Genomic DNA, 72,089 nt, shown 5'->3' on the forward strand with positions numbered 1-72,089 from the left:
TGCCTAGAAATAACTTGGCTACGATACATATTACAAGATTTACGAGTTCCCCAGAAAATTCCCGCTTCATTATTTAGTCATAATCAGGCAGCCTTGTACATCGCAGCAAATCCTATTTTTTCATGAATGTACCAAGCATATTGAGATAGATTGCCATATTGTTCGAGAAAAATTACAAGCTGGTATAATTCGTCCTATGTATGTGCCTACACTCCTTCAGTTAGCTAATATTTTTACAAAGGCTTTAGGGAAGGATCAATTTGTGAAGCTGCAAGACAAGTTAGGCATTCGTAATCTTCACTCTCCAACTTGAGGGGGAGTATTAAGAATGTATTGTAATTAATGTATAATATTGTATTAGTCTAAACTAGAGAAGGCTATTCCATGAATTGTGGATCATGGCTTTATAGGATTAGAATCAGGGTTTGACTTTTCTATTTGTATTTGTATATATATGGGCCACTTACCCTCTGTTCAATATATGAAATATTTCAGCCATATTATTCCTTCGTATATCAATACCAGGAACTACCTAGCTCTTTCTCTTATTACCACCATAGCCCAGGTCAATAAGTTGACATCTCTCAATTGCATTCCGGAACCCCTCCATTTGCCTATCTCGATGCAGATTACCACCTTCTTGTTCATCAGCTTTAAGAATTTCGTTGAAATCACCAATACACACCCAAGGCCCGTCGGAGTTGTCATGAAGATGATCTAGTAGCTGCCATGATTTAGCCCTATCGTTGACGCGAGGATAGCCATAAAAGAAAGTGACTCTCCTATAAGACTCATCTCCCGCGCCACCCACATCCATATCTATATGATTCGAGGAGTATGGTCATAAACTCAAAGAAAGACAATGTTGGGATCTTTATTAGATATCAACCTTTTGAGCACATGAACTGCTCGGGGTTCCTAAGCCCCCGGCAGTTCCAACTGATACAACTCATTACGAGCGGCAGGGCTGAGCTTCGTCAAATGCCGATAAATCGAATCCTATTATACATTCAAAGTCTCCACACTCTGCTTCTTCAAACCAGCTAATCAGAACTGTAGTTTGCAATTCGTACTCAGTAATCCAAACTTGACTCATCGCCCAACGCCGCTGAAAATAAATCTCCCCTAGAGAACCCTAGAGAGACCCCAAATTGATAATATTAACAACCATAATTTTTTGTAAGTAAAATGATTTTGTGTTTTGAAATACCCCAAAAATTCCAACAATTAGTAGTGCCGCTATTACTGTCTTAGCATTTGCTCAATTCTAATTAAGAGAAAAGGCAATTACGCGGTTTTCATCCTAACTTTTTATTCCACTGTTGATTTTCTTTCTAAACTTTTATTTTAGCCAATTTCCACCCTATTGATATGTTTGCTCAAATTTTTTTTATCTAACTTTTTGCTAAACCAATCAAACTTTATTTTGTTACAACATTTTCTTGCTTCTTTTGGAAATAACATATTGAGAGGATATAAAGTAAAGTAGTGATTTGTCTATAATGGTAAACCTCTAAGTGGCATTATATCAAGTTCTCTACGTATACTACTCCTATTGCAACATATATACATATGCAGTATAGACATTTGTTGGATGAAGATGTTCGTAGGGACACTTAAAAGAAAAAGCCCTAAAAGACTCTCAATCATTTCCTATGCCCCTGTAGGAGTCGGGAACCCCTTCTATTCCACTACTGTAATGTCAATGTGCCTTAAAAAGATACTAATTAGTAATTAGACAGAGTCAATGTTCATATATTGAAAGGGAATTTTTACTTGGGTTTAGGGAAAGGGATTTCTTGTTGGATCCGATCATGAATGTTGTAATATTTCTTTTGACTTACTTCACGCATGCCAACATTCATGTTGTAGTTTGACATATTGATGAAAGAGCAATGCTAGGGAGACGGACGAGGAACGATTCTTCAAAATTACATGTGACAATCAAATATTTTTGTGGCTGCTAATATTTTCATTGGCTTGTTAAAGAGATGCTGGTAGCTTCTAAAGTAAAAGAAAAATGATGATCACACATATTTTCTCTTCTTACTCACAACTCTTTATCTTTGCCCGATTCAAACAAAAAAAATGTACATATTTAAACAAGTGTGTAAAAGATAGAAAAACAGTTTTCACTTATCTTTTTTCATATAAAATTGTGAGTTTTCCGTTCTCTGGTGCACTTGAAGCTGAAGATATGCTGATCCAAATCCAATGATGGATGCACATTCCTTTCCTTGGTAAAAAAATGGAAGGGCATTCTGAGTTGGGCCAGTCACATCAACCAAAAGATATTTTTGTTTTAATAATGCTAGGTAGATTAAATTTATAAACTTAATAATGTGTCAGCAATAAAAAATAAGTACGTTAATAAACACTTGAGTAATAATTCAATCATTAACTTTCATGTCATTTAGTTTACAAAATTTAATTACAAATTTGATCTCCCTAACATTACTTTTTTTCTTATTGTGATGGTAATCAAAGTTGGCAAGAGCTGCAGAGCTTAGTAGCGAAGACTTGTAATTAAGTACAGCAGAGCATTGAAGTGATTGGTGATAGATGAAACTCAGGAAGGGGTAAAAGAGAAGTGTTGGAATCTAAAGGTCTTCGCCTAAGTCGGTCAAAGACAGAATATATGGAGTCCAAGTTCAGTGCAAATGGAGGCCCAAATGAGTTAGGGGTGAGGATCGAAGACCAGGAAGTACCAAAGAGTGACCGCTTTCACTACGTAGGATCTATCTTGCAAAAGAGCGGAGAATTAGATGGAAATCTCAACCATAGAATACAAGCTGGAGATGAAGTGGAAGAGTTCATCCGGCGTGTTGTGTGACCGTCGTATGCCACTGAAGCTCAAGGGAAAATTTTATAGGACAACAATAAGGCTAGCAATGTTGTACGGCACGGAATGTTGGGCGGTGAAGCATCAACACGTACATAAAATGGGTGTAGCAGAGATGAGAATGATCCATTTGATGTGTGGGCTCATGAGAAAAGATAAGATTAGGAATGAGGATATCCGAGGTAAAGTATTATAGCCGAAATTGAAGGAAAGATGAGAGAAAATCAGTTACAGTGGTTCGGACATGTACAACGAAGGCCTACTGATGCTCTGGTTAGAAGATGCGACTACAGGACAGAGGTCCAAGGCCGAAGAAGTAGAGGAAGACCTAGGAAGACTTTGGAAGAGAATCTAAGAAAAGACTTAGAGTACTTAGATCTAACAGAAGACATGATATAGAACCGAGTGCAATGACATTCTAAGATTCATATAACTGACCCCACTTAATGGGAAAAAGCTTTGTTGTTGTGTATTGAAGTGATTGGTGATGGTACAACCTGTGCTAGGTTTGTAAAAGTGTTTGAAATCTGTTCATAAACTATTTTTTATTGGGTGTGAGGTCATATTAAACACGTCCAATACTTCTTGAGTTAGTACAGCACCCCACTCCATCCCGTAGGATCCAGGGGTCGCGAACAGACCATAGAACCTTGTTCACTCTCCGGGTGGGTAGCAAACCAACAAAGTCGGCAGGGGCTAAGCTTCGGCAACAAAACAGTAAAGATAAAGCATTGAAAAAGTTGGAGCCTTTGGAGTACTTCAAATGTTTTCCCCTGGAAGGCTACACCTTTTCCCGTTTCTCCATGTTGTTTATATTTTTATACCCTTCACATGTCTTCGGCTTCCCCGCTAATTAAAGAGAAAAAGCATATCTTAGGCCTAGGCCCTAATCCCCCCTTCCACCCCCCGGATGATTAGCTACTAGAATTATGATGTTCTTCCCTTTTATCATGCATGTTGAAATTTACGATTCAATTGCATACAAGGATGGCAAGTTGGCAACGAAGCGAGGTGGGGCTGTGTTATCTTTCTTTTTGAGTGCCTTTAGGTGGGCGAGGTGGGTTCTCATTGTTTTTTGACATGTTTATATATTTGGAATGTGGTACGTATTGAAATATTCTAATTAATGAATTCTCCTGTATATATATTCGAATTATCTTTTGTTCTCTTGTTTAATTTTGACTACTGTCCAAAGTAAGTAAATATGTCATAAACTATTTACAAGTATCTCACTAATGAAATGTCCGGAAGTGGTAGATAACCACGGCTTACCACTAGCTGTTCTCCTTTTAAAAAAAATAAAATAATTGTAGACAAAGATCAAAACGAGTAATTTAAGTTTTTAGAATTAGGGCTCATTCACTAATGAAGAAAACACATGAAAAGTGCTTGTATATAAAATTTGTTGTCATTTAGGTGATTTTATTAAAAAAAAAAAAAAAAAAAAAAACAATTTTCATGTGCTTCTTGAATAAATTACTTGGATAATTTTAAAAATAATCACCTTTCTTGCGGTTCTTATATAAAATGATTTTAGCTCTCCCAAAATTCTTTCAAACAGGCCGTTAAAATACTAGAGCTTAAAGGTTGGAAACCCTCAAATTTAATTAAGTTTTTAGTATCGGAGTTATTTTTCCAGAAAATATAATATATTGCGGTCAATGTTTTTATTCTGAATTTTGAAATAATTCTGATCATTATTTATTCAGAAATTAAAAAAAAAATTAAAATTAAAATCTTATAAATGAGAAATTTGATAATTCAATAATATATCTTTGTATTTAAAAATAATATGTACAGTCAAAGGCTGTGAATTCTCTTTTTTGTTTTTGTTAAAAAGCTGTCAACTTTTATTGAGTTGTTCTGCTGCCGACACGGTTTATGATAAACTAATTCTTAACTAACAATTTCAAGGTCAGCTTAACTTTGCTTTATCTCTGAAATGCTACAATCAATCATACGATTTGACTTCAATATAAAGTCTAAAGTTGCATTCAAGCACTTTCCATTAGGAAAACATGAAACACTGATTTGCATTTAAACTTCTGGTCTGATTTTTATTTTTGAAATATATTATTACACACACACACACACACACATATATATATATATATATATATATTTTTTTTTTATTCGACCTGGATAGTGGTTAACAAATTGTAGATTGCCACCGACAAAATGTGATATGTAGAATCGGAACTTTTTGTCCCTTCCTTTTACCTTTACGGCATCTTGTGTATGTACACAAGAGGTACTAAAGATTTTGCACAACGAAAAAAGAATATAATCGAAAAGGTACCATACTAGAAATCGCTGGATTTGCCGTATCTTATGGGCATTGTTTATGCATTACATTTGCACATCACAAGCGTATGCAAACATGAATCAACAACACTTAAGTAGCATATAAGATCAAACTTAATTGGTAGCATTTAAAAGTTTTTCTTGTTCCAAGTTAATGTAACATACTCCCTTCGAAGTGAGTAAATTTATCTATCAAAACTATACTTGCGCTATGCGATGGTACTGAATTGGCTTTGTCGTAATATTAGCTGATCAAATCGTGCACATCTCAACAGACTTAAGGCCACAAGTTTTCTACGTGGCAGGATGAGGTGTCCAACTTTTGCACTCCATGGCTTTGTTGCGATACCATGGCTTGACTAGGTCAAATATTATTTATTTATTTATTTAGATTTTTGTATAATTTTGATTGTTTTTTGTTTTAATTTCATTTTGGATTTGAGGGTTGGGTAGGGGTATATATACACACAACTTTCCAAAAGGTTTGCAGTCAAATAATTTAGAGTTTTCTAGTATGTAGTGGATTGCAGATTGTGTTCTAGCTAGGATGTAACGCTTGTTAGTTGTTATTTTGTTACTTTTGGTGCGTTATTGTAAGGAGTAGTCAATATAAGGGTTACTATCTTGACATGTGTCATAAGATTAGGCAATCAGTTGAGAGTTTGTTAAAACAGTTAGCTTAGCTTGTAAGCTAACTTAGTTACATATAAATACTACAATGTAAATGTAATCAGTTAGTTAGTGAATATTTTCAATAAAAACAAGATTACTTCTCTCTTTAAGCTATTTCTCTCTCTCTCTCTCTCTCTCTCTCTCTCTCTCTCTCTCTCTCTCTCTCTATGTTTCTACATTTTCTGCTGCATTCATTGCTACATCAGATTAATCTTGGTTAATATGGTATCAGAGCCAGGTTCACTCTTCATCAGCTTTCTCACCGATACAAGCATAAGGACTTGACGGTTCTTCGATCTTGGATTCTTTGCTTCCACTACTACAATCTCCTTGCGTTGGACTCTTGTTCTTCGATTTCTGGTTGTTTCCTTCTGATTTAGGGTTCCTTATCCCTAATCTTGGGAACACTTTCTTCGATTTCAATTGTGCACACCACCTATTTGTGTTTTGTTCTCTGTACATCTTTTTCTTGAAGTTCAACAATGGTGACCGCCACTGAGTTATAGATATTGCAGTCTCCTATTACTCCCCTAACTTCATCAGTTTCAACCTCTGTAACCATGAAATTGGATGACACCAATTACTTGACTTGGCATTTCCAAATGCAGCTTTTACTGGAAGGTCATGGAATTATGGGGTTTGTTGATGGTTCTACACCATGTCCATCTAGGTTTCTTGCTCCACATTTTGGTGATTTCGAGGTTTCTTCTGGGCAACCACCTGATCAGTCTCTTGCTCGCAAGGAAACAGATGAATATTTGGTTTGGCGGATGCATGATAGAGCTTTGATGTAGCTCATCATAGCTACTTTATCTCCACTAGCCATTTCTTGTACGATTGGAAGTACAAGTGCTCAGGACCTATGGACTCGACTCAGAGAATAGTTTTCTACGGTTACTCGAACAAGTATATTTCAAATGAAATCTAAGTTGCAAACTATCGAGAAAGGTACTGATTCAATTAACGTGTATCTTCAAATAATTAAAGAAGTTAGTGATTATTTGTCTGCTGCTGGTTTCTATTTTGAAGATGATGATATTGTGATCCTCACACATAATAGACTACCATCTGAGTATAATACAATCAGGTATGTGATAAGGGGGCGTGAATCTGTTATTTCTCTGAAAGATCTTCTATCACAATTACTTGTTAAAGAAGTCATGATTAAGACTCTTAATACTGATCCAACGCTTAATGCATTAGTGGCCCAATCACCTGGTTTTACTCAGAAACCTTCAAATTTCCAGTCTCAGATGCAATCTGGCAGACCATACTCCAACTCTGGCTATAAAAATTTCAACAATAAGAACAAAGGCATATTTAATTCGAATAACAGGTTCAATACCTCCAAACCATTGTTCAATAATGGTAATCCTAGTTCTGGAATACTTAGTTCTTTTCCACAATTTGGAAATCTTCCTATAAACCTTTGTCAAATATGTGGGAAAACAAATCATTTGGCTTATACAAATTTCTGGAAAGAACAATCACATGGTTGCTACTTGCAGATTTAGAAACACACCTCAGTTTAATGGTTGTCAAATCTGTGGGAATTCAAAACATAGTGCCGAGTTTTGTTTTCAGAAAGGATCCTCTCCTTAAATGACTACAATGTATGTCAATAATGCTTCTGGAAATCTAATGACAACCCAATTGCGTTCGGCACCACCTCAACAAGTTTCGATTACTGGCACTGGTGCTACAAATCATATGACCACCGATCTGAACAATCTTTTTCTAGCTACACCATATCCATCTCATGAATTTATCCAAATAGCCAATGCTGAAGGTTTATCCATTTCTCACATTGGCCCTTCAACTCTTCAAACTCCACTGCATTTATTTCAATTAAAATATGTTCTTTATGTTCCCAAGTTGACACAAAATCTGCTATATGTCCATCGAATATGTTTGGATGGTAATTGCTAGTTGATTTTTGATGTCTTTTGTTTCTGAATTCAGGATAAAACCACAAGGAAGATTTTGTACAAAAGGCAGTGCAGTAATGGGTTATATCCAATCATCTCTCCACCATATCGAGTTTCAGCACAAAAGGCTTATGTTCCTGCATATCTTGGACAACAAGTTACATCAAGACTTTGGCATCACAGGCTAGGTCATCCCTCTAATCCTATAGTCTCTCAGATCCTTAGAAAATCAAATGTCTCTCGTACCCCTGATTCTTTACCCATTGTTTGTTCTACATGTCTAGAAGGAAAATTTAGTAAACTCTCATTTCCAATGTCTCCATCCATATCTATAAAACCCTTTGAGATAATATATAGTGATGTTTGGGGCCTGCCTCCTTGTATTTCTGTTGAAGGCTTCAAATACTATGCCATTTTCATTGATGAGTGTACTAGGTTTTGTTGGATTTTCCCAATTTGCAATAAAAGTGAAGATGGTACTACATTTGTCTTTTTCTATCACTTTATTGTCAATCAATTTAATGCTTCTGTTAAGGTGTTTCAAAGTGATGGTGAGGGTCAATATATAGGCAAACCATTCCACAATTTTCTAGTGGACAAAGGCATTATTCACCACAAGTCTTGTCCATATACCCCAGAACAAAATGGGCTTGCAAAGAGGAAACATAGACACATTATAGAGACATCCATTACCTTATTACAAAATGCCTCATTACCATCTTCATTTTGGTCATTTGCTTGTCAAGCTTCAGTCTATCTCATCAATAGAATGCCTTCTTTAACATTGAAAAATAAATCACCATTTGAGGCTTTGTTTAACTTCATTCCTGAGATTCATCACCTTAGAGTGTTTGGTTGTTCATGCTATCCTTTGTTTAGACCTTATAACCATACCAAACTGCACCCTCAAACTACAAAGTGTATATTCTTAGGGTATGCTTCAAAATATAAGGGTTACATTTGTTTTGAAGTTAACAAAAGGCGAGTGTTTATATCTCATCATGTTCTATTTGATGAGATAGAATTTCCATATCTCATTTTGGTTTCTCAATGCTCCAAAGTATCTACTTCACTGCCTATATTATTCACATCCCCACTTGTGTTAACCCCAAATCTTCACAATGCTATAGGTACACCTCAGTTTAACTCTGTACCTACTTCATTATCACCCTTATTATCTCATACACCAAGCCTTGAATCTGTGCCTATGCCAATTGAAGTCAGCCCTAGAGATTTGAATGATCACCGTTTTGCAACTCTAAGTGATTCAAGTTCCAGATCTTCTACTACAACTTCACCCATTATTGGCACTGCACAGTAATCCTCCCCTTCACTTTCTGTGGTTCCTGAATTTCAAGGAGAACAACTACATGTGGTTTTGTCTATGCCACCATTGAATCTTCATCCTATGCAGACTCGGTCCAAGAGTGGCATTTCTAAAAAGGTTGCTTTACTAGCTTCTGTTCATAAACATGGTGTTGTTGATCTTACTGAGGTTGAACCTGCAACATACAAATTAGCATTAAAATCTCCAGTATGGTTGGCTGTGATGCAAGATGAATTGAGTGCTCTTAAAAATCAAGGAACATGGTCTCTTGTTTCTCTTCCTCCTCACAGAAACTTGGTAGGCTGCAAGTGGGTGTTCAACATTAAAAAGAATGTAGATGGTTCTATAGGGAGTTATAAGGCTTGCTTGGTTGCAAAAAGCTTCAATCAAGAAGAAGGTATAAACTATAGCCAGACATTTAGTCCTGTGGTTAAGCCAACCACTGTAAGGTTAGTACTTGCTTTGGTTGCTCACTTTAATTGGAATATTAGACAACTTGATGTGAAAATGCTTTTCTGCATGGTGTGTTACAAGAGGAGGTCTATATGGCTCAACCTCTTGGTTTTTTGGACCTTACTCACAATGACTATGTTTGCAAGTTACACAAGTCTATTTATGGTCTCAAGCAAGCCCCAAGAGCCTAGAATGACAGATTTACTAGTTTTTTGCCATCTTTGGGCTTTCAATCTACCTATGGTGATTCTTCTTTATTTGTTAAAGCTATGAATGGTACAATTGTGATTCTTTTCTTATATATGGATGACATTATCATCATAGGCAGTGCATCTCAAGCAATATCCGATGTTATACATGCTCTTACTCAAGAGTTCGATATTAAAGACCTCGGGCCATTGCACTACTTCCATGGTATTCAGGTTGTTCATCAGAAGGATGGCTTATTTCTCTCTCAAGACAAATATGTTAATGATTTGCTCCTTAAGTCTGGAATGGAGATGTCTAAATCGTGTGCTACTCCTTGTCTACCTTATAATCAATTGTTGAAGAATGATGCGAGGCCTTACAAGAATCCAACATTATATTGAAGCCTTGTAGGAGCACTTCAGTACCTCATGTTGACTCGACCTGATATTGTATTCGCTATGCATCAGGTCTGTCAGTTCATGCAGTGTCCTATGAAAGCTTACTTTGTGGCCGTTAAACGAATTATGTGATATCTCGAAGCTACGAAAGGCTGTGAACTTCATTTTACCAAAGGAGGATTGGATTTACAAGCATTTAGTGATGATGATTGGGCAAGGGATCCCAATGATAAGAGATCCACTATTGAGCTGGTTGTTTTTCATCAACCTTAGCTACAGTTATCAATCCATACAGCACCTCAATTATCTGAGGCGGTCATGCTCAAATTCATTTTTTTTCTCACTAAGAAGTTTGGATACGGATACAAATACAATGATACGATACAATACGACACGAGGATATTGAAAATTTCTAAAAACTAGAATATGATAGGACATGTATACAACAAATAATAATAAAAAAAAGATATATATATAATTTAAAACGCAATTCATCATTCACATGCATGTTCTTATGATTTCTTAGAGAAGAAAGGTTAGAAATTGAATCCTCTTTATATACAGTAGGAAAACATTGTGAGAGTCGTATTCATGGTTTTAAACATAGGCAAACCTTTTCTATTCATCAACTTTCAATATAGCTCTTCCCAATTGCTTTTTTTTGAAATGTAAATGTATCTTACAAGGAGTATCCGAGACTAAGAGGCAAATATCGTATCAAATCAAGTATATCGGATACGAAATACGCGATCAAACTAAAGTATCCGTGCTTCATAGCTTCCGCATATATAACTCATCTTTTCCAAATCGACACAAAACTTTGAAATGGAGTAACATTATTAGTACACAACTAATTGTGTGTTTATCTGATTAAAAAAATTAAAAATAAAAAAATAAAAAACTAATTGTGTGTTTCGAAGTAAAGAGAAGATAGTTAATGTTTCACAATAAAAGACTCTAAAAAGTAGGACTCTCTATGAATTCTCCGTCACCTCATTTTTTGGCACAATTCTCATGCCAACATTGTAAAACAATGTGCCAAAAACATGAGGTTGCGAAGAATCCATATAAAGTTCCACTTTTGATATAATTAGTAGTCTAACTACTTAATTATAATCATATGCAAAGTTGTGAAATGGCACTAACGAACTCAACTGAATGAAGAAAAGTTGAATTCTATTGGCTAGTATAAAAACCCTTGATTTGTTTATGCGTGAGGAAAAAAAAACCTAATATAGTGGTTCCACTTGTGAACCTTTTTTTTGGGTCAATTATCCAATCATGAACCATTTCATGTAGGTTTTCATCCTTTACCAATGAATTTTTGAGACCAAAAGGATCATTTCCAGATTCTCTTTGTGAGGATACTAGGCAGTGGCGAAGCCAGAATTTCTCGGGGGGAGGGGCAAACTTAAAAGAGTGCAAGGTTAAAGAAAAATGGTAACAACTAAATCTTTTTATATAGTAATGTCTTTCATAATTAATCAATACAAACAAATTACAATTGTCGCTTGCAAAGTTTCATGCCATGAAGACGTTGCATAATAGGCTCATTATCAATAAAAGCAAATACATCTTTCTCAATGTAAACAACCATGCTATCACTCAACCATTGATCTCCATTTTGTTACGCAATGGTGTTTTCATAATCTTCGTAACAGAAAAAGCTCTCTCCACCGAAGCGGCTGCAACTGGTAACACCAAAGCTAATGTAAGAAGCTTATACACTAACAAATAGCTTTCACACCTTCCGGTATTCACTAATTCTTTTGCAAGATCACTAATTCCTTTCAATGATGAAAACTCACTATGCATCTTCATATCATGAATGTAATTGTCAAGTTGAATTGGAAGATTCATGAGGTCCATACGATCAAAATCTTGAGGATAAAGATGGGCTAAGCAAACAATTTTTGCTTTGTCAAAAGATGCAAAATTATACACCAAACTCAAACATGTTATACAAAGAAGCAACTCGGTGTTTACCTCATTGTAGCGATCATTCAATTCCTTTAGTTGCATATCAAGGACTTGAAAATAGAGGTCCACACGAGAGTAATGGAAGTTTGTGATTTTTGGAGCTTTACTCCTTGATTTTCCAGGTACGAAATGCAAATCCTCCATGTTAGGAATGACAATATCATGCTCCTCACAAACTTTTCTACATCATGAAGCAAGTCCCCAAAGTCATCATCTCTCAAGGATTGTAGTCTTTGCTTGCAAACTTCCACTAACGCCATCACATTCACAATATCTTGATCTTTCTTTTGCAATGCTTGTGATAACTCATTTGTAATTCCCAATATAAGTCTCATCAAGAAAAGGTGAAATGCAAAATCAAAAGTTTGTATGTCTTTGAATAACCTAGTTGCTTCACCGAGATTATCTTGGTTGCAATCACTTTTAATCCATTCAACCACCTCCACCACAGCTTCAAACATAACAATAATACTAACTATAGTACCATAATGCGAGTTCCATTGTGTATCACATGGACGCATGAGACTACTTTCTTGATTTAAACCTTTACCCGTTTCAAGATTACCAAGATCAAGAGCTTTCTGAATTTGTTCTTATTGTTTCTCTCTAAATGCATCATGACGCTTACACAATGATCCAATAAGATTCACCAAACTACTAGCATTGATGAAGAAATTGGCAACATCCTCATTTTCCTTTGCCATGAATACAAGAGCTAGTTGGAGTTGGTGTGAAAAACAATGAATATAAAATGCTTGAGGGTATTTGTTCAAAATCTTTGTTTTAAGACCATTTAACTCACCTTTCATATTACTAGCTCCATCGTAGCCTTGTCCTTGTAACTTGGACATACTCAAATTTGTTGTAGCAAACAATCTCTCAATGGCCTCTTCAAGTGAACTACTAGTTGTAGAGGAGACATGTTGAACAACCAAAAACTTTTCAATTGCTTCTTCTTTTTTGTTCACATAACGCAATACCACCGCCATTTGCTCTTTAGTTGAAGAATGTCGTGCTCCATCAACAAAAAGAGAAAAAAATGCACCTTCCATATCTTTAGTGATTGCATCTACAGTTTCAATGACACAAGCACGAACAAGATCTTTTTGAATATCGAAAGAAGTATACTTAAGATTCTTAGGAGCATTCTCAAACACAACCTTCCTAACTTGTTCATTATGCTTGGAAAGAAATTGCATAAGCTCCAAATAATTACCCCTATTACTTGATTTCCACGATTTATCGTGGCCATGAAAAGGCAAACCTTGTCCCAACAACCATCTTGTGCATTCAAGTGAGGCACTCAATAAAGTACGATAATTAATGCGAGCTTCATCGGTTTGCTTAATCACAAATGTTTCAATGTGTTGTTTTTGTGTCATCAAATCTCAAGTTTGTTGTACAACTTTATTATGAAGACTTTCAACACCTTCCTCATGGACTTGAAGATTTTCGGGTCCTTTCTTCCAATTTGTAAACCCTATCTCAGTGAAGACATCACTTCTAGTGCTACCTATTTGATCAAAATCACATTTGAAAAGATAACAATAACGACAAAATGCAACATTTTTTGATATACTATACTCCAACCACTTAAACTTATCAAACCAACCGATGATAAAACATTGATTGTTGCTAACTTTTCTTTACATGATGTGGTCTCTAGGTTGACAAGGATCATTTTGGAGATAGTGTCTCTGAATTGCTTCACGATAATTAGGTGGATAATCAAGCATTTGACGTCTATGTACAGATTCTGCAGGAAGATTAGCTAATATTTCATCCAACTCAGTCTCCTCACTTTGTTGTAACTTACTCGGAATATTCGAAAGAGGATTTCTTGGAACATTTGAAGGAGGAGGTGTAACTTACTCGGAATATTCGAAAGAGGACTACTTGGAATATTTGAAGGAGAAGGACTACCCGAAATGTTTGAAGGAGGATTTAAGCATTGTTTCTTATAGTATCGTTCCATTACGTAACTGTAAAATGGAAAGAAAAAAAAAATTCTTAAACTCTTAATCCTAGAGTAAACTATACTAATATGCATAATAACTAATCCAACCAACGATTCAATTAATCAATACCAATTAGCATACATATTATTCAATAAATACAAATTTAATTCAATTAATCATATGAATAATTGTATACATTATGTAATAATTCAATTAGTTAATCAATAATCAAGAATTTTAATTTTAATTTTAATTTTCACCTTAAAAATTAATTTCATAATATCATATCAATAATTAACAACCAATAACCAACTTAGTGCATTGCCATATTAATATGATTCTATTTCTATACCAAATTACCAATTGAATAAAATTCGTATTAAATAATTATTTAGGGTTAGGTAGGGATTACAAATTTACCTTTAAATTGAAGTGTGAAGGCTAGCCTGGTGGAAGCCAGCGGCTCAGTGGCTGGAGCCTGGAGTGAGACTGTGAAAATGAGAGGAAACGGCTGCAGTAAGACTGTGAGACAATGAGAGGAAACGGCTCAGTGGCTCCGTTCCATTCTGTTGCCTGCTAGGATTTTGGGGGGCAGCTTTGCTGCTCTCTATCTATAATTGGCTGAGAGAGTAAAGAGAGGCCGAATGCGGGACACACGGTCCCCCCCCCCCCCACCGTATATATATATATTTTTTTTTTCAAACAGACGAAACGATGTCGTTTTAGCTTGAATTAAAAAAATAAAATAAAAAAAGAATCCACTCTGCTGCTGTGCAGCAAAACCAGTTCACCATAGAACAAACAAGGAGCGGAGGGGCTGGGTTTTCCGGGAGGGGAAGGACTGAAACTGCGCTGGGGTTGTGTTTTCCGGTGAGGGGAGTGGCGGCCGCCACTCCTCGCCCTCACCTGGCTTTGCCACTGATCCTGGGAATCCTCAAATCGTGACCGCTCATCGTATATTGTGCAGTCAGTTTTCGTCAGGTGCTATTTATATTTAATTTTAAATAAAAGTATTTAAAATGATTTTTGGCCACACGATGTACGATGAACGGACATGATTTGAGGATCCTCAGAATCTTCACAAAGATCCGGAGAGGATCCTCATTCTTTTTTAGAAGCGTTTAGACTGCCTCATCACCACGCTCTTAATTAGAAGTGTTAGACAAATAATTAGTAGCTAACTCAATTGCAGTTCCAGACCTTCTAGAAGGTGATATTGTGCCCTCTTCAAGTCTACATGGCTCGGCATTTAATTTATAAATAATCTGCGATTTTGGTTTCTAATATATTTTACCCCAATAATAATGCAACTGATCTTTTATTTTAAAATGATGCTATTAATTTTAAGTTTTAACACCAAGGGGTTGGTTTAGTGAAAAGCGAGTAAAAGTTTGGATTCTCAATGGATTCATTATTTGTGCTGACTCTAATTTGACATACTGTTTGACTCGGGACCAAAATTACACTATTGCATTCATGTGCTACTGGAGGGCTGTGTGGTGAGATGCCTACTATAAAAAAATGATGCCATTGTACGTACCAAATCTATTGACCACCATGTTGATCATCTCTTTATGTATTACAAACTAATGATATTTCTTTTTACTTGTAAATGGTGGTGGTGATGTGTGTGGATGGATGGGTTGTCTTAAGTTTGACTTCATGAATTGCAAGTTCAATAAATTGTTACAAGTCCATTATGTAACTTAGACTCATAGTGTTGTATATTCATGATATATTATATATTACACACACACACACACACACACACACACACATATATATATATATATATATATATTAAATCTGCATGCCCGGAAGGCATATATTGTTTGCTAAGAGAAAAATTAGTAAAGAAATGTATATGCAATATTATGTTGCTTGTAAAATATGTTTTATAAGTCAAATGATCTGTTACAACATTAGTTTCTTTTTCTATTTCTTTTATCACATGATTCTTCTTTTCTTGACGCTACACTGAAAATATATATAAAATTAAAACTGCCAATTTAAGGCAAGGCATAAGAGACTGGCTTTGCTTGAATTATAATCCATTTGAATCTTTATGCTAAACCTTTTTAGTTATTGTAGCTTTAGAATATAATCAAACTAGAGAACCAACCCATGGCATCCACGCATGCAAGACGTGGGACACATATATTGGTCTCACTATAGCAGTGACTCAAACTAACTGGTACAAATAATTGGTTATTTAAGATTTGGATAGATTGCGAATGAACATGTAGAAAACTAATTTAAGGTGAGAAAATATTTCTGAAATCATTGATTTTCATTGCTTCATTCCTCTGTATAAATAGTTACATAAGATTGATGTACAAGAGTCTTATTTGGATTTCAAGTCTCCATCTATATCGGATACAAGAGATAAGAATATTATCATCAAACGTCAAAATACAATAGTAAGTTTAACATATGTTGGACTCTTGTTTAACAGCCCCTGCAAACTTGGTGTCAAAGTATGAACAAGTTTGGACCGAAGAAGAAAATGACGTGGCTTGTGAAGGCCTTTGGTGTGTAAGTCTACAGGTTGGTCGACAGAAGGCAGAAAACAGACCTGATGATTGCCCAAAGCGACATGTTCACGAACAAAGTGGTAATCTAACTCAATGTGGCGAGTCCAAGCATGAACACTGGGTTTGCAACCATGTAAATGGTGCTAAGATTGTCACAGTAGAGGTGAATAGGAAACTGAGCAGCAATACCTAACTCACGGAACAAATAGGAGGGCCACGTAGTTTCTGCACACGTATGAGATAAAGCACGATACTCGGACTCAGTGCTGGACTTCGAGACCGTTGGTTGCTTTTTAGAACACCATGACACTAGATTATTGCCATGGTAAATTAAATAGCCCATTGTTGAGCGACAAGTATCAACACAATCAGCCCAATCGACATCTGAATAAGTAGAAATGCAAGAGGGAATAGGTTGTGGAAGAAACAACAATCCATAAGTTAACGAGCCTATGATGTATTATAAAATACATTTACCGGCCAGGAGGTGTGGTTGGAGAGGAGACGCCATAAACTGGGCGATAATGTTGACGGTGAATGACATGTCCGGCCGGGTTAAGGTCAGGTACTGGAGACAACCAACGAGAGTGTGAAACTCAGTGGGTGTGGAGAACAAAGGACTATCATGGGCTGATAGAGAAGTTTTGGCAGCAACCGAAGTAGAATAAGGCTTGTATTCAATCATGTTTGCTTGCTTCAAGAGGTCAAATGCATATTTGGTTTGGGAAAGATGAATCACAGTAATGGTTCTCTGTACCTGAATACCCAAAAAATAATGTAAAGGACCTAAGTCCTTTAAGTAAAAAACAAAACCCAAGGCCTGGATAAATACTTGTAAAAGAGTGGGAACACTGCCTGTCAAAACTATGTCATCAATGTAGAGAATGAGAACTATAGTATAAGTACCATAGTGGAGAATAAAAAGAGAATTATCGGCTCAACTTTGAACGAATCTATAGTAAGATAAAAATGAAACTAAACCTTGTAAACCAGGCCCGAGGGGCCTGTTTAAGGCCATAGAGGGCTTTCACAAGTCGGCAAACATGGTGAGGATACTGAGGATGGATAAAGCCAGGTGGCTAAGACATGTAAACCTCATCTTGAAGCTAACCATGTAAGAATGCATTTTGGACGTCGAGTTGACGAAGTTGCCAGCCCGTAGACACCGCGATGCTTAAGACAGTACAGATAGGTGCAGGTTTTACCACCGAACTAAACGTTTCGTCAAAATCAATCCTGGGCTGTTGATGAAAGCCCTTAGCCACCAAACAGGCTTGATAATGTTCAATGGTGTCATCGGCATTGCGCTTGATGCAATAGACCCATTTACAACCGATCTTGTGTTGAGCAGGAGAATGAGGAACAATGACCTATATGTTATTTTTGAGTAGGGCATTGATCTCCTCGGCCATGGCTGCACGCCATTTCGGGTGACGATTTGCCTGAGAAAAACAAGTTGGTTTATTAGTAGATAAGGACATAGTAAATGCCTGGGCAAGGGGGTAATGAATTGACCCATCAGTCCATGTTTTGGGTTTCTGTGTTCCATTTCTGGAGCGAATGACCATAGGGTGTAATGGGGCAGGCTGAGCTGGTAAGGCTGCAACTGGAACTAGTGGAGGACATGGCAAAAATGGAGGAGGTGGACATGAAGGATTTGGTGCTGGGGAAGATGGCATGACCCGTAGGCTGACAGGCTGAAGAGATGAAGCTGGGCCGTGGGCAAGTGGCGCTAGGCTTGGAGCAATGAGACAAATGGAAAGCTACACATAGGATGATGGCACTGGACCCGTGGGCTTGTGAAAAAGGAACTCAGCTTCATTGAATACGATATGGTGAGAAATGTAAACCCGACTCATGGTAGGATTAAGGCACCTGTAACCCTTATGTGAAGAACTGTAGCCCGCAAAAAAACACTCCATGGAGCGAGGGGTTAGTTTATTTTTAACATAATTACCCAAATAAGGAAAACAGAGGCATCCAAAGGTACGTAGGTGAGTGTAGGATGGAGGAAAGCCAATAATAGAATGTGTAGGGTCGACCAAGAGAGGGTAGGAGTGGGAAGTAAATTAATACGGTGAACAGAAGTCAGGGCAGCTTCAACCCATAACAAGAGTAGAGCTTTGGCTGCAGTGAGTAAGGTGCCAGTCATGTCAGTGATCTAACGGTGTTTGCTTTCAGCAAGCCTATTTTGTTGGGGCGTGTGAGGACACGAAAAATGCTGCTGAATTCTAGAGAGACGACAAAACTTAAACATGAAATAAATTTTGAGTCATAGCCACAAAAGTTTGAAAATGGGAGAAGACTTCATATTTCTTTTTCATAGGGTAAATCCACGAGTAATGACAATAGTCATCAGTAAAAAGGACATAATAGCGATAACCAAATACAGAATTGACAGTGGGCATCCATACATCAGAGTCAATAAAAAAAAAAAAAAAAGGAAAAATAGCACGCTTATTATTTGATTGAAACAGAGTTGAGTGGATTTCCCTAAAGCACAGCTCTTACAAAAAAAATGAGAAAGAGTAAAATGAGGACCTAAACTAGAACCTAAACGCAATAGCATAGACGAAGACGGGTGACCAAGATGTTGATGCCAAACAATGGATATAGTCCATTCTTACATGGGCTCTGAAATAGCAATGCACCAGTACGTAAATCATAAATACGATAAAAGAAAGGGAAGAAACAATTGTAATGTTGATGCCAAACAACGGATCGTTGTTTGGCATCAACATTACAATTAGGTTCTAGTTACCTAAACTAGAACCTAACAACGCTCTCGTTACCTAAACTGACAGCGGATATAGTCCATTCTTACATGGGCCCTGAAATAGAAATGCACCAGTACGTAAATCATAAATACGATAAAAGAAAGGGAAGAAACAATTGGCGACATTATTATCATACGTAAAATGGGCAACAGAAAAGAGAATTTTATGTAACGAAGGGACAATGAAAACATTACAAAGAATGAACTATTAATAATTGAGATTAAGGGGAATTGTACCAATGGATGCAATGTTGAGTGTGTCACCATTACCCAATTTGATGGAGTTAGGCCCATAATAATGTTGGGGATGCAGAAGAGCAGTGGCATCGCTGGTCATGTGGTGGGTGATGCATGTGTTGGGGAACCAGGTGGACGGATCATGGTACTGAACAACTTGAGAGCTAGGAAACGGGTGAAACATCTCGGGACCACCATAGTGATGAGGATAGGTGGCGGTAGAATGGTGATTGGTGGAACAGGTAGGACACCAGGTATTGGTGTTCAGTGGATGAGGGCCCAGCAAATCTGAGCCAGCCCAAGGTACCGTCTGGAAACCACGGTGACCATTCCAAGGCTGTGAAGGCCCAGTCCAATTAGAAGGAAGTTCATTCCAGTGCTGAACAGATGCACGATGATTGTCCAGAGGATGCCCACCGTGATAAGAGGCTTGGTTGCGACCGTGTCCACCGCGATTAGGGTTAGAACGCGTCCCATGCCAGGAGTTACCGCTGCCACAAATGGCAGAGGATTGGGAGCCACACGACAGATCTTAAGTGGTGAGAAGGGCAGTCTGAGAGGCGGTAGGGCTCGAGGAGGAACGGGAGTTCTGCATGTCAAATACGAGGATTTTAGAGTGAAGTTCCTCAAAAGTGGGGAGGGGTATGATGTTGATGATGGTAGTGTAGAGAATCGAGTATTCAGGGCCAAGACTATGAAGGATGGTGGTAATGAAATCATCAAGATCTACTAGTCGACCAATGCTGGCAAGTTTATCAGCCAATGTTTTGGCTTGCTACAAGTATTCAAGCACAGTGGTGGAACCCTTGGTTAAATCAAGAAGTTGTAGCGGATGGTGGTAGAGTTGGTGATAGATGGCTGAGCAAAACAGCGTTAGAGACACTCCCAAGGAGCTTGAGCCGATTCATGACCCACGATGAGGGCAAGGATGGGTTCAGTGAGGATGGAAAGTAATGTAGCTAACCACCAATTGGTCTTGTTGGAACCATTTAAGATAGTCAGGTTCAGGGTTGTGGATGAGGTGATTGTAGCAGTAGCAAAGTAATCATCCGAATCAGAAACAGGGGTGGGGGTATGGTGATGGTGGTGGTGATGCTGGGGGGAGGTTGGGGAAATGACCCATTGACAAACTTCCAGAGGTTGTGACCAATCAAGAACGGCTTAATTTGACGAAGCCATATAAGGTAATTAGAGTTAGTGAGTTTAAGAAATTGAGCCATGTTCGGTCCGGGAAAAGAGGAAGAAACAGGGGTTGACATGGCGATGAAAAGGGTTAGGATCGAGAAAGGGATGATACCATGTAGGAAACTAATTTAAGATGAGAAAATATTTCTTAAAGCATTGATTTTCATTGCTTCATTCCTCTGTATAAATAGTTACATAAGATTGATCAAGAGTCCTACTGGGATTTCAAGTCTCCATCTATATCAGATACAAGAGATAAGAATATTATCATTAAAAGTCAGAATACAATAGTAAGTTTAACATATGTTAGACTCTTGTTTAACAGAACAATCGAGAGTGAATGCTCAACTGATTGTCGATAGATCGTAGCTCCATTTAATGATCTTTTTAGATCATCAATCCAGAACCTATTTAATATATGGTTTGTATGTGTATATGTATTGGTTGTATAAGCATGTTCAAGTAAGTCACGATTCCCCTGTCGTCGCCTAAGCTCAATTTTTCTGTTGTGGCACAAACCTAAAGTATTGACAATATATTCTGATAGGCTGTCTGGAAACAATATATTATCATATAAGTAAGTGCTTGTGTGAGTATAAATTATCTCTTGTAGTCGCCACAAAAATTTCTACTAATTATTGACGCCGTTTAATCACTCAAAAAATTATCATTTTTAGGCATTAGAATTCGCCCTAAACATGCATGTACGTTTTGGCGTTGAGTAGTGCTCGACGTCCGTGTACAAACATAGGCCGTGTTACTTGTCACCAGGAAGTCGACAGACACCAACTTTTGGTTAAATTTTTTCGACAAGGTTGGTTACCTTTACGGCAAAATCAGAAGCTTAGATTTAAAATTGTAATTATCTTGATTTATGAAGTCTCAAAATCCAAGTCTTAAAGTAAACCGTAATCAGAACCTTATTAGAATTTAATCGATTAACCCTAAACCCTAATCATCGAGCAGCATGCATTCCAACGGAACCGTAATTTAAAATACACATGCATGATGAAAATAAATACACCGGCACACATGCATATATTGAATTTAACGGAGCCCTAATTGAATACGTACTATGCTGCATGCTATATATATAATATATTAGTTTGTTTTAACCGTTTTAGTATTGCATAGATTGATAGTGAAAGCTCCAAAGCTCCAAATCACTTATTTTGTCACCTTTCTCATATGAGAATAATATAAGGATAAATTGCTACAAGATGGAGTCTTTTTTACTTTTTCTAAATTCATCTACATATGAAGCTTAAACATGGGATGTGGATCTCTTGGCTAATCAGCATTGAAGCTGAAATGGATTATTCTTGATTATTTTATTCTTTATCTTCAACAATACGTGTAGAGAGAGAGACATTATGTGAAGTGGAAGCAAATTTATATGTTGGCTTGGTTCCAAAAAGAAAAAACACACACAAAATACTTCATATGTACACATATATTTTATTTGATGCTTTTATTATATAATATGATGATTACCTTGCAAATGAAGGAAATAGGTATAGAAAAGAGACAAAGGTCATGGAGTCAAAGACAAGAGGATCCCACCTCTCTCTTTCTCTCTCATACAGCCAGGTCCCTGTCCAAACCGTTTTCTACCCAGACACATCAACCAACTCTCTCTCTCTCTCTCTCTCTCTCTCTCTCTCTCTCTCTCTCTCTCTCTCTCTCTCTCTCTCTCTCTCTCTCTCTCTTCCCTATATTGTAAGCAAACCCCACAACCATCACCATCATCATTATCATCATCATTCCCACCATATGAAGCCTTGTGTCTCTCTTTTTCTCTATAAAGTCATCACATATTTACATCAAACTAGTTGGGAGAGAATAAGACATCCAAAACATTAATTCTTGATAAGCCATCTCCTTTCACCCATCGCTCTCTCATCACAATGAGGAAGCCAGAGCCCTCTTCTGCAGCAGCAGGCAAGAACAACAAAGAGAACAACTCCAACAGTAAGGTCCGAAAGGGTTTGTGGTCGCCGGAAGAGGACGACAAGCTGATGAGGTATATGATCAACAATGGCCAAGGTTGTTGGAGCGATGTGGCAAGAAATGCTGGCCTGCAGAGGTGCGGCAAGAGTTGCAGATTGCGCTGGATCAATTACTTGAGGCCTGACCTTAAGCGAGGTGCCTTTTCGCCCCAAGAAGAAGAGCTCATTATCCATTTGCATTCTCTCCTTGGAAACAGGTTGTTTATCAATTCACACTTTTTACTAAATACACGTTTGATTTTTGTATATTCATGCGAAAGCTCTTCTAGTTTTTGTTGGTGTCACTTTCCATAAACGTATCGTTGATTCTTCGGAATGTTTTGCATCCGCATGCTGTTGTGATTAGTAAATTCAGATGCACAAGAAGTTACTAATTAGCTATATATTTTCCCAATGATACGCACATGATACAGGATAAGCTGGCATTCTCTTCTATTAAAGCTTTGGTGCGGAAGAGTAAATTCTAAGAAGAAAAAAATTATGGATGTCAAATAAATGAGAAGACTGATGTGACAAAGTTTATAAGAGGATTTTAGAATGGAATAGTTGTTGAGAATATACAATCCCCATTATAAGTCATTGAAATTTTGGGGTCTCTACACTCTTTATTGGCGATTTGACAATTAGGTTTGATATGGATAGACCCCAGATTTAACATGATAGAGCAATTCTGACCACGTGTCTCAAACCATTTGATACGCATTTCTTAATTACTAGTTTTAAGTTTTAATTTTTTGAAAACGAAAAACTTATTTGATAACTGTTTCAGTTAATAAAAGAATAAAAACTGAAAATTTAAATTAAGACAATTTATTTTTTTTAGCTTTCATTTTCTTGGAAAACAAAGTCAAGTAAAACTGACAAAAGAAGAATTCAATTTTTAGTTTTCATATTTCATTTAAAAAAAAAAAAAAAAAACTGAACACCAAAACAATTACCGTATAAGTTTTTAAGTTTTTAGAAAAAGTAAAATAAAAGTTAAAAATTGTATATTAAATAGCATACTATACATGTCATCTACTATGACCTTTTGTTTAAACGAATATAATTTTCTTCTATCAATGAAAAGAAATACCACTAAATTTCAAGATATCATTAATGTGTTAATTCACTTACCAGGGGTGCTCAAAATATAATATATGTATACACTATAAATATATTTTATTGTAAACAAATTAAAGTATTTTTGCACGACACGTGTATAAATATAAAGTAATGCAACACTTACCACATTTATACAACCTCTCTAATAGAGGTATGATCCACTAACACATGTGAATTTTATCTCTATTAGAAATATGGTACAAAATATGGTATGAAAAATGTGATAAGAGTAACCTTTGATAAATGTATAGATACTGTGTTGGATATGTTTGCATCAACCCATATAGAAAAATAATTTATCCTTTGTCATAATACAGGTCAAATGCATAAATAACAAGTTGGTTGAGTTTTATTTATTTATTATTTTGGGATTAGTATGCCAATATTGACTATAATATCGCAAATATTGAAACTCATTAAATTTTTGGTATATATGAAAGTGAAAATGGGTTAAAAACTACGTATATAAATTCATCTAAACTCTAAGGAGGAGGGTTTGAACTTAAAACGCATTGGCTTGAAAATAAATACTCTATTTATTAGGACAATCCATTACTTGCTATTCCCTTGTTGTTCTTAGAATAATGCTTCCCCTATTGTTTTAAGAATAATGCTATTTGCGCTACAAATTTTAATATATGCAAGACTCACTTGTATTAAAATGTATAATTTTTGTTTAAAAAAAAAAATAAAGGTAAAGTTATTCGGTCCAAATCCTATATAAGCTTACATGCAAATTAACCATCAATACCCAAAAAACATAAGACAACGACTGATACTAGAGTATTGTCTAGTGTAAAGGGAACATAAATTGTAAAATGTATAATTCACTTGGTTTTCTTATATGTTTCCTAGGGCTTTGGCTGCCAAAAGCTACAGTACACTAAAGAAACTGATACCGCAATATGATGTCTACATCTCTACCTTTCGAGTCGAAGACACTCAAAATATTTATGTGTTTTAATTTAGGAAGGCATGCAAGTCATGCATTAAGGAAACGCATATAAGACGCTAAATAATAGACATAATATTTTATATATACAATACACACACACACACACATATATAACTCATCAAACACTGCAAGTAGCCCTTTACCATAGTGATGGATAGGTGTTGTGCCCTTGCATGACGGCGTGGTTCGAACCTCGTCAATGGCTAATCTAACATTTAACTTACTAACTCTATCGTTTCACTCAAAAAAAAAAAAAAAAAAAAAAAAAAAAACTCATCAAACACTAGTTGTTGGGGAAAAAAGAAATCAAACACTTCAATATTTTCTTGTTGGTCAAGAATGAAACACTCTTGTTAAAACCAACTCTTTTAAGTGGTTGATAATATATGACTTTTTTTTTTTTTAACTTATTTGTTTTTATATACGTGTAGGTGGTCTCAAATTGCAGCCCAGCTGCCAGGAAGAACTGACAATGAAATAAAGAATTTCTGGAATTCAACAATAAAGAAAAGGTTAAAGAATTTGTCATCCTCCAATGGCTCACCAAACACAAGCGACTCATCCCCAGAGGCTAAAGATCATCGTGTGGTGGCAGCCGGTAGGTTCATTATTCCCAGCCAAGAACATGGCATGGTGTCAATTTACAGGGACTCAACACCGTCATTCATGCAATCTGCGGTCCTCAGCCACATGTTCGATCCATTTCCTGTGCTCGATATTGATCAGGGCGGCCTAACCTTGTCTGGTGCAGGTGGATACTACAACGCCAACCCATGCATAACACAAAGGGAGATTGGAGTCGGTGGTGGTGGTGATTGTTATGATTTTGGAGGAAACGGAGGGTTTGGGAGTGGGGATGTTGATATTGGGGTAGAAGGAGAGATATTTGTCCCTCCCCTTGAGAGTGTGAGCATTGAAGACCAAAATATTAAAACTGAAACCACCTATGGGGATAGTAATAATAATAATAATTACTACAATAATATAAATAGCATCCTCACCTACAATAAAACTAATAAAAATATTAAAGGTGAGAGCATAATTGGGGTTGGGAATTACTTTGACGATGATCAGGAAGAGTTAACAAGGGGGGACTGGGACTTGGAGGATTTGATGAAAGATGTTTCATCTTCCTCCTTTCCTTTTCTTGACTACCAAAGTTGAGTAATTGCCTTCAAATATTCCAACATCTTTTTTTCCCTTTTCTTTTTAATTTTCTTCACATAATCTTTATTTTTTGTCCTTTTTTTTTTAATTTGAGAATCTCCTTTTATTCCTGAAGGTTAATAGAAAATTATTCCTAGTCATAGACTGCAGAAGTACCACAGCAGTGTTTATTCTACTTTCATATTACCACATGGTATAAGAAGGCAAGGTAGCTTAGATGAAGTGGGACAGTGGCCTGAAATAAAGGTCACACTTGAGTATATATAAAGTGGTAAGGAAGAGTCTTGTATGTATCTGCTTTTTTCATGGCGCTGAGATGCTTCAAATAGTGTGATATTTTGTGAAGGAAGATGTGAATAGCTACATAAAATGTAAGGAGAGATGCATCAAGGTTAATAATAATAATTAGTTGGTATGTATGTCAACTGTAGTTATTATGAGATGTACAAAAAGAATAATGGTAGGTGGAGTTTTGTTATCAAAGGGAGATAAGTAGGTTGCACTACACATTTGATGAAGATAATTTACTTATGTTCCCTCTTTTTCACTTTTATTTTTTTTAATTATATCAAGTAAATATTTCATAAAAAATTGTTACGACATTTTTCTTTAATGAACTTAAATAAAAAAAAGCATGTACACTTGTCCTAGCAAAAAAAATGCAATTTTTAGTCTTGACAAAATAATTACCCACTTTTAATTAAAGACCAAAGCCATGCGCCCAAGAAGTGGGGCAAGGAGGGGGTGGTTTGGCCAATGGATATCCGATGCATAAGTTAGTTTCTCTAGAAAGAGAGAGAGTTTAGGGCTTAATTGCGTAGCGAAAGCTTACCAAAATTTGGTGTAGAATAGGTTATTTATAGGGAGATGTGGTTGGCTATGGGAGAAAGATCTCGCGCCATGTGTCATCATCTAGTTGGCCAAGGTGCGTTATCAGTTAGAGAGGAAAAAATTATCCTAAAGATATTATTAATTAAATAAAATATTGGGGGATTATCGTGTAGTTTCCCTGATTGGATATGACTGTGATTCCTTACTTGATTGAGTTGGTATTCAACAAAGGAAACTTAATGATAGGGATTAGTTATTAATCCCATCTTTTATTCCCTTGTCTTATCTTCTTGCCATGGGCAGCGAAGCTTGGAGAGATTGAAGTCAGTAGTTCAGGTCTTCAATAATGTTGAACTGCAGGTGGAATATAAATGTGGGTCTCGTCAATTTAATAAGAGCATCTTTGTCAGTTGCAAATAAAATTTCACATGTTAGCTCTAGGATTTTTTAGATTTTTTTTTTCTCCACAAATGCCCCACACATGTTGTGCTACATGTAGAAAGGTGCAAGAGGTGTAGAAATCCCAAGCTGAGTGGGCTAGCCAAAATTTGTTTTTTGATTTTCTTTAGATTATGAGTTTCAACTACTTCTAGAATTTATTTAACTCTACCATAAATAGAGGATTAAATAAGGCTAGAGAATAGTTATTTTCCAAACAAAAAGAAGAGAAAACTGGAGGAAATTGTTCCTCTCCCCCATTTTTCTTCTTTGCTTGCCCTATGAAGAGTTGATCGTCATTGCCTTCTTCATTGTTGTAGCTATCATACCAAGAGGTAAGACAAATTTCCTTTCCTTCCCATCACTGCCACGGGGTAGCTTAGGATTGGTGAGCAGTGGCATATGTGGTTGACATGGTTGTAGAGGTTACCTGGAGGTTTGCGGGGCTTGGCCAAAGCCGAGAATAGAGCTACGTGGGTGGCTAGAGTTGCTAAAGATGGCTAGCGCATGCTAGGTTGCTGGGGAGAGAGTTAGGCCACTGGAACTGCCTCACTGGGCAGCTCGCAAGTGAGAAAGATAAGGCTAAAGCGCTGGGTTAGGCCTAGCGCGTGGCCTTGGGGCCGGTCTGCTTAGAGGAGAGAGCACGGGTCATGGGCCTCCGTGGCTGCTACTGCAACTGCTTGAGCCATGGGGCATTCGGCTACAACCTAATGCCTCTTCTTCTTTCTTCTTCCTTCTGCTACTGTAACTGCTTGAGCTATAGGGCACAAAAGTGATAAGTATCCTCAATTTAAGTATCATCAAAGCAAGTTTTCGGGAAAAGTGGGATACTTCAAAGTTTCGAAAGCCAAGATTGGCCATAAGGAATTGTTCTAGGATTTCTAAAGAAATACATGCATGCAATCCCTTTCGGGGTTCATGTGAGGTGGGTGAAAGACAGAAGTATCCATGAATCATGCACTAAAGCTGCTTAAATAAGGAATAGATTGATCAGATTTCATTTGTAATACTACATGCTGGGATTCACCTTTCCCATGTCACGCTTCTTCTAAAAGGTAATTTGCTTAATGCAATCTGTGCGATTGTAGGATTTTATAACCTAAGAAAATTCTTCGATATGCACCTGACCATTAATGAATTCTAGTACTTTTTTTTAGATTGGTCACAAAGATAGGCTAGGGTAGTTGAGGTATACGTGCCATAAGCTCTTCGATTCTTCAAGCAGGGGTGATCATGAATAGGCCAATGACACACTGGAAGTTATTAGAATATAAATCTGACTCATCATCTAAGTCGAGCGCCTGATAAAGTTTATAGTTGGTAAGTGAATAGCTTTCTCCTTTATTTGCTTGAAATTTCTAGTGAGCTGCTCTTGACTTTGGGTTACTAAATATCTTCTTCTTTTGTCTAGGTTTAGAGTTTGGCCCAACTCCAAAGACTAAACCTGACTTGAAGAAACTGCATGTCGCCATGGGTATTCTAGCTGAGTACCACGAATGGTGCTAGGTGCTTAGTCATTTTCACATGTGAAAGATGGACCATGTCCTAAGGAGGAGATTAAGCGGATCAAAGAGAATGCATATGCTCGCCTGATCGCTTTTGTCAAGCCCACTGTTACTTGCTAATGAGAGTGGTAGGAAAAGAGCTTCGGTACCTGCATGCGAGTCATCAGTTAATAAAAAGCCAATGAATTATTCTGTTGCCCACAGGAGTTTTGCCACTCCCAAGAAACTTGTCATCAATCTATCTTCCCTAAATGAAAAGAAACAAGTCGCTGAGCTTAAGCCAATGAAGTCCGCTACTCCAAAGAAAGCTAAATACATTGCTGAGAATATCGTTTAACATAAGAGTTTTATGTTGCCTATGCGCATGGGTTTGGAGATCGAGTGAAGCGTTTATCTGGAGCTATGTCTGTATAAGCTTGCGAGAGGCTTACCACTGTGATGAGTGGGAAGGTAGACTCAGCTGCTAAAGAGACAGCGAAGTCTATTCATTCTTCTGTTACGCAGTTGAACTGCTTGCCTAGAATGAGGAAACTGTTTCCAAGGGCAGTTGTACCCGAAAAGTTTTCTGAGATTCTCTTGCTGTTTAATGTTGAATTGCTTAAAGATTTATCTGGTTATGCCAAGTTTGTTGAAAGTGTTGGGAAAACAGTGGGCCTGGGTGCCTTTTCAAAGTGTGCAACTAATGAAAGAAGAATTTCCCTCCTTGCGATTATATAAAAAACTCTTATCCTAACCGTTAATACCGTGTGCTTTGATAACGTCGACTCTGCACGTAAGCTTTGATCCCCATAAGACTCTGGTCCCTGAATGTTACAGAGGCATCTAGAGTAAGACCCCGCTGTTTGAGGTTCAACAAATCTAAGTCATTTGAAGAATAAGAACGACGACGTCCTTTGGATAAAGAGAATCGTAGGGGCATAACCAGAAAAGATCATCCCCATATCTCTAACAAGTTAACAGTTTGGGTTAAGAGCCCTCTCTCCCTTACAAATGAGTCTATACAACCACCTAAAAAGTTCTCTTAGCTTTGATTCAAATCATTTCACAGAGATTTTGATAAGGATTATCACGTTATGCATTTCTTCCACATACTGTGGTGCCTGAATTTGGTTCCAATAATTGGTGCTTTCATTGACAGTAAACTCTTATTCCTCTCAACTAAATCACTCTACCCTTATGAAAACCTTTTCCAGACAATCACCATATGGTCGAGCCCTCGGCCCGAATAAAAAAGACAGCTCTTTCATGGATCAAGTATGGGATGATGTGTTAAAAATACGTGTGTCGGTAAAGGATCTTTGAAAACGTTTACGATCCAAAGAGTGGGCAAAACTCTTAAGGCTAGAAGAATGGATGAAAAATATATAAGATACCATCATCCGTTTCAAAAACCCGGCTATCCAAGTACTACCAAGAATGGCTGGTCAAGGTCCATGCATGTTGACCCAAGAACATGCTCCAAAACACGACGTAGGAAGCCACAGAGAACTCAAGGTCTACTCCTGATCTGATGTTCGAGAAGAAAACTGTTTCCCAAGGTCAAATGCACAGATGGAAATCATGGACGCTTTCAAAAGGCACGGAAGGGAAAGAAGATGACATGTAGAAGACCCTGATCTCCATTGTAAGACTAGAAGCTACCTACCCTCCTTCGACGGTGCTCTTGTTGTTAAGTTGCAGATCTTTGACTCCATGGTAGGCTGAGTTTTGATATATAATAAAGCATAAAGTAACATCATTTTTAGGGTTGTGGCCGAAAAGATGGGCATCCTTAATAAGGTCAACAACAAAAGATCTACAATCCAAACTTTTGATGAAGATTCACTTTATACCTTGGGAACAATAAACCTTGCAGTACGAGTGAAACAGTCTAAACATCTTATAAACTTCCATGTCATGGACTACTCATCCCCTACAACGCCATTCTCGACTGAGAATGGTTATACAACATAGGCAAGATTCCTCGACTGATGACCTTTTGCCTCACCACTTAATCATAATGGCAAGTTGTAGAAAGTCGTGGGAGAGACACCTTTTTAGGATAAAATCATCGTTCCAAGCCTAGAGAATCTTAGAGAATATCTAGAAAGTAGATATTGAATCCTTTTAGGAGTTGTGATTACTTGTAGCAACGCCTATCCCTAGATTGTAGAAACTTCAAAACTTATAGGATAAAGCTTTATTTGCCTTCGTTTCAATATTTACTCTTTTTTTCTCTTTGTGGTGATGTAAGGAATACTTTACTCACTTCAAAACAAAGCATAAACTTTAAAAACTTCGCATGAAAACAAGTCTAAAATTCAAAGTAACACTATCAGAGGAGTCTCTCTTACATCTTGTATGAAAGCAGTTAGTAGTTTAGGATATTCAAGCCGTAATAAGCACAGTTATGATTAGTTGGCCACGGGCATAGGCACATAGCACCCTGACCAAGAAGTTTAATACATCATCTAGCCTTCGGAAAGGTTATATAACTAGCAAAGTTATGGGTTATAACATTCAAACCTGGGATCTACGCCATTCAAAAGATTAGTCGAAAAGGGCGAACCAAAAATTATCCATAGGTGGCTTTGAAGTCCCACCCAGAGTAAGACTACTTCTAACCAATCAAGGTAGTCTGATCAGAAATGCTTAGGTCCGATGCAATGGTTTGACAAAAGGATTGAAAAAGTGTTTTCAACCCACATGTCAATAACCATGTCTCTAAAGAACTTTTGTTTAAGATTCACTAGAGATCAACACACAATTCAGGCTAGCAAAGAAACCTTTCTTTATTGAAATCCTTGGGCTAAGAGTTGGGGCAGGGTAAGAAGATTAATTCATTTTCACAAGTTTTCTTCAGGTAAGATTCGAAATTCTTAGTCCGATAAATGCGTTTTAATAAGTACAGAGCAAAAGATTTCTTATGAGTTTAATGTTTAGTTCTTAATACTAAGGTAAGGTGGTACACCAGATATCATAATGAAAAGCTTAATGAATGCTAAGTTTGGGAGGTAATGTTGTTCCAGATATGCATTACCAATAAGGCTTTTGAGCTTTATCCTGGGCCCACAACTTACTTATATTTCTCTCAATCACTTATTTCTCTGAAAATGTGTGTTTACTTTAGAAAGGTTTATCGAATTAAGATTTCTCCATGAACAAAGAAGGAACAATAATTATATTACTGTGAAAAGGCAAGTTTGGATCATGGAAGGGACAAGCCCCCGTCCTAGCTAGGAAACACTAATAATAATATCCTTTTGCAACTTCTTTCCTCTTGGCGGAACTTGAAGGCTCTACAGATATATCTAGCGTTGGGTCATCATTAGAGTTGGACTCTTCCTCTTGCTCTACCTCCAAATCTGAAATCTCATTTAATAAATGCTCTAGAATAGGAAAGTCCAAGTGTTTGATCTCCTCTATGATCTTATAAACATCTTAATCACTATGTGGTCTTGTCAAGCATAACCCGTGAGGTACCTTAGGTTGTATCATTCGATGTACTCTTCTATGACTACCTTTTTGTAGGTATCCCAAAAGGCTGACATTTCTTATTTGTGCACATCAATGAGTTGTTGAAGGTCCACAATGTGGGTATTTTCCCTTTGATCAACCTCTTGGTGAAGCTGTTCTACTTTTAATTCTAGAGCGGCATGGTCCGCCGCCTAAGCGCTTCATTTCGAATATAGTATGTGCTCATCTTTCGGATCTGTAGAGGCCTGATCTGCTTTAGCTTTGGCTCGACTCTCTAACATCAACTCTTCCCTCGCCTTCACAAGGTCTTTCTAGTAATCATTAGCCTTCATCTCCTCAAACATAGTTGCATTGATGTATTTATGTATTTTCACCTCATGGGCATCCTTCAAAGGTTGTTGTTCAGCTTGAATCCTTCTAAGCTTCTCCGATTGGATCAACAGTCACCACTCTAACTCCAATGTAGCATCTGTCTCTAGTGAGGATGTTCGCTCAAGTTCTTAAACCCGCCCCATTTGGCGGAATAAGGCCATCTTTGTCCATACATTGGCCTAACAAACAGAAATTAGAAAAAAGAATAACGATGCTAAAATATACTTACATTAAGGAGAAAATGGAATAACATATTACCTTGTAATAGCTTCATAACAATGCATCAAGACCTCATCATGAGATGTGCATACTTCTTTATAGTATGCAGAGGCAATTATGGCGCCCAAGAGAGGCCAAACATAGTCCACACTCCGAAGTCCGCTGGCATCCATTAGAAGGGTGACATGACCAACTGAAGGCCTAATCACAAGATGAGGTCGCCCTGTTCCTTGAGACCTGGTTGAAGTTACGGGCAGAAGATTACTGCTACTGGGGAGTGCCTTTACAAGTCTTGCAAATGGAAGAACAGAGACATAGGATGGCACAAGAGGAGAAGTTGGAATTCTGCTTAATCGTGGTTGAAGAACTGGTGAAAGTGTCGGAGATGAGAGTTTGAGCTTAGGCTTGAGTGGTTGTTAGGACGCCTACCCTAAAAGCAGGAGGGACAAAGTTAGTGGTTCGCTAACTAAGGATAGTGGGGCAAGCGTTCCGAGCCTTGTAGGTGTTGAAGAAGCTATATATATATATATATATATATTCCTTCTTAGTGGGATTTCTTCCTCTTCCCCAAGAACTTTAGGCGTAGTATCCATGATCGGCAACTGAGGTTGAGACATTGCAATAGATGATCGTGAGAAGTAGTTGTTCAATCGTTTCCGTTTTCTCGATTGAAGGATTGAGAGGTGAAATTGGTACTAGGTGGAATATCCTATACATAAAAATTATAATTTGCTGGACTGACTAGTCAAGCCCACTAGTCAACTAAGATAAATTTGTAGTTAATAAATTAAGAATTCAATCACCATTTAAATGTTCAAGAGATATATTTACCATTTATGTGTATGTGAGATGTGTAACACAAATAAATAACTTTGAACACAAAATATTTTTGGCTAGAAAAACCCACCTCTAGGTTAAAAAACTGGGGGCTCTCCATTAAGTCCAATCCACTAGTGTAAACAAAATTCATACGAAGACCATACAAGCTCAATTCCTAGATCCCTATCTACGAAGCAGCTTTACCTTTGTATAACATTGTCTTACATGAGATGAACTCCTTCGGTCTTCACGAAGTGGCAGCTACTCCTGAGCTCTTCAACTTGTGGCACGGAGATCAACTCAAATCAATGATATGGTATGCTGTTATGATATGCATATAAAATCTGGATTCAAATGATCAATCAGATTCTCCAATTAAACAGTTGAAGGAATAATCTAATTTGAATCCAAAAGCTTGGTCTGAAAACGAATTTAAATCTTAAAACCAGACCAAGAACTTAATGCAAAACCTTAAAACAATGAAACCCTAATATTAATTGATTGGGTGTTTAATGTAAAAACTTGGTTTTGCAACTAGAGTTCCATAAATGAGGAGGAGGAAGAAGGTAGAAGCATAAATGCTCTTTCTATCTCTAACTTCTCTTTAGACAAATTTTAAACCTGGAAAACTCAAAAAAACAAAGAACCCTAGCTAAGGATATTAACCCCAAAAGCTTTAGTTTGTTTCTCACCAGACTTTGTAGGGACCTAAGAGGTCCAGGCAATCCTCGATAAAGGTTTGGCCTTCTTCTTAGCTGTGAACCCTCGTCAACAGATAGTTGTAGGGTGAAATTTTGGGTGACTTGGTGTTTTTGCTTGAAGGCTCGACTAAAAGAAAAACGAAAGGATTTGGGGAATTTTTTTAATTATTCTATGAAGTTTGAGCCTTTTTAAGTGGTTTGAGGGTTCTTGGTGAAACGAGAGAAAAGGTTCTGGGTTTAATCTACGTCATACAGTAAACCCATCTAGCTGTTGAATACGGACCGACTCACTTTGGAATCAGCAAATTCGACGGGTAACATCAGTACATAATATCACATGCAACAAATACAAAAGCCTCATCATTGTAAACTTTATGGCACGGTACCTAAGATTACACATTTGAATCCAGAGCAGCTTAGCTTCATTGCTAAAAAATCTAGACATCCTCTAGGATTCTCCAACTTAGAGTGAGCATTCTATTGTAAGAATATCTCTCTCCCAACTGTATAAATACACCCATCTATGGTTCATCTCAGTTAACGCAATCTTTATACTTGAATTGTCTTGCCATTGCTTGAGTCTAAAATAGTTCACTAACTTGACCATCGAAAAGCCTTTGGCCAACACATCCCCTTCCCCTTGGCCCTAGGCTTGCTCACAGTTGTTTATTGTTTTACAGGTTGCTCAAGTTTATGCACTTCCTCTGCATACGATGGTGGATGAATTTGGTTCCAACATACAAGATGTTCCTATCCACGCTAGAAGGATCTGGAATGAGATGGTTCTCGAAGTTGCTAGGTAGATCCATTAATTGCTTTAAGATCCTGGCTGACCTTTTCACCAACACTTACTCAGTCTACCATAACACCTTCAAACGTCATAAGACCATGTTTAGAATGACTCCTTAGTCTAAGGCTGAAAGTTTTAGGGCCTACCTAAAGTTCTTCATGCGGAACTGGCTGAGGTAGAGAAACCAAACGATAGGCTGGCCACTATGGCTTTCAAACAAGGTTTTTATGTTTACTCGCCTCTCTCCTAGAAGGCGAACAAAAAAAAGTACAACTACTCTTCTCTGGCGGAGTGCTTCGACGTGGCGAATGGCCTCAATGACTAGGATGATAAAACCTAAAAAGCTGTTATTGATCAAGACAATGCTATAAAGACAAATCTAAAGATGAGTGGTCGAGCCCCTTCTTGTCAATGTCATGCAAAAAGAAGGGGCCTCCGAGATAGGCAAGCTTCATCCAAACCAATAATTTTCTTTGAACACTACTATCAACAACATCCTCAACAATATTAAGGACAAACCTTACCTCTGGCGTCCAAAATCACTTCCCAAACACCTAGCTAAAAAGAATCCGAATGAATATTGCTATTTCCGCCAAAGTACAGACGATGCTACCGGGAATTGCCACACTATGAGGGACCAGATTGAGAAATTGTTGGATCAGAGACATTGCTGGGAATTCATCGGGTGCAAAGTAAGAAAAGAGGATTCAACCAAACCAAATGACAAAGATAAGTTCGATAAATGTACTAACAATGAAGATCGATGTTCAACGAAGAAACCTACCCTCAACACCAATTGTATTAATGGAAGGTGAAGGGTCTGAGAAGGCAGAGAATCTGGTAGAATGATATTGAAAAGAGGAGTCTCCATCACTCTGAGATGAACCTGCCACAAACACCTCTAGATTAATTAGAGAAGCACAATCTGAACTACACGTGATTTGATTCTCTTCTCGAGAATATGTAGGTCATTTATTCTGGACTCAACTGCAACGCTGCCGTCTGTATAAAGATAAGTCCATAGAGAACTCACCTCTTTAACAACCTACCATAGGTTGTTTGTTAAAGATGATTCCTGATGTAATTCTTATGTTATATCATTTTTTTTTTTTTTAAACTACACCATTGATTTGATTCTCCTTCTCGGAGATATGTAGGCAATCCTTCTCAGATTCAATCACACCCTCTTATTAACAACCTTATTTCCTTTATCAGTAAAGAAATTTTGGAGTTTGTTTATCTTATGATCAATATATGTTTCTTCTTTCTCTTCTTTTCAATGACACGTGGAATACCTTAAACACTTGAGCAATGCACAACTTTGAAACTTCATGCAATCACAAATTTAAAAATTCAAAGTAATAATGTCAAAGGAGTCTCTTTTAGTCATTTATATTATTCGATTAGTAGCTTGAGCCGTAATAAGTGTGATTATGATTGATAGGCTACGAACACAAGGACATGGCCCCTGATCAGGAAGTCCAATGCACCATGCAGCCTCTAGAAATATTATACAACCAAAAAGGTTGTAGGTTATAACATTCAAACCTGGGCTCTACACCATACGAGGGAATAGTTGAAATGGCAATCTAGGAATCAACAAAAGGTGGCTCTGAACTCTGACCCTGAGTACAACTACTTGCATCCCGGATCAACAGTTAAGTATGTTTTGCGACACCATACATTAAGTAAATCTAAATGGGGCATCCAAACCAGGTAATCCCTAAGAGGAATTTTATTTCAAATAAGCTCTGATATGCAAAAAATTCCTTAAGCTAGGTCAATTAGATTCACTAAAGGCGGACATGCAATTCAAATTGAGGAAGAAATCCTTCCTTAGCGTCATGTTGTAAATAACATGACCCTCAACCCTAAAATAGGGGTAAGAAGAACAGACAAAGACAATATAAGGGCTTCCAGACATAAAACGATACTTTCCCATCCTCAACCCGATCAATGCATTAAGGTAAGTGTTGAACAAATAATTTTTTATGGGTTTAATACCTAGTACAGAAGTAAGTCAGTATCGTGATGGAAATCTTTATGAGCACTAAGTTTAGGAGGTAATGTTTTTCTAAATCAACATTTCCAGATGGGGGCTTTGAGCTCTGTCCCTATCTGACAAGCTTACATGTGTTTCACTTCTTATTCATTACTTTGAAGTTAGCTGATTGCGAAAAAAATTGTCGGTTTAAACTATATTCTATAATGTTAGAGCAAAAGGTGGAAAGTTCCAACCACTTAGTCGCTTGGGTAAGCAAGCGAAAGGATAAACTAGTTTCAAAAGATCATGCATTCATAAGCATAGTGCAACAAAAGAAGAATGCCCTAAGTCCCATGATTGGGCCAAAAATGTTCGAATCTTGGAAGGGACATGCTCCTATTCTGGCAATTAACATAACTACCAATTATTAGCGATCTTATTTGGCAACGACTTTCCCCTTAGTAGTAGTTGAAGGGTGCATAGAATGACATGATGGCCGATCACCACTAAAGCTAGTTTCTTCCTCTTTGGACGCTTCTAAATTACAAGTCTCATTTCGTAGGTAATCTGGAACAGGGAAGTCAGCCTCGTTGATATCTTGCAAAATTCAATAAGCATCCTAACCTTCTAGATGATCTTACTACACGTAACCTAAGAAATAACCGAAGTTATATCTCTCCGTATATTATATTATGGACACCTTCTTGAAAGAGGTGCACAGTCTTACTATTTATGACTCATGTTCATTCTTGAGTTGTTGAAGAGCTACAAAATGCATGTTATTCTTCTGTTCGACCTCATAGTAAAGTCTTTCCACGTTTGATTGGAGACCAGTCCACTCTTTTTCCTAAGCACTCCGCTCCGATGACAACATCCATTCCTATTTGGTTTCAAGGCACACTAGCTTGCTTCGCCTCAACTTTGGCTCCACGCTCCAGCTCTTCCCACACTTTGGCAAGAGTCAACCGGTCATCGTTCACCTTAATCTCCTCAAAAGCAGCTTGGTATATCTATTCCTCCAACCTTCTCCTTACAAGCTTCCCTCATAACTTGTTGCTCCGTTTGTACCCTCTTGAGTTCAGCTAATTGAGCCTACAATTTTTTTTTCAAGTTGCAATTTGACTTTCGATTCATGTAAGGAAGACCGTTTTAGTAAACAAATCCACTCCGCTTAACGATAGAGAGCTGCCTTCGTCTAGACATGAGCCTAATCAACACGAATAAAGGAAAAACAATAACAAATTTACCTGAGTTATCTTATAAAAGGGGAAGAAGGATTACAACGTATTGGCTTTCATGACATCGCATTAGAAAATCTTCAAAAGAAGTACGAACTTTCTTATAATCCAATGGCTTCGGATATCCAAGTGAAAGTCCATGTTCGGATGTCCGCTATCGTTTACTAAAAGGGAAACGTAGTTTAAAGAAAGCCTAATCATGGGCAAAGATTGTTTCATCCCTTCAACTCCGATTAGAGATGTCAACAAAGGAATACTGACGTCGGTTGATGCCTAAGTAGGATTGGGTAGACTCTTTGTTGTTAAAGGTACGAGAATTTGTAGAGAGAATAATTAAGGGACTTAGATTCTACCTTAGTGTGGTACGAAGCGTGTTGCAAAGATAAAGGTTTAGACTTGGGTTAATGTCTGAGCCGGATTCGGTATGGGGAGCATTTGCTGATTCCGCTGAACTAGTCTAAAGCTGCGGCCAAGTCACTAGAGTGGGTCGAGGTGCAACCTGAGGTGTGGGTAGGCCTATAAGGGGTGCTGGAGCGCCGGTCTGGGAAGGCTAAACCTAGTGGGACTGGGCCTGCTCTTGGGTTGCCAAAGTATGAGCATTCTGCCCTGCTAGGGTTTGCATTTACTCAGGCCTATATGGCTATAGATTTGGTTGCAGCACCAAAACGCTTGGTTTGGCCTGCTGCGGTGGTAGCCATAGTGGTTTGTTGTAATGGTAGAAGTCATTCAATCGATGCATTTTGCCACGATGAGCAAAGTTGCAAGGCCATATCGTGGTCTCCATTCTCCAGTCTGTATCTAGGTACATAGGTCGTACCGTTTGTTGTGTTTTGGAATTTGAAACCATGTTCTCCTTTCTCTGTGGCATGCAAATTAAGGAATTTAAAATTTAGAGATTGGGAGAAAAAATTCAAAGAGTAAAAATTTCGAGAAGAATTGCAAGAGTTTCTATGAGAATTAAATTAGTTTCTCAATAAAGCACCAATTTATGGTAGCAAAAATTTGCAGTCTTCATTCTTAGCGAAATTGTACCTACAAAACAATTAAGCACCTTTGAACAAAGACCAAAGCCATGAGCCCAAACAATTGCTGGGGGGAGGAAGGTTATGGCCACTGGAGCTTTGAGGCTTAAGTGAGTTTCTCTTAAAAGAGAGAGTTTAGGGCTTATTTGCATAACAAAAACTTACCAAATTTGGTGTAAATCTTGTGACATGTGTCATCATTTTGTTGGCCAAGGTGCATCATCTATTGGATAATAGAAAGAATTATCCCAAATATATTATTAATTAAGTATTATTTTGAGATTATCTTATAGTATCCCTAATTAGATATGGTTCTAATTAATTGATTGATTGAGTTGAACTTCAATAGAGCTTAACGATAAAGATTAATTATTAATCATATCTTCAATTTTGTTGTCTTTTCTTCTTGTCAAGGGCAGCGGAGTTGGACAAATATAGTCAGCAGCTCAAGTCTTCAAAAGGATTGAACTACTTAGGGAATAAATGTGGGCCTCACCAATTTAATATGGGCATTCTCGTCAGTTGCATATAAAAGTCCACGTGAGAGCTCTAGAATTTTCCAGGTTATTTTATGCTCCACAACACTTTTTCGAAGTGTTAGTAACAACTCGAGCTATTGGAGTGCAATCCTTACTAATTGATCTAAAACTATACAACAATACTCTTTCATAATTGTCAATGTCCTTCTAAGGGAAATGGCAACATATATAAATGATCGTGGCTTCTCTTATATAATAGGTTTGATCACTTCAATTGTTGTCATGTCCACTTGTTAATAGTTATAACAAAGTTTAACATCAATGAAAGAGCAATACAGTTGGCTTAAGCTCTCATTGTATCATGGGCTTATTCATTATTAAATTAGTTAATTGGGCTATATGGTTGTTTAAAGAGCAATTATCATAGTTTGGCATTCCAATGGGCAGACATATAATTAGTGCACCTAAAAAATAATCAATGTAAAGATAGATTTTGGCCAAATATTCAAGAAGTGAATAGAAATCAACTTGTAATGTGATGATGGTATTACATATTTTAGTTATGCAAAAAAGACAAGGGGACCATTTTCAATTCAAATGACATATGATGTGAGTGCTTCTACTTAATTGCCATCATTTGCCTTTAGATTTTGAACGTACCATATTCATAACTAACATGTGTTTCTATTAATTATCATGAACCTTGTTTTTCTTGAGAGTTGAGACTGGCATCTATATGACCGATGATTACGCCTAAGTTCAGTCTCTATAATTCTAAAAGAGATCAAACAGTTTGATATTCTACAAAAAAGTTATATATTCCTTTTGTGTACGAGCTCAATATTTTATTATTTTATACTTTGTTCAATAGAAAGCGTAAAGTACGAAGAAAACCCTCTAAAACAACCCCTACTCCAACCATATATTTATGTGGAGAGTTATCTCTCCTAGCATATTGTGGTAATTTTGTTCTTCCTTGCATTTTTGCAAGGTTTTTTGTCAACCATGTTTCCCTCTTTTCAGTCTGGAAGACCTCCGGAAGGATTTGTGGTTCTTCTTTGCGCGAGCATGCCATCACGTAGTCCAGATTAGTTTAGACTTAGAAAATATGTAAAGGTGGTTGTGTTTGCGCCTTGAATTTGACTTCTAATCAAGGTTCTAAAAGGCGTTACATGCTCGTTGGACAACTGGGAGGATTCTACTGCCTAGGGGCTAGGTGGATTTTGTTATTTTAATTAGATTATTTATAACATATAACATATAAAAAAAACGATAAATTTTCTTTGGTACTTTGAAGAATTTGATAGTATGAGATGAAAGTTCAAGTGATTATTACAGAAGCAAATTTGGTACATGACTGATTTGACGAAGTTCTACCTATAAGAAAATAAACACCATTAGCCTAATTGATGAACACCCTGAAAAAGGAGCGAGGGTGTCCACAAAAGCCCTCCGACAACAAAGTTCAGAAAATAGTGGAGAGGAAAAAAACTTGATAGGGTTACAAGTAGTAAGTGGCAATTACCATTTTCCTCTATTTGACCTAACAATTTATAGAAACTAAAACCCTAGCATGCAACTTGAAAGGGAGATTGCATACCACACAAAGCAGTCCTTGATGGTGCAGATTAGTCTCTGCAGTCATGCTAGCTAGTAGTCTTAAAGGTCCTTGTTGATAGGAGCGTTGGCGTGCCAGACACCTAAAGGGAGACTTTGGAGAGTCAACTTCCTACCACCATTAGGCTGGGTATGCCCCACTACCAGGACATATTATCGGTGGCCTGGAGCCACATAATACATGTCATGGATGGCTTGGAGATCCCATGACCCGAATCATAGTGGCTCAAAGAGCCCATGAGTCGTTGGTGGCCCAAAGGCCCATTACGGTAAGGCAAACTAATGTTTTATTCCATTGGACTATATGCTCGATATGTGGCATGCCCACGACGTCAAGGGTAAAACCGTCATATTGAGCATATACTCTTTCTTCTATCGGATGTGATTAATTTATCCACAAATGGCCCCACATCTGTTTGTGTTTAAGTAGGAATTAAAAAAGAGATGTATTACCGAATTGAATAGGACTTCCTAATTGAATGGGACTTTTCTTCCAAGACAAGGTAGGTCTTTTGAGTCATTGAAGGAAAAGGTTTCCCTTTATTTCCCCAAAAGAATTTAATATAAATAGAGTAATGTTATTCATATCATATTTTTATATCACATTTCTATACCACCTTAGGTAGCATTTCATGTGGACGGCCACATCATTTGAAAAATTTGCAAAACCCAAAGAAAGGAATTAGAAAGACTCCTCGTATACCACAATCATCATTTAATTAACTAGTTTTTCTTAATTAATAGTTTATTAAATAATGAACTAAATTTAAAAATCTAATTAATTCAAATGATGTAACTGTCTACATCAAATGTCACGTAAGGTAGTATAAAAATGTGGTACAAAAATATGGTATTAATAACATTACTCGTATAAATAGGATATAACCCTTGGTTGAATTCTCGCAAATTCCTTACTTAAAATTTAGGTGTTTGCATAGAGAATTCATAGAGAAAAGGTCCCAAGTATGAAATTCTTCCCTTCTTCTTCCCTTCCTCAATTTCATTACGCGTAATGGGGCAACAAGTGTTGCCCCTGGTCTCTTGTCGGCTGGGCTACAGACGGGGTCTAGGAGCTTCTGCCGCAACTCACTAGACTAGAATGAACACTAGGCTCGCAGGCATGACCTGTTGGCTGTGCTCTGGCTGGTGCGGCCCGCCAGCTGGCATTGGAGTCGAGAAGGCAACTCGGTGTGGGTCGCGAGTCAGATCGGCCCAGTTAGGGCAAGTTTGGTTGCTAATTTCATTTTTTATTAGTTTATTAATTTCGTCGTTCTTCTTAATTCAATCCAACATCAATCCGTCTCCAGCATTGACATCAACAAAAACGATATTAGATTAAATTAAGGTCTCGTGAGAACTTTCTGAATTTTTTTCGTTTCTTTGGCAGTAAGAGAGCGATTTCATCTTCAAAGAAAGTGGCAAGCAACATTGAAGTTCCATTGTACAAGCAGTGAGAAAACCCGTCTGTGGCAGGGAAATTTGCTCTAAACCTGACGAAGCTGGATTTGAATGATGCTTTCATGTCTTGGCTAGAAAACAACAGAGCAGCTTTCCCTTCGAACGTTGGTGTGGAACTGATAGAGGACTATACTGATTAGTATCATGAGAATCTAGAAAGAAGACAAAGTTTCATCCTTTCTACATCTTCTTGGGCTTCAAATCTCCAATCGGCGGCTTGGTCAAAGAGTTGCTCTGCGCAATGAAGTGCGTGCATGCTCTGTGTTTGTCGAATGCATATATACATGCTAAGTTTTCTGAACCTGAGCGAGTTCTTCGATCTGGGATCGACTTTCCAAGAATTCTTCTACTTCTTACAAATAAGTTGGTTCAAGAAGTATGCTCAGTTAAAGGAAATACATAAGCTTTTTCAAAAACCAAGTACGGGGGACCATCAATGGAAGAAGGCCACCTTGGAAATCAACGTGAACTAGGAAGGTGACGAACCAACAGGGATGCCGATTTGCGTCAAAGTTAATAGTGGTTCATATTTGTACCTTATGCTTCACTTTGTTTCCCGTTCTATACCTTTTTGCAAGTCATAATGTGCAGTCGGTGATCATTTTTACTTGCTTTTGTAGATACATCTTTTGCGAGAAAGATCGACGTGATCTCGGATATGAGGAAAGTTTGTCGTTCCCTGTGAGTTCCGGAGGAGTATCGCGAACTGAGGTGGCTGTTGAGTTCAATGGGGCACCGTTTCAAGGGTCTTTCCCCAACTGAGGTGGCAGCTCAATGCAAAGTTGACGAAAATGAGCTTTTCAAATCCAGTGCAATGTTTGGAGGTACTGCGAATGGAAAGGGTAGAAGTCTGGCTCTAAGAGAACCCTGCGAGACGATGCTGTCAATGTTGAAACTGAAGATGATGCTCTAAAGAAGAAGTTGATGCTGACTCGTCTGGCAAGGAAGAATCAAGGTTGTTTACAACCCCGAAGTCCAAATGTGGTTGGCTTACGAGATAGCAGGAGCCATCATCCGCATGAAGTGCCCCAGGAAAGCCTCCAAATGGAAGAATATCTCTCCCGAGGTGAAGGAATCGATGATGGCAGTGCTCTAGGTAAGTGTGTTTTTATTTATTTATTATTTTTTAATAATTAAATTATTCGAATTAATTACTCATTAAGTGCATTTTAAAACTAGCATTTTTTTTTGTCCATTTAAGAACAACTTCGAGATTGACCTCAAAATGTCAGGTATGACTGACTACATAACCCGGTTGTGGGCTTAGCGGTTCAATGAGTGGGTGTACAAGTTGCACATGCGCTACAAGACTTTGAAACTCATGATGTAGCTCTGACTCGTCCACCCTAGGGTTTTAGCATAGGATGGATGAGGGGCACTAGCTCTATTGTTACTTTTGAATCTTATAATTTCTAGAGATGGATGTCTTCTAGAGTGAAGCAGTTGGACATCTTAGGGACAATGCGCCATCGAAAATAAATTTGTTTTTCAATTTCAATATAATTGTACAAACCCTTTCGTTTTAATAATATAAAAAAAATCCAGATTGTGGTATATGTGATATTAATATAATAAAATTAATTAATTTAAATTAAATATATTTAACAGTTTATATTTTTTTTAATACTAAAAACGTTTGCTCAACAAAGGGTGTCGTCGAGTAACCTTTTTATATTTTTAATTTTTTTCTTTATAAAGCTTACCCGACGAAATAACGTGCTTAATTATATTATTATTTTTTTCTGAAAAATAAAGCTTTGCTTGATGAAAGAGTTTGGTCGGGCCTATAAGGTTCGTCGTGCAAAGTTGATCAACGCATTTTTGCTCGACGAATTTGTCGTTGGTTCCCTTCTCTATCGACAGAAATGGTATGATATTATCGTGGATACACCACATAAAATAAAGAATTAACCAAATTTACTCAATGTAGAGGCAATCAAGAAAGCCGCATAAGTAAATATATACCCAAGAGAAAAGTGCACTAATCCAACCAATCTTGCTTGCACAATGGAAAGACCCACCGGTTTATCTCTCCATCGAATCAAATTAGCTAAAGGTATGCATTCATGAGCCGATGCTAAAGTTTCAATCAATTCCTACCAATATCCATGCCAGGAAATTAAGAACATAAATCCCATAGCCAAACAAGATGTCCAAGTAAGAATATCCACGCTCAAACTGATAAACTATTCATACCGAAAGGGTTATATCCATTGATAAGTTGTGAAGAGTTTAACCATATATAATCTCTTAACCATCCCATCAAATGACTCATTAAACTTTAATGATTTATTTCTTAAAGTGTAAATTGTAGCAATGGTCCCTCAACTTTAATCAAATTGAAGCAATGGTCTATCAACTAAAAATCCATTACCATTGGTCCCTCAACTTATCAAAATGTGTAGCTATAGTCCTTTTCATCAATTTTGTCAAAATTTTGTCAAAATAAGTTATGTTAGAATGACCATTTACACAATTAGGGTCTCTCAACTCATCAAAGTGTGTAATTATGGTCATTTTCTTCAACTACATCAAAAATTTTGTCAAAACGAGTTATGTTGGAAGAACCATTGGTGTAATTAGGTTAAACTTAAGGGACCATTTCTCCAGTTAAATTAAAGTTGAGGAACCAATGGTAATGGATTTTTAGTTGAGGGACCATAGCTGCACGTTTTGATGAGTTGAGGGACCAATGGTAATGAATTTTTAGTTAAGAGATCATTGCTCTAATTAAGTTAAAGGACCATAACTACAATTTACTCTTTCTTTTATCATTTATTTTATTAATCTAAAATAAAAAATACATTTTATCGAGTAGTAAAAAAGTTAATTTTTATATAACACAATTTCAGGGATAACACTCAAAAATTTTATGCTGCCAAAGTTTTTAATTTTCGTTGGCTAAAATTCGCACAACGAGCTTCGCGAGATGAACTTCAGCCGACGAAGTGTTGTCGGGCAAAACATTGGACGATAAATCTTTATTTGACCCAACGAAATGCTTTCGTCTCAACAGGTTTTTTTGTAGTGCACATATACTAGTCCCTAGGAAGAAAAATCAGCCTACGCCATCCTGGCTACTCCGAAAATGGAACACCCTTCAAAAAGCCAAAGCCTTTTACTATTACGCATAAAAATTGTAATAATCTGTTGGTTTTATCATAATTAGCCTTCATGCAGGTGCTTAAGCTAGTACATAAAACATTTTTTGAATCACGACGTGTTACGCGTGACTTAAACGTTTTAAATGAATAATATTAGACCATGCTAGAAGAAACCCCTAATAAACCAATCAAAGCAGCTGAATCCACTTAATAAAATCGGTCTTTCAATTTTGATCTACAGTCTATTGAATTTATATTAAGAATAGAAAAAAATAATATTTAATAAACAACTGAATCACATTATTGCTAGCCCATTATGAGGTACTAATTATAAAAAATTAAAAAATAATATTGTACAGGAAAACGTTAAATATTAAAAATACTATTTATCACTGTTTATATGACGAAAATACCCCTGCCACATTTGATACATTATTTTGGACTGCTTTTGAAGTTTTTTGCTTGAAGAGCATTTCTGTCCACTTTTTTTTTTTTTTCTTTTTGTGAAGCCTGTGACCCCAAAAACCACTATTCAAAAGCCCTGCCGGCTTTATATGTAGAAGATTGGGAGCCAACAAAACATTCTTGTATAAACATGTAATAGGGATCTAATCATACTGTTGGAAAACAAAATTAGGGAAAATTATACATTGGTCCCTCTAGTTTTAAAAATGGCAAACCCCGAAGGAGCAAAATGTAACTTTCCCTAATTTGATGGAGGAATATTTGGCCGGAAAAGAGGTTGCAGCTGTGGACAACATCTGTGACGAGGGTGAAAATGGTGATTGAACGTGGTGGTGATGAGAAGGATAATCGTGATAAAGTTTTGAGATATTTGGTTGGTTAGAATGCCATGAACTGGTATCAAGCCATTTTCAAACCTAGCCTTCATGTGCAATATATGCATGTCTTATATCATGCCAGATATATTTTTTTTTTTTTAGTCAAACGATAGATTTGTTGGATTAGATGTTAGATTAGATTTTAGATTATGAAGCCAAAGGGTTTGAACCCACGCCGTGGTGTAAGGGCAGCATTCCTCTCTACCACTATGGTAGAGGGCCACTTGCTACCATACCATATATATCAATGTATCACGTACTTGTAGTCCTTAAACATGATTTACGTTCCAAATTTGTGTTGGTGCATAGCCTCCAGCAGATTTCTTAGTGCCAAAGAAATGTTAATTTCATTTTATAATGTTTTCTTGAAATGTAATGAGAGTCGTTGAATCATAATCCAAGTGGCTTCTTTAGCTAGCCTTTCTTTTAAGTGATAGATTATAACAAGCGTAAGCACCTCATAGGGTGACTAAATAAAGGGCTAGGATTTGTTTTGATGTAAGAGAAAGAAGGATCTCCCTTACTTTCCTCTATCGGTAATATCACACTTCTTGTGTGAGAGAACAATCAATCAACACATCAGCATCTTCTACGTTCTCTCTGCAATTCTCTGCAACCTTCTCAAAAATCCAAAACCTATAAATCCTTCACTGAAGCTCAGACACATAACCATAAAAACTAACAATCTGTCGCCAGACGAAAGTTTTGCTATTTTTTAAGCCTTCGAGAACCAATGTGTTACAGACATCAAACTTCGAGTGCGTAAAATGTATCTTTGCCCACAAGAATATTAAATTGCTTACCTTCGAAATGGAAGAAAGGGAGGATGGATAACAAATGCGGCCATCATTGTATAGATATCGTGGAGGATAGTCGAGTAAATACAGCAAGAAAAAGGGTCTTACGCAAAGAAAAAGATAAAATAAATAAATAAATGAGAGATTTATATCATTCTTTCGTGAGTCATTCACTCTTTCAGAGCCAAACACCAAAAATAACAAAGGTAGTTGTCTGATTATCCGATTTCCATTTTTTCTGATTGAACAGCTGAGTTATTTCTCGAATCTATGGTGGAAACTGGTAAACTTAAGAGCTAACCACATTTAAACGATTCGAGAATTCGTTCGGCTATGTGATTTGCTCTTCATTGATCTCTCCCCAATGCATAAAATATTGTTGATAAACTCAAGAGCTAACCACATATTACACTTCAAGGTTTAAAGTGATTTTCAAATCGAACCACATTTTACACCTCGATGCTTAAGGTGATTTTTAAATCAACCATAAAACTCCAGTTTTATTCCATTTCTTCGAAAAGAATATTAAATTAGAAGAAATTAGGTTCGCACCCCTAATTAATTTGTATATAGCATTGATTGAAACCTTATTGTTTTCTTATTTTTTATCAAAGTCCTTTGCTTTGTCCACATCATTATTGTAGAATTTAAAAATTTACATGTCAACACTTTGTTATATTTGGTTAATTCTTAGTTAAAGTATTGCCTAATTTTTTTGTAATTAATATTAATTGCTTTGTCCGGATTTTTAGTTGATAATTGAAATCTCATTCCTTCCCAAATTTAATATAAATACACAACCATTTAAACTCCTCCATTCTTTCATCCCTTATACACATCCTACAGTACCCCAAACTCAATCCAATGTGTTTCTTCATCAACCAGACGTCAAACCCCCTGACTCTCCATAGCAGCAGCATCCCTAGACCATTATATATGCAGTCAACTGTCTTTCTTCTTTTTATTTTTTATTTTCCTTTATTATTGAATATTAATCGTGATTGTTAAATGTATGGGTGGCTACACTTATATTTCAGGGGTACAATTTTATTTTACATGTTATTTCACTCAAATACGTATTGGTACAATATGTTTTGTGGCTACAATTTCGTTATACATATACAGGTACAATGTTTTTTTTTTTTTGGAGAAAATTTTATGTTGGTTGTTGCATTTTATGTACCCATATGCATTCTTACAAAACAATGCGGTGCATTCTTTTCCATGGGATTTAACATGTACCCAGAGTTTTTTGCTCTTATATTTTATTTTTATTTGGGTACAATATTAATTATAAATTTCTTGTAAATTCAGTATATGTACCCATTGGTATTATGTGTTTTCGGTACGTAAATTTTTTTATGTTCATTGGTACTTCTTTTTGTCAAGTTTATGGGTACATTGTTTTGTATGTACCCATAATAAATTCGATGGGATACATAAATTTTGCAGAAGTATGTCGACGATTTTTATTATATACATTTCTAATAATCCTTGAGATTTGTAAATCCATAATCCCATAAATTAATGGGATTTTTACAATTTCATAATTTTTTTAGATTTGAGGATTGACTGAATTTCATAATTATTAAAATTTTGAATTACATTAATTCTTGGATTTAAATCCCTCGAATGTTGTGACAGCCCATCTCGAATTATTTGTACCGTATGTGTGAAATGACGATTTTACCCTTGGTGGGTATTTGTCATTTTGGGGTGATTGTTTTGTTGTTTTGTTGGTTGCACCTGGACCACACACACCCACGCATCCACATCATCTTCCCCGTGTATCTCTCTCTGTCTCGAACACACTTTCTCTCTCTCCTTCTCACTTGTATGGACGGGGTTCAAAACCCTTGCAAACGTTGTAGATCGAAGTGGAAAATGGTACCTTTGTGTTCGTGAGGATCATACAAGTTTAACCATAACAAATTCAGGTAAGGAATCCTTCGATTCCACGTCGAACTAAGAATCTCCGATTTGGTCACTGTTCATGCACACGTGAAATATTGTTTTTCAGGGAATTTGAAGCTTTTAGGAAGCTTAGTGAGGTCCTTAGAAAGCTCGGGGTAGTTCATTGAGTGGAATTGGACGTCGGGATCGTGAGTTGCAAGTTTGGCCGATTTTTCTTGAATTTCTCCGACGACATCTCGTGATCTTTGGGGCTTTAAACAGGTAAGGAAATGTTCTACAAGTTAAGAGCTTCCATTTGGTACTGGCTTCATGAAATTTGGTGAAGAAACGAGTGAGATATTAAAATTTGAAAAATATCCAGTTTTCCGACGACAGCAACGGTACCAGAGGAGTGCCGGAGAAGACAAGGGAATATTCCGTTAAGTTAATGGAATATTCTTAATGGCATCAGTTTAGTTTTAACGGAATCTGTTAGGGTTTAACGGAATATTCCTGACGGCGTTAACTGACGCCGTCAGTGTGACTCGCATGTGGTCGCGTGTGGAGCCTCAAAAAATTATTTTAAAAATATGGGGATGTTTGTGAGGTTGAGTAGATCACGTTGGTATATCCAAACATCTCATTTGAGCATTGTATGAGAAGTTATTACCTAGTTTTGGTTATGTGCTTTAAATTGACATTTTTATAGTTGTTTCGCATATAGGTAAGACCTATCGTGAGGATGAGTGCAGTCACTCGAGGTAAAGGGATTACGACCCTTCCACATATTAGTGAGTGGGCTTTTGGTTTTCCATAGATACCTATATACTTGTGGTTTTTCCCAGAAAATGAAATGTAATGTTTATATGTTTCAAATGCCATGCATAGCGTTTGCCTATTTATTTATGCATTGGTAGTTGCATATATGTATGTTTAGTGTTGCGGACACATAGATAAGTGTCAGGTAAGTTTATGGTTTATCATTGTGAATTAATGGTTATGTGAGATGCATAGAGAGCTCATAACCTGCACCCCCGGTGTTAGTGCTCCCGCCCAAAGTAAGGCACAGTCCTTCACGTGATGTTCACCTCCCGCACCACACGCTCATCTTGGATCCAAGTTAGGTGCACGGTCCTGTCATACAAACCACTATAGGTGGTTCTAACTCGTAGATGACCCACGATTATTCACCCAGTCTTCATGTGATCGTAGTACTTGAGCGTATTTATTTACACCCAGTCCTGTCATACAGACCACTTTAGGTGGTTCCAATTCATGTGCAAGTATAGTTAGTGAGTTGGGGATTTGAGCTTTAGATTCAGCCATACAGGTCACGTTAGGTGACTCTGGTTGACATGTTACTTGCATTGATTGACATTACCTGGGTTACTTACATCTTATGTGGAGGCATTCGACATGGCATATTTTTGAACATGTTTTTGATATATGTGTATATTCTATTTTCTGGGAAACTATACAGGTTTTACGACGAGGGGTTAGAACTTTTGATAATGAAATGATTTTGAAAAGCTTTGTTTTTGCCCACTCACACTTTCTGTTTTGCGCCCTTCCAGGTTCTAGTTAGAAACAGCTTTGATGGTTCACGAGGACTTGACGGTGGTTCTGACAGAACATCACAAATGTAGGATCACCTTTGGGTGTTGTGTAATTAGTATTCATTCTTCTAGACTGCACTTAGGCTTTCTGTGCTTTGATTATGTTTATCACACTTAATCTCACACTAGTGTATTACCTTAATTAGTTTATTTAGTAGTTTGGTTTTTATTTATTCGTACTTTTATTATTATCTTTTGCTTTCGCACTATGCACATGGCTACGTCACCCTCACGTGACGGCCAGCACACCTTGATTCCGATCGGGGTGTGTCAGTTTGGTATCAGAGCATAGGTTTTGCAGTCCTGCATATTTTGTGAGTGTTCTAATTGTTTTGGTGTCTTCTGTCAGAACTATGTCGCCTCATAGGGAACCACGTCGCTCTGCTGAGCTTAGTTTCTCCGATGTAGCTCAATTGGGGGAAGCTATGGCTACTGCTTTTCAGTCTGCGCTCTGCCCTCCCCAGAGGACTCCTTTGGAGACCATGTATAATTTAAAGATGGATAAGTTTGAGAGCCACGAGGGTTTTGAGGGAGCTGAGCGGTGGCTTGAGCATATTGAAAAGACTTTTCGAGTGTTGCATAATCAGGGGAATCTTCCTGTTGAAAAGTGGGTAAAGACGACTTCATGGTTCTTAGGTAAGGAATCATCATCCTAGTGGGGACAGGAGGTTTGTCATTTGACCCTAGAGGAAAAGGCTGACTGGGAAGTGGTTAAGCAGTTGTTTAGGAAAAAGTTTGTGCCTTCTGAGTACATTGGTCGTAAGAAGCAAGAATTTACTGAGTTGAGGCAAGGGAAGTTGACGGCGAATGAATATTATAGGAGGTTCACTGATTTATCTCGTTATTATCCGGAGATTGCTGCCAATCCGGGTGAGATGCTTCGTCATTTTTTATTGGGTACTAAGAACAAGTGACATTCTATGGCGACCACTACTCCTTGTAACTCTTATCAGGAGTTCTATGAGATTTTGTTGAGGATTGAGGATTCTAAGAATATGCCTAGCGAGAGTGAGGATGAAGAAAAAGATGGCAATCAAAGGAAAGACGATAAAGGCAAAGGTCAAGCATCTCAAGGACCTCGCAAGACTCAGAGTTTTAAGCAGAGTGGAGCTAGTTCAAGTTCTTCCAGCAGAGGTTTTAGTGCCACTGGTCAGGGAAGAGGTGGTAGATTTTCTGGGGGTCTTAGAGGCTAGAGACAGGGCGATACTGGTAGAGGAAGAGCTCCGTTTTGCCGCAGGTGTAACAATAGGCATTTTGGTGAATATAAGAGAGGCAGCAGTGGTTGTTTCACTTATGGGCAAATGGGACATAGAGCTGCAAATTGTCCCCAGAGTCAGCAGAGGCCCCATCAGTCTTTCTTACCACCACTTGCTCCAATCCAGCAGGTTCCAAGGCCTAGTAGTTTTGGTCAGATGGGTTGTGGTGGTGCCTATTATTATCAGGGTGATGTCGTTCCTTATGCTCCTAGACAGTATCTGTATCCTCAAGATCCTTATTCTTAAAGTGGGTATCCTCAGTACTCCGGAGGTTATATGCCGCATCCTTCCATTCCAGTGGGTGGATCTCAGTGGTACCAGGGAGGACAGTGTCAGCAGGGAGAAATTGCTACTAGTAGTGCGGGATCTTCAAGGCAGTCTGGTCAGCCTAGTCAGGGGCGTAATGTGCAAAGTCGAGGTAGTCAGACTAGTAGAGGTCATGGTAGACGACAGCAGACCCAAGGGCGTATCCACAATATTTCTCTGTAGGATGCTCAGAATAATCTTGACTTGATTATGGGTACGTTAAATATCCTTGGTTATTTTGCTAGAGTATTGATTGATTGTGGTGTAACACATTATGTTATTTCATATACATTTGCTCAAGTGGCGCAACCTCACCCTACACCTTTAGGGTATGATTTAGAGTTTGTCATGCCTATAAGGGAGAGATGTTATATTGATTGTGTGTATCTAGGATGTCCAGTGATGGTGGAGGATGTAGTTATGCCAGCTGACCTTATCCCTTTAGATATTGTTGATTTTGATGTGATTTTGGGCACAGATTGGTTGCACCATAATCGTGCCAATATTGATTGTTATGGGAAAACTGTTACCTTCCATCTTCCTAGATTACCTGTGGTCACTGTTGTGGGTGAGCAGAGTGGGGTGAGACATGGCGTTATTTCTACTGTGTGAGCAAAAAGGTTGTTATCAAAAGGTTGCCAGGGATACTTAGCTCATGTAGTGTTGAACGATGTTGCTCCTAATAGCATGGAAGACGTAAAGGTAGTCAGGCATTTTCCTGATATTTTCCCTGACAATTTACCTGGATTGCCGCCAGACCGAGATGTGGAGTTCACTATTGATTTGCTTCTAGGTACTAATCATATATCCTTAACTCCTTATAGAATGGCTCCTGCTGAGTTGAGGGAATTGAAAATCCAATTGCAGGAATTAGTGGATAAAGGTTTTATTCAGCCTAGTACTTCACCCTAGGGAGCTCCAGTGTTGTTTGTGAGGAAGAAAGACGGGACTTTGAGGCTATGCATTGATTACCGGCAATTGAATCGAGTAACAATTAAAAATCGTTATCCATTGCCGCGTATAAATGATTTGTTTGATCAGCTTCGAGGTGCTTATATATTTTCCAAGATTGATTTGAGCTTCGAGGTGCTTTCAAGACTCGTTTAGCAAGTGCGAATTTTGGTTAGATCAAGTGGCATTTTTGGGACATGTCATAGCTGCTCAAGGTATTTTGGTGGATCCTCAAAAGGTAGCAGCAGTGGAGAATTGGGAGCGACCATGAACCGTCACTGAGGTGAGGAGTTTTTTTGGCTTAGGAGGATATTACCAACGGTTTGTAAAGGATTTTTTCGTGATTGCTTTACCACTGACGAGGTTAAGGAGGAAGGATGTTAAATTTGAGTGGGATGATAATTGTGTGCAGAGTTTCTAGCAATTGAAGTATTGTCTCACTTATGCACCTGTTTTGGCAATCTTGGATGATAATGGTAATTTCGAAGTCTACAGTGATGCTTCCTTAATTGGCTGGGGATGTGTGCTAATGCAACATGGTAGGGTGATTGCTTATGCTTCACGACAATTAAAGCCTCATGAGTTGAATTACCTTACGCATGATTTGGAGTTAGCGGCCATTATCTTTGCTTTGAAGATATGGAGACATTATCTTTATCGGGAAAAATGTAAGATCTTTACGGATCATAAGAGTCTTCAATATATTTTCACTCAGAGAGACCTTAATCTTCGTCAGCGATGATGGTTGAAACTGCTTAGTGATTATGATTGCACAATTGATTATCACCCTAGTCGTGCGAATGTGGTAGCTGATGCACTTAGCAGAAAATCTCAGGGCCGTATTAACGCGTTGTACGCTAGTCGTGTTCCTCTTCTGGCAGACTTGAGATCAACTGGAGTACGGTTAGAGGTAGAAGATAAGGAAGTAGCCTTACTTGCTAATTTTCAAGTTAGGCCAATTTTAATTGATCGTATACTTGAAGCCCAGATGGTTGATGAAGAGCCCCAGGAAATAATTCAAGCAAGGAATCAGGGGAAAAAGAAAGACTTTAGAGTTCAAGAATCGGATGGCATGCTTATGCAGGAGAGCAGAATGTTTGTGCTGAATAATTTGGAATTAAAGAAAGCAATTCTTGATGAAGTGCATATCTTAGCTTATGCGATGCATCCTAGAGGTACTAAAATGTATCATACCATTTGACCATTTTATTATTGGCCCGGTATGAAAAACGAGATAGCTGAGTATGTAAGTAGGTGTGCCATTTGTTAACAGGTTAAAGCTGAAAGGAAGAAGTCGTTTGGGTTGTTGCAGCTGCTTCTCGTTCTAGAATGGAAATGGGAAAATATTACGATGGATTTTGTGTACAAGCTTCCGCGTACACATAATGGTTTTGATGGCATTTGGGTAATAGTTGATCTGCTTACTAAGTCAGCGCATTTTATTCCAGTGAGGGAAAAGTATTATTTGGGCCGATTAGCTAAATTATTCATATTGAAGATTGTGAAGTACCATGGTGTTCCAGTGAGTATTGTCTCGGATCGTGACCCAAGATTTACTTCTAAATTTTGGATGGCTTTTCAGGAAGCTTTGGGTACAAGATTACTCTACAGTACGACATATCATCCTCAAACAGACGGATAATCAGAGAGGACCATTCAGACGTTGGAGGATATGTTGAGATCTTCGGTATTGCAGTTTGGCGATGCTTGGCACAAACGGTTAGATTTAATGGAATTTGCCTGCAACAACAGCTTTCATTCGAGTATCGGCATGTCACCATTTGAGGCACTATATGGTAAATCTTGTCTTACACCCCTATGTTAGTCAGAGGTCGGAGAAAGAGTTTTGGTGGGCCCTGAGATTGTAGATGAGACTACTTAGAATGTTCAGGTAATTAAGTCTAACCTGAAAGCGACCCAGGATCGACAAAAGAGCTTTGCGAACAGGCATGCCACTGACAAGGTGTATAAAGTTGGTGATTGGGTGTTTCTGAAGCTTTCATCCATGAAGAGGTGTCGTACGGTTTGGAAAGAAAGGTAAGTTAAGTGCCAGGTATATCGGACCATATATGATCACCGAGCAAGTTGGTGAAGTGGCTAACAGCTTGAGTTACCTTCTAAACTGGCTAGAGTACATAATGTTTTTCATGTGTCCATACTTCGCCATTACGTTGCGGATCCGTCGCATGTGATACCTCCTCAACCATTGGAAATTAATCCGGATTTGACATATGACGAGGAACCAGTAACGATTGTGGATTGGAAGGAAAAGGTTCTGAGGAACAAGACTGTGAGTTTAGTGAAAGTTTTGTGGAGGAATCACTCCGCGGAAGAGGCTACTTGGGAGACTGAAGACCAGATAAGAGATTTGTATCCTCGGTTGTTCTATGGTTACTAGTGGTTAGTTTGAGTTGTTATGAATTTCGGGACAAAATTTTTTTAAGGAGGGTAGGTTGTGACAGCTCATCCCGAATTATTTGTACCGTAGGTGTGGAATGACGATTTTACCCTTGGTGGGTATTTGTCATTTTGGGGTGATTGTTTTGTTGTTTTGTTAGTTGCACCTCGACCACACACACCCACGTATCCATATCATCTTCCCGTGTATCTCTCTGTCTCGAACACACACACACACACACTTTCTCTCTCCTTCTCACTTGTATAGATGGGGTTCAAAACCCTTGCAAACGTTGCAAATCGAAGTGGAAAATGGTACCTTTGTGTTCGTGAGGATCATACGAGTTTAACCATACCAAACTCAGGTAAAGAATCCTTCGATTTCACGTCGAACCAGGAATCTCCGATTTGGTCACTGTTCATACACTCGTGAAATATGGTTTTTCAGGGAATTTGAAGCTTTTAGGAAGCTTAGTGAGGTCCTTAGGAAGCTCGAGGTGGTTCGTTGAGTGGGATTGGACGTCAGGATTATGAGTTGCAAGTTTGGCCAATTTTTCTTGAATTTCTCCGACGACATCTCGTGATCTTTGGGGCTTTAAACAAGTAAGGAAATGTTCTACAAGTTAAAAGCTTCAATTTGGTACTCGTTTCATGAAATTTGGTGAAGAAACGAGTGAGATATTAAGATTTGAAAATTTTCCAGTTTTTCAACGACGATGACAGTACTGGAGGAGTGCCGGAGAAGATAAGGGAATATTCCGTTAAGTTAACAGAATATTCTTAACGGTGTCATATTTGTTTTAACGGAATCTATTATGGTTTAACAGAATATTCCTGACGTCGTCAATGTGACTGGCACGTGGCCGCGCGTGGAGGGCGCGTAGGGCCGTGCCTTCGCCGGTGTGTGGAGCCTCGAAAAATTATTTAAAAAATATGGGGATGTTCGTGAGGTTGAGTAGATCACGTTGGTATATCCAAACATCCCATTTGAGCATTGTACGAGAAGTTATTACCTAGTTTTGGTTATGTGCTTTAAATTGACGTTATAGTTGTTTCGCATATAGGTGAGACCTATCTTGAGGACGAGCGCAGTCACTCGAGGTAAGGGGGTTACGACCTTTCCACATATCAGTGAGTGGGCTTTTGGTTTTCCGTATGTACCTATATACTTGTGGTTTTTCCCAGAAAATGAAATGGAATGTTTATATGTTTTAAATGCCATGCATAGCGTTTGCCTATTTATTTATGCATTAGTAGTTGCATATATGTATGTTTAGTACTGCGGACATACAGGTAAGTGCCAGGTAAGTTTATGGTTTATGATTGTGAATTAGTGGTTATGTGAGATGCATAGAGAGCTCATAACCTGCACCCCCGGTGTTAGTGCTCCCGCCCAGAGTAGGGCACAGTCCTTCATGTGATGTTCACCTCCCGCACCACACGCTCATCTTAGATCCAAGTTAAGTGCACAGTCTTGTCGTACAAACCACTATAAGTGGTTTCGACTCGTAGGTGACCCGTGATTATTCACCCAGTCTTCACGTGATTATAGCACTTGAGCGTATTTATTTACACCCAATCCTGTCGTACAAACCACTTTAGGTGGTTCCGACTCATGTGCAGGTATAGTTAGTGAGTTAGGGATTTGAGCTCTAAATTCAGCCGTACAGGTCACGTTAAGTGACTCCGGTTGACATGTTACTTGCATTGATTGACATTACCTGAGTTACTTACATTTTATGTAAAGGCATTCGACATGGCATATTTCTGAACATGTTTTTGATATATGTGTATATTCTATTTTCTGGGAAACTATATAGGTTTTATGGCGAGGGGTTAGAACTTTTGATAATGAAATGATTTTGAAAAGCTTTGTTTTTGCCCACTCACACTTTCTGTTTTGCGCCCCTCCAAGTTCTAGTTAGAAGCAGCTTTGGTGGTTCACGAGGACTTGACGGTGGTTCTGACAGAACATCACAAATGTAGGATCACCTTTGGGTGTTGTGTAATTAGTATTCGTTCTTTTGGACTGCACTTAGGCTTTCTGTGCTCTGATTATGTTTATCACACTTAGTCTCACACTAGTGTATTACCTTAATTAGTTTATTTAGTAGTTTGGTTTTTATGTATTCGTACTTTTATTATTATCTTTTGCTTTCGCACTGTGCACATAGCTACATCACTCTCACGTGATGGCCAGCACGCCTTGATTCCGATCGGGGTGTGTCAAATGTTGTTTGTTTGTTTGTTTGTTTTTTTTTTTTAATGGAAATCCCTTGAATGTTGTTAATTAAAGCAATGTTGAAATGAAAAGGACAACGAAGCAGATTGTTTTAAATGCTAGACTTCAATCAACAATTTTAAATTTAAAAAATAAAAAAATGACACAGAAATATAATAAATACTAAAATGTTGAAGTATACAAAATCGAAGGACTTTGATCAAAAATTAAAAAGTAATATGGTTTCAATCTAATAATTGAGTTGACGAGGGACCACAACCAAAGTGACCCTCCTCTTTCTTCTATTCCATTGATTAAAATCTTATTTCTTCGTAATTTTTTATCAAGGTCCTTATGTTTTAATGAATGTCGTTATTTCAATAATAAAAATTTGCAAATCAAAATAATTAAATTAAATTTCCAAAATATTCATTTAGTCTTAGAAACATTACATTAAGTATATTTGTATTTATGGCTAAACTTTGTATCATATATTTCTAATTTTAGTTTGTATCCAATTTTAATTTGTAACCCTTGTTTTCAACTTTGTACTAATTTTCTTTTTAGTTTGAATTTGTACCCATGTACTAATTTCTTTTTCAGCCCATATATTTTTAAAATTTCATTTGTACTCATATTTTTTAAATTATTTGAACCCTAATTTAGTTATAATGTACCCATTCTTTCTTTATTAATGTACCACTTTGTTATATGTCAAATGTGCCAAATTTTTTTGCGAAATTTCATATGTAAAATGTACAAATTTTTTAACAATATGAATACATTTTTGCCATTTTTTATTTCATATTGTTACATTATTTTTATCCATTTATTCAATCAAAAAGTTTTAATTTTTTTATTGTACCCATTTATATTATGTACCCCATAATTATTTTTTTTAACAACCGCATAACTATTTTTTTTTAACAACCCCATAACTTTTTCTTTTTTTCAACAACCCTATAACTATTTATGTGGCCATAATATATTTTTTTATAATATTATGTACCTATATATATAAGTGGGTTTTCTTTTGCTAAATTATGTACTCATATATATTAATAGGCCACTATTTTTATTCCTATCATGTATCCATATTACTTTATATTTGTTTGCCATCGAATGTATCCATATGCATTTTTGGGTACATTACATTATAGGTTATTTACATTTTTTTTTTAACATTATGGGTACAATCGTTTGACATTTATTGTTTCTTATATTGTTACTTACGTTTTTATCCATTTATTCTATCAAAAAAAATTAATATTTTCTTTTTATTATAACCGTTTTTAATTTATATGCCATATAATATGAGATTTTAAATCCCATAATGTCACAACCCGTCCCGGAATTTTTAATTCCGAGGACGTGAAGATATGAAGATGCCCTTAAACGAGACTAAGGGGCGTAAAGTTGGCATTGGTTTTTACCTGAAGTTCCTAAACTAATGTTAATTGGAATATTCATTAGTTTTAGGGACTTAAATTTAAGACTTAGAACTAGGTTTATATGTTATAACTTGATGATTTGGGGATTGGGTAGGAACCCCACATCCCTCAAATCTCTCCCCCATTTCTGCATCTTGTCTCTCTCTCTCCTCCCTCACAAATCTCTCATTCTCTTTGTCAGTTCTCTCTCTCTCTCATTCGAACTCACACGGACCACCCACAAACCACCCTAAAACTATACCAACGAAGGATCTAAGACCACCATCGTACTCTTGAAGACCACACGAACACGATGGTACCAATTTCAGGTGAGTTTCACTTCGGAAAACATGGATTTCAATTTCACTGTGCGTGTGCACTGTTCATGCACACGTAAAACTTGATGTTTTTTGGGATTTTGAAGCTTGTAGGAAGCTTGGTGAGGTCCTAAGGAAGCTCGGAGTGCTTCGTTTGAAGGATTTGGACGTCGGGATCACGAACTGTAAGTTCGGCCGAATTTTCGTATTTTTGGAAAAGTTTGATTCCGTTGTTTTTAGGCCCTAAAACTAGTCCAACGTGGTAGATTATGATTAGGGCTTCATTTTGGTATAAATTACGTGAAAAATGGACGTAGGAACACGGAGAACGACAAGTTCAAAGTTTGGCCGGAGCTTTCGGGGCTTTTTCCGGCGAATCTACGGCGATTTAGGGGTCAAGGCAGGTATGGATGTGTTCGTCTCGTCAATACCTTCATTTTGATATATAGTACGTCGAAAATGGTTAAGAAATGAAGAAGTTATGACACTTTGAAGTTTACCCAGAAATTCCGGCAAAACACCCACCGCCGGCGAAACCAGTCCGGCGACGTGAGGAAGAAGACGCGCGCGTGGGCAGCGCGTGAACAGGGCGCGTGGGGGCGTGTGAGAGCTCCAAATTGAGTTCTGAAAATTGTCACGTGTTCGTGACGTCGTGTAGATCACCGTGGTAAATTCACACACCCAATTTGAGTAACGTATGAAAAAGTTATAGACGAATGTTTGTGTGTGCGTTTAATTGATGATTTTATAATTATTCTGTTATAGGTGAAACTTGTACGAACGACGAATGTAACCAAACTAGGCGTGAGGGTTACGAGCCGGCTACATACCTGTGAGTGGGCTTTTGTTTTCCGTATATACCTATATACAATTATATTCCCAGAAATAGATTAAAAAGGAGTAATTGATTTATGCCATGCACTTTATTATTATCGCTTATGCATCATCACATGCATTAGTAGCGGCATACATTTATATATATATATATATATATATATGTGTTTTTGGTGCTGTGGACGCACAGGTAAGTGCCAGGTAAGTGGTATTTATGTTTGTATTCAGTAGTAGCTTGAGATGCTTAGAGAGCTCATAATCTGCACCCCCGGTGTTAGTGCTCCCGCCCAGAGAGGGGCAGAGTCCTTCACGTGATGTTCACCCGCACCACACGCTCGCCTTGGATCCAAGTAGGTGCATAGCCTTGTCGTGCAGACCACATTAGGTGGTTCCGACTCGTAGGTGACCCGCGATTATTCGCACAGTCTTCACGTGATCGTAGCACTAGAGCGTATATATTACACCCAGTCCTGTCGTACAAACCACGTTAGGTGGTTCCGACTCGTGTGCAGATTCAGATATTGAGTTGAGATTGGAGCTCTATCTGCAGCCGTACAGGTCACGTTAGGTGACTCCCGGCTGCCAGATTATATGTTATTGATGTGAATTATGCTTGAGCACTTACATTTATTATGAGATTCTGATGTGGCATATTCTCGAGCATGAATGGCATATTTTGGAGCATGATTGGCATATTTATACATACGTATATATGTTCATTTTCTGGGAAGTATACAGGTTTTACGGCGAGGGGTTAGAATGTATTTTGCTAAAGAGTTTTCAAAGAGCTTTGTTTTTGCCCACTCACGCTTTTGGTTTTGCGCCCCTCCAGGTTCAAGAATTGCAAAGGTGTGGTGACTACGAGGAAATTCAACGGTGTTCTGACAGAATGGACCAAATTAGGACTCACCTTTGGGTGTTTCATCTTAGAAATTGTATCTTTAAAGCTTCCGTACTGTGTAAATGGTTACGTCACTCTCACGTGACGGCCAGCATGCCCTCCTTCGGGACGGGGTGTGTCAGTTGGTATCAGAGCTTAGTTTCAATCTTGGACATCTTGAGAAGTTCTAGTGAATTGTGTCAGAACTACACCGCCTCGTAGCAAACCACGTAGTTAGAGGAATTTAGTCTCCCTGATTTAGCTGTTAGGGGAAACTATTATTTTGGTGATTCAGTATATTATCAAAAAGGGACATTTTAAGATGGGTTATGAGTTGAATTTGAATCACCTTATGAAATGATGAACCTGAGGGAGCAAAGTGATGGATTAATCATTTGGAAAAGATGTTTTAGATTATGCAAGTCAAAGGAATCTTCCTTTTGACAGAAGGGTTGAGACGACTACCTGGTTTGAGTTATGAACTTGTATCCTGGTGGAAACAGGAGTATAATTCGTTGTCACCGAAGGAAACAGCCGATTGAGAATTGTTTAAGGACTTGTTTAATGAAAAGAATTATTCCTTCAGCATCTTATGATGGTAGAAAGCAAGAGTTTGCAAATGTGAGACAAGGAAAACTGACGATTAATGAGTATTATAAAAAGTTCTCAGACTTGCCTCGTCCCATTCGAATATTGCTGCTATTTTGATTGAAGTGTTATATTGTTTTAGGCTGGGTGGCATAAGGCAGTGGTACTTTGGGTGACCACTATCCATTGTAATTCTTACCAGGAGTATACAAGATATTGTTGAGCCTTGAGGACTCTGAGAACATGTTCAGCGAGAGTAAAGAAGAATGATAAAAGAATGGGAATCAAAAGAGGACGATAAAGTTAATGATTCGTCATATCAAGAATATAGAAAGATTCAGAGCTTCAAGAGAAGTGAAGCTAGAGTTAATTCTTCCAACTGAGGTTTTACCACTGGTCAAAGTCAAAGTGATAGATTTACTGGAAATTCCAGATTCAGAGTCAAGGTGACTCGAGTAAGGGAAATGTACCTTGTGCAGCAGGTACAAGACTAAACACTTTGGAAAGTGTGGAATCAGTGAATGTGTTTGTATAGACAGAAGGGATATAGAGTTATGAATTGTCCCTAGAATTAGTTATTACCCGACAGTTTCCTTGATACCACCAATATCAGTCCAGCAGGTGTTTGGATCATTAGTTTGGGTTATATGAACTGTGGGTGCCAAGATGTTTGATAAGTTGAATGTTCAGCTGAACAGACCACGAAAGGTGGATCCGGCTGACACATGAGGAATTGATGAGTAAGTTGTACAGGTTACTATAGGTAACTCCGGCTAATATACTAGCATAAATAGTTGAGCTAGAGAATCAGCCGTACAAGTCATTCTAGTTGACTCTGGCTGATGTATTTCGTATTATGGATGATGTTGCCAAAGAAAGTGATGATGGAGCATGATTGAGGTGTTTATATGTAATTATCCCTGTGTGGAGTAAGATGGAAATGTAACACCTTCAGGAATTGTTGCTTACTTATCGAGACAACAGTGATTTATCTGTATTACGGGCTGCAGACTGTAATATTTATAACTTATTGGTTGGATCTGTTAAGCAAGTAAACAAGTAGGTTACCTACATGAGTGGGTGTTATTCAAGGTGTTCAATAAAGGTGAAAGTTAAAGTTATACCAGTGAATTTTATTTTGTGGGATATCGAGGAACTGGAAGTGATTTTAGGCACAGTTTAATGGCGTTAAATCATGACAAGATGGATTACTACGGGAACTTAGTTACTTTCCATCGATTTGATTGATCAGAGATTACTTTGGTGGGCAGGCAAAGTGGATTGAGTTAGGCCGTTAACATTGCTGTGAAAGCAAAGAGATTGTTATCAGAAGGTTACAAGGGTACTCATCTTATGCGGTACTACATAATGTTGCTCCGACTAATATGAAAAATGTAAAAGGGATTGGACACTTTTTCAATGTTTTCCCTGAAAGTTTACCTGGATTGCCTTCAGGCAGAAATGTGAAGATCAATATCGATTTGTTTCCAGGTATAAAATTTTATGTTAGAGATTAGTTCATGATGAGTTAAGAGAATTGGAAATTTAGTTGAAAGAATTGGTTGATAAAAGTTTCATTCAACCTAATACAACACTTTTGAGGAGCCCAGTTCGTTGGTGAAAAAGAAAATGGACTTTAAAGACTATCTATTGATTATAGACCATGGAATCGGGTAACGATTAAGAACCGTTATCCATGATGGTGTACTGATGTTTAATGAATCAGCTCAGAGGTATTTGTGTAATTTCAAAGATCGACTTGAGGTCTGTCCATTACCAATTGAAGATTTTGAGCGACGTTGATCCTAAGATTGTTTTCTGGACTTGTAATAGTCTTTATAAATTTTGGTGATACTATGCGGATACTCATGTTGTTTCATAAGTTGATGGATGAAGTATTCCAGGAATGCCTTGATAAATTGTTATCATTTTCATGGACGATATTCTGGTACATTCTGAGCCAGAGCAGAGCATGTAAACATATTAAGTCGGTGAAGTAAAGATTGTTAGAACGTTGGTTGTATGCTAAGTTTAGCAAATGCTAAAGTTAAATGAATCAAGTGGCATTCTAAGATTTGCTATATCTGCTGAAGGTATTCAAGTGAATCCTTAAAAGGCAGCAGGAATTGAGAAATTGGAATAACCACGCGCCGTAATTGAGATTCGGAATTTCTTAGCTTACCAGACTATCTCGGATGGTTGTGAAAGATTTTTCAGTCATTACTTTGTCATTGACAAGATTGTTGAGAAAAGAGGTTATGTATGAGTGGGAAGGAAATTGTGAGCAAAGGATTCAACAACTGAAGCATTTCCTCACTCATGCACGTAATTTAGTATTCCCAGAGAATAGTGGTAATCATAAATTTTTAGTGATGTTTCTTGAATGGTATTGGATGCATGTTGATGCAAATGTTAGGGTGATTACATACGTTTCACGACAAAAGGAACCTCATGAAATGAATTACCCTACTGGTGATTTGGAAGTCATGATTACCATTCTTGCTGTGAAGTTATGAAGACATTATATTTGGTAAGAATGCAAGATTTTTACGAATCCAAAAAGTCTCCAATATCCATTACTTGGAAGGATTTTGATATGAGGCAGCCAAGGTGGATTGAATTGTTTAATGAACATGATTGTACGACCAGGGTGATCGTAAAATTGTTCTAGCTGATGCACTTGGTGAGAAGACTGCGGTAAGAATTAATGTCTGGCACGCTTGCCAATATTGTCTTCTTGTGGATTGGAAATCAACTGAAGTAAAGTTGAGAATGGAAGATTGAGAAGAAGTTGTAATTGCTAATTTTCAAGTTAAGTCTTTTTAGTAAGGTCGTACTCAAGACTCAAATGGTTAACGAAGAAAATTAAGAATTAACCAAGGCAAAGAAAGAAGGGAAAAAGAAAGATTGCTGAGTTCGAGAATAGGATGGTTATGATTGAACTTGAAGTGATAGTTGATCAATGTACCAAGTTAGTACATTTACTCCAGTGTTGAGTAACAACCACAGTGCAACAGTACTTATATGTTTTATGGAGAAGAGATTTGGGTTACGGAACTGCTGAGTTTCTTAAGTATGTTGGTTGCGCAGTTTCCGATGTAACGCCATAAGGACCATGAAATGTGTCGATTTTGCTGATTTGTGGAAGAAATGCTTCTGGATAGAGAAGATTCGATCACGAAAGAGTTTTGGTAGGCCCTGAAACTATGGATGAGTCTTCTCAAAGTATTCAGGTGATTAAGTTTAACCTGAGAGTAGCCAGGAATGGCAAAAGAGATTAATAGTTGAACATGTCACTAATTGAGTGTTTAACGTAGATGATCTTATAATTTTGAAGTTTTCACTTTAGAAAAGTATGATTCGGCTGGGAAAGGAAAGCAAATTAAGTCCTAAGTACATCGGACTTTATGTGATCATCGAAGAGTAGGTGAAGTTGCTTGAATTACTTCCAGAGTTATTGTAAGAGCATGATGTGTTTCATGATTCAACATTTTTAGAAATTTGATCACGAAAAGAAATAGTGAGATTTGGAAAGGAGACAAAATAAGTCTTAAACACATCAGACCGTTTTTGACCACTAAAGGAATTGATGAAGTTGCATACAAGTGGTGATGTCTTCAGAATTGGCTAAGGTGCATAATGTATTATATTTCGATGCGTTGTCACTAGGTGGCAGATTCGTCACATAGAGTTCCGGTGCAACTATTGAGAATTAATCCGGATTAGACTGGTTGAGGAACCAAGGACGACTTTGGATTGGAAAAAGAATGTATTGAGAATTAAGACAGTGTAATTGGTAAAGAATTTGTGAAGAAAGCGGTCAGTGGAAGAAATTACGTGGGAGAAGGAGAATCGGATGAGAGAGATTTACCCGAAGCTATTGTATGAGTATAGATGATTTAGTTGGTTGTTGGAATTTCGGGGACGAAATTCTATAAGGAGGGAAGATTGTCACAACCCGTCCCGGAATTTTTAATTCCGAGGACGTGAAGATATGAAGATGCCCTTAAACGAGACTAAGGGGCGTAAAGTTGGCATTGGTTTTTACCTGAAGTTCCTAAACTAATGTTAATTGGAATATTCATTAGTTTTAGGGACTTGAATTTAAGACTTAGAACTAGGTTTATATGTTATAACTTGATGATTTGGGGATTGGGTAGGAACCCCACATCCCTCAAATCTCTCCCCCATTTCTGCATCTTGTCTCTCTCTCTCCTCCCTCACAAATCTCTTATTCTCTCTGTCAGTTCTCTCTCTCTCCTTCGAACTCACACGGACCACCCACAAACCACCCTAAAACTATACCAACGAAGGATCTAAGACCACCATCGTACTCCTGAAGACCACACGAACACGATGGTACCAATTTCAGGTGAGTTTCACTTCGGAAAACATGGATTTCAATTTCACTGTGCGTGTGCACTGTTCATGCACACGTAAAACTTGATGTTTTTTGGGATTTTGAAGCTTGTAGGAAGCTTGGTGAGGTCCTAAGGAAGCTCGGAGTGCTTCGTTTGAAGGATTTGGACGTCGGGATCACGAACTGTAAGTTCGGCCGAATTTTCGTATTTTTGGAAAAGTTTGATTCCGTTGTTTTTAGGCCCTAAAACTAGTCCAACGTGGTAGATTATGATTAGGGCTTCATTTTGGTATAAATTACGTGAAAAATGGACGTAGGAACACGGAGAACGACAAGTTCAAAGTTTGGCCGGAGCTTTCGGGGCTTTTTCCGGCGAATCTATGGCGAGTTAGGGGTCAAGGCAGGTATGGATGTGTTCGTCTCGTCAATACCTTCATTTTGATATATAGTACGTCGAAAATGGTTAAGAAATGAAGAAGTTATCACACTTTGAAGTTTACCCAGAAATTCCGGCAAAACACCCACCGCTGGCGAAACCAGTCCGGCGACGCGAGGAAGAAGACGCGCGCGTGGGCAGCGCGTGGGCAGCGCGTGAGAGCTCCAAATTGAGTTCTGAAAATTGTCACGTGTTCGTGACGTCGTGTAGATCACCGTGGTATATTCACACACCCAATTTGAGTAACGTATGAAAAAGTTATGGACGAATGTTTGTGTGTGCGTTTAATTGATGATTCTATTCCCAGAAATAGATTAAAAAGGAGTAATTGATTTATGCCATGCACTTTATTATTATCGCTTATGCATCATCACATGCATTAGTAGCGGCATACATTTATATATATATATATATATATGTGTTTTTGGTGCTGTGGACGCACAGGTAAGTGCCAGGTAAGTGGTATTTATGTTTGTATTCAGTAGTAGCTTGAGATGCTTAGAGAGCTCATAATCTGCACCCCCGGTGTTAGTGCTCCCGCCCAGAGAGGGGCAGAGTCCTTCACGTGATGTTCACCCGCACCACACGCTCGCCTTGGATCCAAGTAGGTGCATAGCCTTGTCGTGCAGACCACATTAGGTGGTTCCGACTCGTAGGTGACCCGCGATTATTCGCACAGTCTTCACGTGATCGTAGCACTAGAGCGTATATATTACACCCAGTCCTGTCGTACAAACCACGTTAGGTGGTTCCGACTCGTGTGCAGATTCAGATATTGAGTTGAGATTGGAGCTCTATCTGCAGCCGTACAGGTCACGTTAGGTGACTCCCGGCTGCCAGATTATATGTTATTGATGTGAATTATGCTTGAGCACTTACATTTATTATGAGATTCTGATGTGGCATATTCTCGAGCATGAATGGCATATTTTGGAGCATGATTGGCATATTTATACATACGTATATATGTTCATTTTCTGGGAAGTATACAGGTTTTACGGCGAGGGGTTAGAATGTATTTTGCTAAAGAGTTTTCAAAGAGCTTTGTTTTTGCCCACTCACGCTTTTGGTTTTGCGCCCCTCCAGGTTCAAGAATTGCAAAGGTGTGGTGACTACGAGGAAATTCAACGGTGTTCTGACAGAATGGACCAAATTAGGACTCACCTTTGGGTGTTTCATCTTAGAAATTGTATCTTTAAAGCTTCCGTACTGTGTAAATGGTTACGTCACTCTCACGTGACGGCCAGCATGCCCTCCTTCGGGACGGGGTGTGTCACATAACATATCAAGTAATTAATATAAAACATATGGAAATACACACTTGTAGTAATGATGAGATGTACAAAGTCAAGGGACTTTGATAAAAAAAATTGAACACCATTAAGGTTTTAGTTAAAGAGTGTTAGTGGCTAGAGACCGGAACCAAAATCTCCCATATTTTTATTATTAGTCTTATTTATTTTATACATGCCAACATTTTACAGGTTACTTGGAGATTTAACCACAACAATTAGAAATGTTCACATATATAAGTTGTAACAGCTATTAACAATTAGAAATTTGTTTAAATTTTATGCTTATGTGAGATTGTAACTAATAAATCATTTGCCAACAAGAGATTTATTTAATTGAAACTTACTCCCAGTTGATCAAATGAAAATTTTATGTTTACAAAAATTCTGTCTTTTGATTGAATTAGAATATACACTACTACAAAACCACTTATTAGTATTGTTATGATAACCAACAAGAAACTTATATTACTGTCGGATATTAAGCAAAATCCGACAGAAAATGGATGTATTGGCGGATATAAAAAGCGACAGAATTGCCAGCGTTAGGAAATGAATTTTTCGACAGAAAATACTATAAAACTGACATAAATTGTGTCAGATATAACCGATAGAGAATATATTAATAATGAATAAATAAGAGCATTATTTGTCGGATAAAACCAACAGAAAATAATATAAAACCGACAAAACTTGTGTCGGATATAACCAACAGAGAATTTATTAATAATGAATAAATAAGAGCATTCTCTGTCGGATAAAATCGACAGAAAATATCTTAATAATAAAAAAAATATATAAACCAAGACGATGGGAAACTTTCATTAGTTGAAAAAGGTAAGCATCGATCTCCATGCAAAGCAAGAAAGAGCGATGACGAACATGGTATTAACCAAGACGATGGAAAACTGGACAACAGAAACATGCTGATTGGTCTTAGAGCTGGAGGGCTGTATGTTAGGAGTATTATATGAATGGATGAGATGTTGCCAAATGTCAATAGATTAGTCTTGCAGTTATAAGGTTGTTAGAAGATAGCTTAGTTAGGAAGTTGTCTTAGATAATATAAATAACCTTTGTAATGAAACAGTGAAGGTTAATGAGAAAATAGTAAACACAATTCAGAAATATATCTTGCTCTCCAAGTATTCTTTCTCTCTTTACTTCTCTCTCTATCTTCTTCTTCTTCTCTAATATCTGTTTAGATTGGTTTACATGGTATCATCGCAGGAAAAAGCTTAAAGCTTTGGGGTGTATCGATCTGGGATTTCTGTATCTGCTTCCGTTTCTGCTATATGTGTCTCTTTCTTTCTCTCTTCTATTTCTTTCTTCTTGATTTGGGTCTTTTCTGCTCGAGTTAGGGTTCATTCTTTTGTGTTTGGTTTTCTGCACACCAAGTGTTCGACGTTTGTTCTCTGTAACTTTCGGTGAAGCAATTCTACCAAAATGGTGACCGTGTCTCAGTTGCAAATCTTGCAATCGCCTATTACATCTCTTCTCTCCTCTGTCTCTACGTCCGTAACCATGAAGCTGGACGATACAAATTACTTGACTTGGCATTTCCAGATGCAGCTGTTGTTGGAAGGCTATGGCATTATGGGGTTTGTCGATGGGTCTACTCCTTGCCCTTCTTGATTTTCTGATGTGATTTCTGGGGATTCTGAAGTTGTTTCGGGTAGTACTACTGCACAAGTTGAATTTGATGCATACAGGATTTGGAAAATGCATGACAAAGCGTTGATGCAGCTTATTTCTGCCACTCTTTCGCCTCCTGCAATTTCTTGTGCAATTGGGAGTATAAGTTCTCTGGATTTGTGGACTCGTCTGAAAGAACAATTCTCTACTGTTACTCGATCCAGTATTTTCCAGATGAAATCTGAGTTACAAACTATCAAGAAAGGTAATGATTCCATCACTCTGTATCTGCAAAGGATCAAGGAAGCTCGCGATTATTTGTCTGCTGCTGGTGTTCATTTTGACGATGATGATATTGTCATTCTTACATTGACTGGTTTACCTTCTGAGTTCAATACCATTCGATCAGTCATTAGGGGCCGTGACACAGTTATTTCTTTGAAAGATCTTCGTTCCCAACTCCTTGTTGAAGAAACAATGCTTGAAACTATGCATGCTGCTCCTTTGCTTACTGCTTTGGTTGCTCAACAGCCGGGTTTTCCTTCTAAGAATTCTGGTGGTTTTATGTCTCAGAATCACAACTCCAATTATCAGTATAATGGTTCTCGAGGGTTCAATAACAAGAATAAAGGCAGAGATCGGTTTCATTCCAATAACAGGTTTGGCACCAACAAGCCCTTCTTTTCTAATTTTGGCCCTGGAATTTTGGGCAATTCTCCACAACAGTTTGGTTCTTCTCCATTGATGACCTGCCAAATCTGTGGCAAGCCTAATCATCTTGCCACTACTTGTCGTTTTAGAAATACTTCTGTTTCTCAAGGCTGCCAAATCTGTGGGAAAACTAATCATTTTGCTGATACTTGTCGATTTCGAAATACTGGGGTTAATTCAGGATGTCAAATCTGTGGGAACTCTAGTCATAGTGCTGAGTTTTGTTTCTAGAAGCGCTCTAATGATCCGATGACTGCCATGTATGCTCACAACAACTTTGGAACTCAGTCTATTTCTCCTCAGTCATCTGCTTCATCTCAGCAAGTTTGGCTCACTGACTCAGGAGCAACTAATCACATGACCACTGAGTTGCAGAATCTGTCTCTTGCAACTCCTTATCCATCCACTGAGACTATCCAAGCTGCCAATGGTGAAGGTTTAGCCATATCTCATATTGGCTCCACCACTCTTCACACTCCATTACAAACTCTGAAATTAAATTCTGTTTTATATGTTCCGAAATTAACACAGAATCTGCTGTCAGTTCATAGAATCTGCTTGGACAATAATTGTTGGATAATCTTTGATGCTTTTTGTTTCTGGATTCAGGACAAAACCACAGGGAGGATACTCTACAAAGGCATGTGCAGTAATGGGGTGTATCTGATTCGTTCTTCCACATGTGGTGCTTCTTCAAAACTTGCCTATGCTGCTGCTTATCTTGGACAACAAGTGAATTCAAGATTATGGCATAACAGACTAGGTCATCCTTCTAATCCTATAGTATCTTAGATTTTAAGAAAGTCCAGAGTGTCTTGTAGTCCTGATTCATTGCCTCTGTTGTGTTCTAACTGTCTGGAAGGCAAGTTTACAAAACTTCCTTTTCCTGTGTCTCAGTTTAAGTCTGTAAAACCTTTTGAGATCATAGTGATGTTTGGGGTCCAGCTCCTTGTTTGTCCATTGAAGGGTTCAAGTATTATGTGACCTTCATTGATGAGTGTACTCGTTATACTTGGCTGTTTCCAATAAGTAATAAAAGTGATGTTTACTCAACTTTTGTCTCTTTCTATCAATACATTTCAACTCAATTTGATGTCTCTGTGAAAACATTACAAACAGATGGGGGAGGGGAGTATATAGGGAAATCTTTTCAAGCCTTTCTTTTGAATAAAGGAATTCTTCATCATATGTCATGTCCTCATACCCCTGAGCAAAACGGCCTAGCTGAGCGCAAACATAGGCATATAGTTGAGACTTCCATCACTTTGTTACAAAC

General features: G+C 37.7%; 3 protein-coding genes across 3 annotated transcripts; 2 read left to right on the plus strand and 1 right to left on the minus strand.

Annotated features, from left to right (window-relative positions):
- Positions 1-11,718: 11,718 nt before the first annotated feature.
- LOC137742940 (uncharacterized) lies at positions 11,719-13,082 on the minus strand. Its single transcript, XM_068482875.1, has 4 exons — positions 12,896-13,082; positions 12,722-12,808; positions 12,478-12,544; positions 11,719-12,274 (listed from the first exon to the last, which is right to left on the minus strand). The coding sequence occupies exons 1-4, from the start codon at positions 13,080-13,082 to the stop codon at positions 11,719-11,721; spliced, it is 897 nt and encodes a 298-aa protein (XP_068338976.1).
- A 9,608-nt stretch (positions 13,083-22,690) lies between these two features.
- Positions 22,691-26,165, plus strand: LOC137741506 (transcription factor MYB46-like). The gene is made up of 2 exons (XM_068481212.1): positions 22,691-22,989; positions 25,283-26,165. The coding sequence occupies exons 1-2, from the start codon at positions 22,691-22,693 to the stop codon at positions 26,013-26,015; spliced, it is 1,032 nt and encodes a 343-aa protein (XP_068337313.1). The 3' UTR covers positions 26,016-26,165.
- A 26,998-nt stretch (positions 26,166-53,163) lies between these two features.
- LOC137742941 (uncharacterized) lies at positions 53,164-56,110 on the plus strand. Its single transcript, XM_068482876.1, has 6 exons — positions 53,164-53,329; positions 53,396-53,644; positions 54,594-54,887; positions 55,295-55,431; positions 55,604-55,749; positions 55,843-56,110. The coding sequence occupies exons 1-6, from the start codon at positions 53,164-53,166 to the stop codon at positions 56,108-56,110; spliced, it is 1,260 nt and encodes a 419-aa protein (XP_068338977.1).
- The last annotated feature ends 15,979 nt before the right edge of the window (positions 56,111-72,089 follow it).

Source organism: Pyrus communis, chromosome 8 (assembly GCF_963583255.1).
Source record: "Pyrus communis chromosome 8, drPyrComm1.1, whole genome shotgun sequence".
Taxonomy (NCBI): Eukaryota; Viridiplantae; Streptophyta; class Magnoliopsida; order Rosales; family Rosaceae; genus Pyrus; species Pyrus communis.

Excerpts from the sequence above, each read along its gene's own strand:
- LOC137742940 (XM_068482875.1), bottom strand. The coding sequence starts at position 13,082 with ATGGCGGTGGTATTGCGTTATGTGAACAAAAAAGAAGAAGCAATTGAA. Across the intron at positions 12,809-12,895 it reads TGGAGCTAGTAATATGAAAG|CTCTTGTATTCATGGCAAAG; the intron begins GTGAGTTAAATG and ends AACTCCAACTAG. Across the intron at positions 12,275-12,477 it reads AATCTCGGTGAAGCAACTAG|AAAAGTTTGTGAGGAGCATG; the intron begins GTTATTCAAAGA and ends TTCATGATGTAG.
- LOC137742941 (XM_068482876.1), top strand. The coding sequence starts at position 53,164 with ATGGTGGAGGATGTAGTTATGCCAGCTGACCTTATCCCTTTAGATATT. Across the intron at positions 53,330-53,395 it reads ACCTGTGGTCACTGTTGTGG|GTTGCCAGGGATACTTAGCT; the intron begins GTGAGCAGAGTG and ends TGTTATCAAAAG. Across the intron at positions 53,645-54,593 it reads GCAGGAATTAGTGGATAAAG|ACTTGAGATCAACTGGAGTA; the intron begins GTTTTATTCAGC and ends CTCTTCTGGCAG.
- LOC137741506 (XM_068481212.1), top strand. The coding sequence starts at position 22,691 with ATGAGGAAGCCAGAGCCCTCTTCTGCAGCAGCAGGCAAGAACAACAAA. Across the intron at positions 22,990-25,282 it reads CATTCTCTCCTTGGAAACAG|GTGGTCTCAAATTGCAGCCC; the intron begins GTTGTTTATCAA and ends ATATACGTGTAG.